This window comes from Peromyscus californicus, unplaced genomic scaffold (genome assembly GCF_007827085.1).
Source record: "Peromyscus californicus insignis strain IS unplaced genomic scaffold, ASM782708v3 Scaffold_13__1_contigs__length_99412109, whole genome shotgun sequence".
Taxonomy (NCBI): Eukaryota; Metazoa; Chordata; class Mammalia; order Rodentia; family Cricetidae; genus Peromyscus; species Peromyscus californicus.
The window spans coordinates 28,895,415-28,967,503 of record NW_026294424.1 but is presented as its reverse complement, the minus strand read 5'-3'; the positions used below and the strand labels follow the sequence as shown (position 1 = coordinate 28,967,503).

At 39.0% G+C, this 72,089-nt stretch overlaps 2 protein-coding genes across 5 annotated transcripts; one reads left to right on the top strand and one right to left on the bottom strand.

Annotated features, from left to right (window-relative positions):
- Positions 1-13,593: 13,593 nt before the first annotated feature.
- Etaa1 (ETAA1 activator of ATR kinase) lies at positions 13,594-32,732 on the bottom strand. Of its 4 annotated transcripts, none has more exons than XM_052734767.1 (6): positions 32,391-32,732; positions 31,226-31,354; positions 30,497-30,573; positions 27,273-27,385; positions 25,091-27,045; positions 13,594-17,240 (listed from the first exon to the last, which is right to left on the bottom strand). In XM_052734767.1, the coding sequence occupies exons 1-6, from the start codon at positions 32,620-32,622 to the stop codon at positions 17,110-17,112; spliced, it is 2,637 nt and encodes an 878-aa protein (XP_052590727.1). In that variant the 5' UTR covers positions 32,623-32,732; the 3' UTR covers positions 13,594-17,109. The 4 variants fall into 4 exon arrangements, with proteins under 4 accessions (XP_052590727.1, XP_052590730.1, XP_052590729.1 ...); XM_052734770.1 differs by lacking the exon at positions 32,391-32,732 and adding an exon at positions 30,131-30,166 and having other exon boundaries at positions 31,231-31,338; XM_052734769.1 differs by lacking the exon at positions 32,391-32,732 and adding an exon at positions 30,131-30,166 and having other exon boundaries at positions 31,226-31,262.
- An 87-nt stretch (positions 32,733-32,819) lies between these two features.
- On the top strand, positions 32,820-45,650 carry LOC128108337 (uncharacterized). The gene is made up of 2 exons (XM_052734766.1): positions 32,820-34,988; positions 40,024-45,650. The coding sequence occupies exon 2, from the start codon at positions 40,500-40,502 to the stop codon at positions 44,430-44,432; it is 3,933 nt and encodes a 1,310-aa protein (XP_052590726.1). The 5' UTR covers positions 32,820-34,988; positions 40,024-40,499; the 3' UTR covers positions 44,433-45,650.
- The last annotated feature ends 26,439 nt before the right edge of the window (positions 45,651-72,089 follow it).

The window sequence follows — 72,089 nt, the reverse complement described above, 5'->3', positions numbered from 1 at the left end:
CAGTTCTTTGCCCAGTAGGCCATTTTGTGCCAAGAAGACAAACTTCCAAATGGAAATGTCTTAGAAGCCCAACATTCTCTCGGGATCAAATTGGTGCAGCCAGGAGCAATTATGTCTCACATCAACAGAATTCTAAGTTATTTAAATGCCATATTCTCTAGGTCTATGAAGTGTTTGAAGATTACCTGTCCATCTGACCTATGTATCTGTAAATCTGGATAACCTAACTAACGTAACTATAGAGATGACAAGCATAGGTGACTATAAATCTATAAGTCTTATCTACCGAAATAACCTAAGGACTAAGGCTTCACGTAAATAAGGTAAACAGTCTATAAGCAAGTGTATGGTAAAGAACGATGACTTCAAAATTGTGACAATACACAAGATGTTATAACAGAGGTAGGAGTATATAGTGCAATATGCAATATGACAATAATCTTAAATATATATCGATATTTATAACAGAGGTAGGAGTATGTAGTGTGATATGCAATATGACAATAATCTTAAATACATATCAATATACCGAATATCCTAAACAGAAGTAGAACCTACATAAAGTATGACAGATATAAATTTACATTTGTATCAATATACAAGTATTTCAAATAAGAGTAGAAATATATGTACATTATAACAAATATAGTTCTGTATTTGTATCAATATACAAATTATCTTAGACAGGAATATAAAAATAGTTTACATTTGTATCAACATATAAGAATCCATAACAGTGCAAATTACAGTGCAAATTATTTAAGGCTGCTATTTTACTAAATTTGTTTACTAGTATACATAATAATCTACCATAATACCTTATACCTATCCATTCCATTTCTTCTTTTCATTTTTTTTTTTTTTTTTTTTTTAGAATACTGAGTTTAATATTTCCTTCCACCCCCAACCCTATAACCATCATCCATAACCCTGAGAATTATGAAACCTAAGGGAGAAGGGGCGTCGTTTTCTTAGAATTAGTTCCTGCTGTTTAGGGGGTGATGTTATCTCTGTTGGGTACTGTGAGAAAGCTCAGATAGTTAAATCTCAGTTAGACTAACTGTAGGTTCTGCAGCAAGTCTTAGAGTAATGGGTAAGATTGTCTGAAATTCTGGTAAGAAGTGTCGTATGATGATGATTACCATGGCATCATTCTGGATTGGGTAGAGTTGTTGTTGGGGCCCCGTCTTCCTTCTGGAGACTTCTGAGATTGCTATTAGAAAAACTTATTTGTTATCAAAATGGAAGGTTTGGATTTAAAGAGGACATAGCATGTAAGAAAGGATTCTGAGAAATCAAGAGTAAGCATGGAGAGAGTTAGACTCTAGAAGACAATGGTCCTTTTTTATTGGTTTCCTTCTGTCCCACACCAGAGGGCTCTTCAGATATGGGACTGAAGAATCTCTCAAACTTCCTTTTAGCAATATGCTTGGGTTTAGAGAAGGAGTGAGCCAATTCCATCTCCAAAGTCAGCTTGGCTTATAATTGAATTGGAACCACAGCTTTTCTAGATTGATAGAGAGATAGATATTAGACAGTGAGATTTTACCGTGTGTAGATTGGTACCAATAGATTCTTTCTTTCTGCTGTAAACATCCGGATATCCAAGGCCTTATGACTTCTGTAAGATGGGTATTTCCATCATCCTGGAAAGACAAAAACAGAACCCTACCCCAACCTTTGATTGTTAAATTTTTCTTACAACTTGTAGAGATGTCACATTGGTGGATGATCTTTTACTTCTCCTCATCAAGGGGTTTTTCCTGTTCGAATCGAATTTTTATTAATTTTGTTGGTATCCATAGCTTTTCTTCTCCTGCAGAAACAAAGGCAAAACCCCTTCCCCAACGTAGAACATATCCAGGTTTCCATTCTGAGGTCAGCACATCCTTGAAATAAACTGGTTGGTTTAGCTCAGGAGTTTTGTCTGTCGTCCAATGTCTCTCTGCAGCTGTTGTTCCTTTCTCATCAGCATTGAGAAAATTCAAGGTTAATAAAGCACTATGCAATCTATTTCTAGGAGTCATTGTTACCCGTTGCTGTTTATTTAGCATATCTTTTAAAGTTCGATTGGATCTTTCTATGACTGCTTGGCCTGTGGGATTGTGTGGTATACCTGTAACATGCTTTATATTGTAATAGGCAAAGAATTGTCTCATTTTATTGGAGACATATGCTGGGGCATTGTCTGTCTTAATTTGTACAGGTATTCCCATGATGGCCATAACTTCTAATAGGTGTGTAATCACAGAATCAGCCTTTTCAGAACTCATAGGAGTTGCCCACTGAAATCCTGAATAGGTGTCAATGGTATGATGTACATACTTTAATCTTCCAAATTCTGCAAAATGAAACACATCCATCTGCCAAATTTCATTTCTTTGTATACCTTTTGGATTGCTCCCTGCAGGTAATGGAAGTTGGTTATAGATGGAACAAGTAGGACATTTTTTCACAATATCCTTAGCCTGTTGCCAAGTGATGGAGAAATCCTTCTTCAAACCTTTGCTATTTACATGGCATTTCTTATGAAATTCTGAAGCTTCTAGCACATTACCTATTAGTAACTGATCAATCTCATCATTACCTTGTGCTAGAGGTCCTGGCAGACCTGTATGGGATCTGATATGTGTTATATATATAGGATGTTCCCTTTTTCTGATGATTTCCTGCAATTGTATGAATAATGAAGTTAATTCTGTATTATCAGGAATAAATTCAGCAGTTTCAATATGTAAAACAACTCTCTCTGCATATTGAGAGTCAGTGACTATATTGAGGGGTTCTGTGAAGTCCATCAGTACCATAAGAATGGCATACAGTTCTGCCTTTTGTACAGAGCTGTATGGACTTTGTTCCACTTTACTTAAGTCTCCTGATTTATATCCTGCTTTCCCTGATTTATTTGCATCAGTATAGAATGTGAGGACTCCAGAAATTGGCTTTTGTCGTACAATGTGAGGAAGGACCCATTCAGTCTTCTTTATGAATTCTATTCTCTTGCTTTTGGGATAGTGGTTGTTAATCTCTCCCAAAAAGTTACTGCAGGCTCTCTGCCAGTATTCATTATCTTTCCATAGTGATGAAATTTCTTCATTAGTTAAAGGTACTACAATTTCTGCTGGGTCCATTCCTGTCAACTGGCGAAGTCTTAGTTTACCTTTTTGAATCAAATCAGAGATCTTTTCTATATAAGTCTTTAATTTCTTATTTGGTTTACGTGGTAGGAATATCCATTCCAATATAATATCTTCCCTCTGCATCAAAATACCTGTTGGGGAATGTCTGGAGGGGAATATGACAAGAATGCATTTAAGTTCTGGATCCACACGATCCACATGTGCTTCTCGAATTGTCTTTTCTACTAGAGCCAATTCCTTCTCAGCTTCGGCTGATAATTCTCTTGGACTATTTAATTCTTTGTCCCCTTCTAGGGTATTAGCCAAATTTTGTAGTCCATCTTTGGGTAATCCCATGATGCCCAGTAAGTTGGAAATGCTTCCTAATAACTTTTGAAAATCATTAAGAGTCTTCAACCGATCTCTCCTTAGCTGTACCTTTTGGGGTCTAATTTTTTGTAGCTCTATCTTATATCCTAAGTAGTTAATAGAATCTCCTCTTTGTATTTTTTCAGGAGCAATTTGCAGTCCCCAGCGAGGCAAAACTTTTTTTACTTCTTCAAACATGCTTTCTAATGTATCTAACTTTGGATCAGCTAATAGGATATCATCCATATAGTGATAAATTATGGATTGTGGAAACTTTACACGAATTATCTCCAATGGTTTCTGCACAAAGTATTGGCACAAGGTAGGGCTGTTTAACATTCCCTGTGGGAGGACCTTCCATTGATATCTCTTGACTGGCTGAGAATTGTTATAATTAGGTACTGTGAAGGCAAATTTTTCTCTATCATTTTCTTGTAAGGGTATGGTAAAGAAACAGTCTTTTAAGTCAATGACTATTATAGGCCATTCTTTAGGTAGCAGAGAGGGCAAGGGCATCCCAGTCTGTAGGGAGCCCATTGGCTGAATTACTTTATTAATAGCTCTCAGATCTGTCAGCATTCTCCAATTACCAGACTTTTTTTTAATAACAAATACAGGAGAATTCCAAGGGCTGGTAGATTCTTCAATGTGTTGAGCATTTAACTGCTCTTGAACCAGCTGTTCTAAAGCTTGTAGCTTGTCTTTTGTCAAAGGCCATTGTCCAACCCAGACAGGTTTATTAGTTAGCCATTTTAAAGGTAAGGCAGTTGGTACTTCTGAGGGTTCAATAGCAGTTGTGCTCTGTTTGTGAACAGCCTGAATGGTTGGTGCCTGATTTTTATAGCATGTGATGATATTATTCCTAGAAACATGCATTTGTCTGTATTCTTTTTCTGAAAGTGTAGGAATTTTAATCTGGGTATTCCACTGTTGTAACAGATCTCGGCCCCAAAGATTTACTGCTACATTTGCTACATATGGCTTCAGCCTTCCTCTCTGTCCTTCTGGCCCTATGCATTCAACCCATCTCGAACTCTGTTTTATCTGAGATAGGGTGCCAATCCCTAAAAGTTGGACATCTACCTCTTGAAGAGGCCAATTTGGATGCCATGATTTTGGTGTAATTATAGTCACATCTGCACCTGTGTCTACCAGTCCCTCCATAACCAGGCCATTAATTCGAATTCTAAGCTTTGGTCTTTGATCATTTATGGAAGTCTGCCAAAATATTTGTTTTATAGTGTTCTTTGTAAACTGTGATCCATCCATCAGAGCTGTTTTATCATCCATTGCAGTATCGGTTTTTACATTAAGCATTGGTTTATTCAGTTGTCTTGGAGAGGAATTTCTTCCACAGTGGCTGGGAATGTTCGTACTACATTGGATTTGGGGGCCTGCAAGAGGCCCCCTGAGGCGTTTCCCGCCAGTAAAGGGTTACCTCGTATATCTATTTTTGATCTGCACTCACTGGTCCAATGTCGGCCTTTGCCACACCTTCTACATAATCCGGGAGGTGGTTGGGGTCTCCTGTTTAGGCTATTCCTAAAAGGAATATTACTCCTAGGAGTACCCCACGTACAGTTTTTACTTATATGACCTGGTGTACCACATGTAAAACATTTGGTAACACGGGGCCTTCTTTCACCTCTGGGATTTGTCTCTCCTATCCAAGCCTCATTACTGTAGTTACGAGACTCAACACCATTAGTATACTGAATCCATTCTTCCAAAGGAGCTGATCTGATCTTTAATGGTGTAAGTATTCTTCTGCATTCTGCATTAGCATTGTCGAATGCCAAGGACTCAGTTAATACTTTTCTTAATTCTTTATCTGATACAGCTCTTGTTATAGCTGTGTTCAGTCTTTGTAAAAAATCAGTGAAGGGTTCGTGTGGTCCCTGAAATATCTTTGTGTATACCTCAGTTGGTTTTCCAGGTTCTGGAATTTTTTCCCAAGCATTTAGAGCTGCTGTACGGCATAGGGATATTGTATGCTCATCATAAATGGCTTGTACATTCCTGTCAGCAAAACATCCCTCACCAAGTATTTGATCTTGGGAGATCACGAAACCTCTGAGTTTACCTTGTTGTTCTAAAATTTTTGCCTCTTCTCTCAACCAGCTTTTCCACTGTAGCTGCTGGCTATATTCTAGAACAGCTGAAATTAACTGATGCCAGTCATCTGGGATGATTCTATGTGAGGTAGACCACGAATTTAACATCTGTTTTACGTACGTGGAGTGTATCCCATATGTAACTACTGCTTCCTTTATATTTTTAAAGTCCCTTGTGGAAATTGGTTGTAATGTATATGTAGTATATGGCTCGGGGTGTGTGTCATCCGCTGGCTTCTCATGGATGATAACAGGATAAGCCATTGTGTGAGAGCCATTTGGAGATGTTACAACCTCTATGGTCTTGCCCTTCTGCTTATTAGGTCCCTTGTCATGTTTACTGAGAGTTTCTTCTAAGGCCTGCAAACGAGCACCTAGGGTCTGTTCTATGGAGTGAGCCTCCTCTCTGGCAAGGGACTCCAGATTCCTCATGGAATCATAGAAGTTTTTATGTTCCTCAGAAACACATGATTCCATGGACCTTATCTTATCAATTAATGATAATCTTTCTTCCTTATATAGTGTCTGGAGAGTTAGTGTTCTGTCCATTAAATATTCACATTTATTATCAATAAGATCAATTTTTGGTACAAGCCTGTTTTGTAAATCCTGATCAGCAGATTCCAGAGAAAGAATCTTTCTCTCTAAGGTCTCATTGCTATCCCTTAAAGCAGATTCCAGAAATAGAATCTTTTTCTGTAAGCCTTCATTGCTCTCGCTTAAAGCCTGTATCAGTCCCAATAATGACTCATCTTTGTTCTTGTTATTAAACCAGTGTTTGAACACTGTGTGGATTATTACAATGAATGCCAAAATGGTACAGGCCAGATATGCCTTAGGAAGGTCGTATATTTCCAGTAAGATGTCATTCATCATACAAGCAAAAAGGTTTTCGAATTCTTGTGAGGTAATGTTGTCAGCCATATTACAAGAATTACTCAAAATTTGTTAGTCAATTTTAAGGTGTAAAATTATCAGGTGCCTTTGCTTACCTTTCGTGGTTTTTGGGGGGTGTAGTAGCACTTTTCAGCCAGCAGGTGGCGTTGGTACAGCTCCAAAGCAGGGCCTGCTGGTGATCGTGGCTGACTGCAGCTCGCTGGAGTCAAGATGGCGGGAGCCGGAGCCGGCGCCGGCACTCGGGAAGCCGGGGAGTGCCTCTTTCGCTGGTCTCGGGGCTAAGCTAGGGAACTGAGACCGGACTAGCTGCTCCCTCTTTAGGGAATGGAACCGTGTAGGCGTTCTCTGGTTATATGGAACTTTGCAGGCGGGTTTAGGTACCCGCTAGCCGGGGAAGAGGCTGAGGGTGGGAGCCACCCAGGCCTTTGGAATTTGCCCCACGTGAGCGCCAGATATTGGTGAAATTATTAAGGCCACTCCACGTAGATAAAAGGAGATTTATTTAATGGCGTAACTTACAAATTAAGGGATAGGTAGGTCGCGGAGTCTGGGGAAGGTGTATCGCAGTCCAGCGGTGTTCTCTGGAGCTCTGCTTGGTACACCTCTCTAGTCCAGGGTCCCGCAACAGAGCGAGCGCCAGCCGATCCAGATCTCGGGTCCCCAGGCGCCTCCTTTCGCCCCGCCTTGTAGGCGTGACAGTTGCCGAAGTCTCAATGGGGGTTGGAACTTACAGATCAAAGCTGGAATGGCTACCCACTACAGTTTTTTTTCAAATTCCCTTGGTGCTACCAGATCCAGACTGCTTTGCCTTTATAGTATGGGAAACTAATATGCATAAGCCAGCCAAGAGATATCAATAGACTGTTTTACCCCAAGAAATGAAGAATAGCTCCACACTCAGCTGGTTATATGTTTCTCAGGCCTTGGTAAATATTCCCAAGGACGTCTTCTTAATCCATTACATGAATGATCTTTTTCTGGTACATCCAGATGTAGTCTGTCTGCAGAGGTCTGCTGAAAGAGTGTTAAAAGACTTCTCATCATTACATCTGATGGCAGCATCAGATAAGATTCAAATGGTACACCCCTTTGCCTTTTTAGGCTTTTCCATTGCTAAGCAGGTCTGCCCCCTTTCCTTTAAATTGGAAATGAAGGAAATGTACTCACTCTCAGAATTAAAACAATTATGTGGCACAGTTAAATGGCTTAAACTCTTTCTGCTCATCACTGACCAAGAGATGAGACACTTCTTATCATTGTTGGAGGGCCCCACCTATCCTTTCATTAAGGTTAGTCTTACCCAAGAAGCTAAAGATTTGCTACAAAAGATTTGGACATTCTAGCTACCTCCAGTCTGCAATGCCATGATCCACAAAGGCCCTTATTGACAATGGTCCTCTGGACACCCAGGGGATTTGGGGGAGTATTATGGCAATCTGGGCACCTTCTATGGATACACCAAGTACATTCTGACCTGCACAAGGTCACCTCTAAGTTTGACCAGTCCTTCCAACTTGTCCTTAAGGCATGACGGCTGGCACAGAGAACATATGGATGAGAGCCAGATAAGCTTGTCTTCTCCTTTTCTCTAAAGAATACCCAGTCTTTCTGAGTGGATTCCATATTGTTCCAGGAATGGTTTCAGGATTCACGGGAACTATTGACAATCATTTGCCAAAAAACAAGATCTTAGCAGAGCTCCCCACACTTCCAGTTCAGATACAGCCCCATGCAGTTCCCTCCTCCACTCCCATCCCTCATGCCACTTTGGCCTTTTTGTATTTCAATAAAAAACATATGGTGTTCTTATGCAGTGTCCTTGTTCCAAAGATGCTATATGTTATCCCTAACCCTGGTTTCATTCAACTGGGTGAGCTATTGGCCCTCCTCAAGGTTCTAGTGGAGTGCCATACTGAGCCTGTTAATATTTTTCCAGACAGCAAGTACACTGTACAGGCAGTTCATGTGCTGGCCTTTTCTTGAGTCAAAGACTCACTGACCCCATGCCAGCACTATGCTGTTCATACAGCATGTCTTAAATCAGATGACTGAGCCTCAGTACCTATCACATATTAGATCCCACTCCAAATTTCCAGGCCCAAGGTTACAGATACCATCATATTAACAGCTAGTATAGATCTCCTAGAACAAGTCAGAGCTCTTCACCAGCAATTTCATCTGTCTCCACAGAACCTGAATAAGCTTCTCCCCAAGCTGCCAATTTTCCAGTGCAAGCATTTGTCTCAGTCATATGCCACCTGTGCCCCTCTTGCCTCTTTGAGGCCACTTCAACATGTAGGGTCAACCCCCATGGCTTATTGCCCAATACCATTTGAAAAATGGACATTACACATTATGCTCCTTTTGGCAATCTTAGATATGTTCATGTGATAGTGGATACATGTTCCTCCTTTGTGTATGCTCTTGCCCTTGATGGGGAAAAGATTGTTAATGCTATTAAGGCCCTTAAATCAGCCATGTTGTTCATGGGGGTGCCTTGAGCTATAAAAACTGACAATGGCCTTGCCTACACCTCTCAACAGTTTAATGACTTCCTGGGATCCTGGAAGATCTTGCATACCACTGGTATGCCCTATAATCCTCAGGGACAAGCCATTGTAGAAAGAGCCAATAGAACTCTTAAAGAACTGTTGGCTAAGACCATCTCACCTGAGGCTAAAAGGAACCCCCATTTGACCCTAGCTGAAGTCCTTTTCCATACAAATTTTCTCAGCTCTGATGAGGTGGGACTCAGTGTAGCATATAAACATTGGGCTTCCTGCCCCAGACCACACCTCTACCCCTAGTAAGATGGAAAGACCCTATCTCTCTCCAATGGCAGCCACTAGTCCCCCTGCTGATCCATGGGAGAGGGTATGCTTGTGTTTTTCCTCAAAGTGAAACTATGCCAATATGGGTCCTAACAAGAGATGTGTGTCCCACCACAGACCAGCTGGCCTCCACCAAAGAATCGGTCATGGATGAGTAATGTACATACCACCATTGCCTTTTTTATTCCCTTAAAAGCAGAGGATCTATGGGCTCTGGTTCCCGTGCCTCCCATTCTGTTGCTGGTGGCAATTAACTCCTCTGCTTTCCCTGTGATATTTACCACCAACTGTTGCCTTAGCCTGCCCTTTATGGATCTGGGACTGACCACAAAAAAAAAAAAATGGAGGACACCTGGTCTGTGGAGGAAGCCCTTTGCTTTACCCCACCTTTTTTTCTTTCTCTTGTCCAATGCCTAAGAAATAGAATTAGTAAGAGACATCTCCCTACTGGCCCTCCAATCCATGCTTCCAGGCAATTTGTCTCACCCCCTTAATTACTCCATTCTACTATGGGAACAAATATCTTTTCTCAATATGACCAGGGTCTGGTGATATCATTGGAGATAGATTTATTTTTTTAACTAAAGTCTGGGACAACTTTAAAAGGTGATTTGATCCTTCCTGGATGCTCACATATGCTTGGATTGATGGGGTGATAGTGTTAATCCTTATTTTCTTTATATGTAACCTGCAGCAGTGTGCAGCAACTAAGGCGACTCTTCATGTTTTAATGGCTCTTAGATATCCTGCTCATAGCCCTCCACAGGTTATGCATGCCTGATTCTCTGAAATTCAAAAGGCTACTGACTAATCATCCCCACCTGGGTGGCTCTCCAGGAATGGCTGTTCTTCGAGGGCTGGTAGTCAATGACAGGTAAGAGTTTGTTAGGCAAGCCCACCTAAGACAGGCACAATCCAATTGCTGAGCCCTCCTGGGGTAAACAAGGCCTGAACAAATAACTGGCTCCCGCTGAGCACCCAAGTAATAAAGTAAAAAAGATATGTTGGAAGGCCTAGGAGTCTGCCTGAGGGTCTAGTAACAGGCACTATCAGAGGTCCTGATCTTGCCTAGCCAATGAGGGGCAACCACACAATGTCCCAGATCAGGATGCAGCCTAGGTGCTGGGAGGAGGGTATATAAGACTCTTTTCATTGCTGAATAAATGAGTCTGCTGTTTGCCTTTTATCTGACTCCTGGTGTCTGTTCCATTGATGTGGCACCTTCTCACCCCCTCCTCTGAGCAGGACGCTGAGTTTGCAAGTAGCTGACAGGAAATGGTAAGGAGGAACCATGTGTAGCAAGGGTTTTTTTGGAAGATGCCAGCAAAGTAAAGTTACTTTCTATTCAGCCTTTCTGAGGGAGAATTCCACCTTAACCACTAAATTGTGAGTTCTTTAGATTTAGATAGTTTCCCTTAGTAGCTTTGAAAGAGCTGCAATCTGACTAGGATAGCCATTGCTTAAGGGGCAGCCACTGTACATAATAAAAAAATAGACAACAACAACCTACTTCTTTGAACTCCATGAGGATGTGGCCATTTTGCTGTTGGTATTGTCCATACACACATGTATTCATGTTTTCTAGAGAAACAGAACTGATAGAACATATTAAAAGTGGATTACATTGGTTTACATGATAAGGTCCAGGTAAATCTAACAATGGTTGTCTCACACCAGTGAAGCCAAGAATCTAATTGTTTAGGACATGGGGCTGAAGATCTCAACAGTACCAATCTGACACTGGAGGTAGGTCTTCCCACATAAGTATCTGATTAATAAAGTCTATGGTGATATTCTATTTGTGCTCTAATAAATAAAGCTTGCATGGAGAGGAAAAAGTCAGCCACTATATTAAACACAGAAGTCAGGCAGTGGTAGCATACGCCTTTAATCCTAGCATTTGGGAAGATGGAGATTCATCCAGATCTCTGTGATTTCAAGGTCACAACAGAGTCAGGCGTGGTGGCACATGCCTTAAATCCCAGTACTAGTTAACCATAGATGTCTGGAGCTCTGTACAGACAGACAAGAAGTGGTAAGAGCTGGGCAGAGAGGAAGTGAGATGGCAGGGACAGAAAGGATATAGGCATGAGTATACAAGAAGTAGCCCTCTCTTGGGCTAAGGATTTCCCAGGGTAAGAACTTGTGGCTGTGGCTTGTTCTGTTCCTCTGATCTCTTGGCTTTCACCCCAATATCTGGCTCTGGGTCTTTTATTACTAAGACCATTTAGCAATTTGCTTTACAAAAGTCCTCCACAGGAATACCCAGTAGCTTATGGTTTAGTTGATTTCATTTCCAGCTGAGATGTCAACCAAGATTAGCCATCAAAACATCAGTCTTCAGTCTTTCCTCAATCTTTGAATTTGGTTTCACACTAGCAACTCTCTAGGAGCTCCTAAGCCTTTAACCTCAGGGTTATATCATTGGTTTCTCTAAGGCATCAGATCCTGTGGCAGAGGAACTACTGGTTTCCCATTAGATTGCTATTATGAAACTGTCTAGCCTCTGATCATAAAACCAAATCCTTTTTGTAACTATATATATTGTATTGTTTTCTACAGAATTTGAACACTGTAAACAGGAATTTGAAATGCTGTTTGGTGATTGGTGACGCATATACACCAGGAATAAAACGTGGATACCCAGCCATCCTAGTTCTTGTGTCATCATCAAGTATTTAAATTTTACAATATATTTTCTTTTAAATGTACTAACAAAGATATTAGTTCAACATGGCAAACATGGATAGAAACCTCACAAAGCAGAAGAGACTTCCTTTTCAAGGTATAAAAAGGTCCCAGTTTTAAATATGTGTGACCTTAATTTTTACTACCTATATAGGGCTTTTTAAAGACTTTCAGTTAAGCTGCTGTAGTTTAAACGCAAACTGTTCCCTTAGGCTTATAAGTTTCAACACCCATTCTCTTAACTGATGGCACTGCTAGGGAAAGTAGATTTTTGCAGGAGAAAGTGGGTCACTGGAGCTGGTCCTTGACATTTTACAGGCTGGTCCCATTTCCTATTCAGACTTCATCTTGACTGTGGATACTGTGTGCTAGCTGCCCACCTCTCCTGTTGAGTGAATTTTCCCTGTTATGACAGAGTGTATCTCCTAGTAATGTAGGCCAAAACAAACCCTAAGTTGCTGGTCAGCTGTTGATAATGAGAAAAATAACTGAGAATATTGACATCAATAGTAGAGACACTACTGTGATAAAGTGACCACAAACCGAATATTTAATGTTTGGAACTCTGGACTAGAAATGTCCTAACATACTGTAAAGAGAACTGAATAGCCCGCTCTGATGAGAGTTTAGAAGACCAAAATGCTAACTAACAGAAATGCAGAAAGTAGAGACCCAGCTCATCAAGGTTCAGAGATCAAGGACTCACTCCATCTTAAATTGGGCTAAAGGCCATTTGTGTATTTGTGTGCTATCTTGACCAAAAAAATAAGCTGCATTCTGCCAAGGTCCCAAGAACTTGAACAAAGATAAATACAGGAATACATCAGTAATGAGCTAGTTATTTTGGTGGAAGTAATTTCCAGGATAGTGTTCAAATTGTGATGTGGCTACTGCTTATTGTTCTGATTTAGGTCCACAAACAGCAAGAAGTGTTCAGTTTGGTGAAGGAAAGAGTGTAAATTTAAATTTATAGGCCAGGCAATGTTAAAAAGCAGCTAATTATTGTGTCATTAAAGACACACTTGACACTCTATGGTACAACAGGAAAACTGTGCAACTGATCCACAGGGGTTAGGCCCCATGCTGAGCTAGCAGCACAAACTGACTACAGCATCCACATTGTGCCAGTTTTACAAGCATAGAAGATGAAGGGTTGAGGATTCATGGTCTTACATCATGGGTCCACAGAGCTGCTGAGGCTAGCCTATGTGGCAGGGTTGAGGTCCTTACAATAGGGCCCTCCAAAGGCAAGGTGTTAGGATATGAAATGGAGATCCTAGAATACTGGAGACGCCAGAACTATGGGGTGTGCACTGAAGAAAGCAGCTATCCTGGAGTGGAACCATCCCAAGGGCATTCTGTGCTGCAGGTGTGGGCTCCCACCTTTGGAGTCCACATAATAAATTCTATTGCAAACTCCACTCACTCAACAGTTTTAGTTGGAGTTCACTACAACATGGCTGCTACACCTGGAACTCTTATAAATGGGTCTGTTAGCCCCCGTTCTACAGCAATCCAGGTTTCAAGGAAAGTTTTTTTTCCAAAGGCCCATGAGAAATAAATGGTAGCAAGAGCTTGGAGGTTGCCATTACTGATACCATTTTATTACCAGTCAGACACTAGAAACACTCATGGATCACAAAGTACAATGGCCATCGCCCAGGGGTGTGGCATCACAATCACCTGGCTGGTCAAGCTGAATTCACTGTGAAGTATTCACCAAAAGAAACAGGGAAGGTTTTGAAAGGAGAGATTAACCCCAACCCCTTGCAGGAACTCTTCCCTCAGTTCCTTTATGTAATAGGCTCCTGTGCTACTAAGGGAAGAAGTGATTGGGCTCAGAACAGACATTTTTTCCAAAATGTGAAATTCAACTATTTACATGATTTTATTTTTCATTGGTGCTCTACCTTCTTAATAAATTTTACTACAAACCAAACAATAAAGCCCTCATATGAGCTGGCCTTCCCTTTGGCTAATTTTACTACATCTGTTCTTAAGAAGAAAGAAAAAAATAAAGAGAAAATGGCTAGCTCAAAGTCTGAATTTGTATTTTATGGATATAAAATTGCCATGCTGCTAAAGGTGACTATAGTTTTTACTTATGTTCTGTGTAGGTTGTTCAACAGTGTGGCATCACCTGAGAAGAGGAAAAGTGGTTCACGTAAAGTCAAACCAGTGACTAATGACTCCTTACTGCACTTGTGTTCTGTCACAAAGGCCTTACTTGTAAGTTCAGACATTCTCCCAACACAAGGCCTTCTTGTTTGCTCTTGTAGGATATACAACAGTGACTTCCTATTTTGGCATCAGGTTTCCAAGTTTTGATTATGGAATTTTTAAATCATAACATTTGGTATTAGACTATTAACTTTATGGGTTTAAGAATGTCATTTAATCTACTTACTAAATTTCCGTATCATATAAAACAGGAACAGAAGTGTTCCATTATATGGTTGTATTGAGAAGTTAAATAGCTTAAAGCTATTCTGTAAGTAAAACATTTAGCAAAGTTAAATGAAACTCACCAATTATGATTTATTAGACAAACAGACTTTGAAAAGACAAAACTCTAAAATCAACACCTACATGTGTCCACTTAGGACACCTAAGAGAAGGCACATTTGCTGCTTTGTGAATCCACAAGTGCTTATGATCACATTGCCAAAAGCTGAAAACCAGTCAAATGTGAACAATTTAAATTCAGTTTAGCACTTCAATCAAATAAGTGTTAAATAAAATTTAAACTGTTCCAAGAAACGTTTTCCAACTTGAATACTCAATGAATCAGTTACAATGATTTAAGTGAAACAAGAAATCCACAAGCAGAATCTGACTTCAAATCATTCAAAATATAATTAGTAGCCATCACATATAGTAGTAAGCAGACAAAGGCAGAGGAAGGTACTCGTTCTTTGTAACTTAAAAGGTGCTAGTGTGTTACTAAAAAAAAAAAAAATGTGGTTCATAACTACATAAAACTATTTCTGCAATAACTAACCTAAGTGTTCTTGCAGTCAGTTGTCTAAATGCTGCAACAGGCTCTTCTCTTTAATAATGGTCTTGCTGAACTAATTTTCAGTGAAGCAAAATCGGCAAAAGAGCTTGCAACAGAATACTGCTTCCAGTCCTACCAGCTGCCCCTCTGACTTCTGCGGACAATGTCCCTGGAGACCGGAAATGTGCCAACCGATGCAAACTAGGCAGCTCTTCGCAAGCTAGTGCTTCCAGCGACATTTAGGGAATGAAGATAGTAGAGTGGTATGAAAGCAGGGGTAGTCTGATGGACTAGCACATGCCCACCATCCAGAGGTGCTTTCATAAAGTTTCCATGGAAGATAAAGAGATCACTTAGAAGAAATCAATTCTAGCGAAGATGGTCAGCTATGAGTTCCAAAGAAACAGACACACAAGGCCAGTGTAAAAGGATGGGCAGAATGACTTCAACGCATTCCATAGAAAACAAGTGCCAAGAGAGCTGGAGCAGACAGAGAGACTTGGAACAGACTGAAGGCTCGCTAGAAAAGCAGGCCATTCACTTTCTGACATAAAAACTTGCAGTATTTATTTAGGTCTTAATAATATACTCTTTGGTAACTAATACAGAACAACTAAAATCTACCTTACTGTGTATGTATGTATATATAAATGTATATTTGTATGTATAAAACATCTGAAAAATGATACGAACTTAATAATAACTATCAGATTGTCACAGCTCAAAGATACCTGAACAATAGTGAACACCTCATCAAGACGGGTGTTTCATAGCTGAACTTTTCTTCATGTCTCCTAAAAGTCATTTAGAATACAAGCATCCTTACTGCCATATGCCCTCCCCTCTAGTTAAGGCTTGTATTACTGGCTCATTTTTTAAAAGACAAAAAGGGGGCAGGGATGACAGAGAGAAAAAACAATGATGCTAAATAATTAATTAGAAGGGAAATTACAATAATAAGAAAACTGAGAATAGAAAGTCTAATTTTGAATCCTGGAAAAGATTAGTTAATTCTTTAAAATAAAGAATGTATATGAGCACTGTTAATAAGCAGTCCTTAATGTACTTTAGATTGTATTTCAGTGTTAATGCTCCTCCAAATTATTTTAAGTACTAATAGATTGAAGCACATTATGCAACTGTTTAGATGTTCAGAAAAATAAATTCTAACATACATGCAGGTTTAATTTGTCTGTGACGTTGAAAGCAACACCATGAATGGGCATAGTGGTAGATTATCTGTACTCACAGCACCCAGAGACTGAGGCAGGAGAATCACTGTTAGTTTGTGGCCATCTGGGTGACAGAGTTCAAGGCCAGCCTGGGCCATATGGCAAGACCCTGACTGAAACACACATGCACATAAAGAAAAAGAACAGCTTGACCTGTTCTATCTAACCTATATGATAAAGAAGCTGGATCAGATGACACGTGTTTCTGCCAATTCTAAATGTTCTATCTAACTCTAAAAGCTGCTATCATAAGTCATAAAGACAAGTGATGCTTTGTTACTTAGCTTAATCTATTTTTTTTTTTGCGCTAAACTAGACATAATGCCAATCTGTGTTTTTTCTAATAGCAAAATGTTTTCAAATTGAATCACACTTAGAAACAATTAAAATTTAAACCTACTTCTGGTTAATAACTGAAAACAATAATTTTTTAAAAAATAAATAGAAGTTCTCTACATTTCAGCAAGGCCACTAAGAATATGGGAATATTAATTAAAAATTGTCAGTGTATAAAAAACCTTAAGTAACTGAAAATGACACTACAAAACTAAGTTACTGCTTAGTTATTTTAATCTTTTAGAAGCTTTACAGCTGTCTTATTTCTGATGCTCAGCTGCTATTGTAAGTAATAAAGACAAGTACTTCCCTCTGTATGTGTGTGTGTACATAAAAAAACTGGTAACTTTTCAAAAACTTATACATAATTCACATACATCTCTAAGAAAGTTTCATTTACCATTGTAAACACTGATTTATTAAATAATAAAGTAGAAGCATTAAATTTCTCACAGAGAAATCATGATCAGAAGTCCTATCATAGATAGTTATTAACAACTGTGAAACCGTCTGACTCAGATTCCATCAAAGCAGTGCAATGGGAGCCGAACACACAGCAGGGTTCGCCTGTGCTTTGGCTTTTCTTCGAACCAGTGCTTCCTGCCTTTTCCGTTGAATTTCTTCAGGGGAGTACTTCCTGTTCCTCTCTTCTTCACCTAAAAATTAAACAAAGCATAGGGATTAATCTTATAACCTATAGGTCATCCTGAATATGATGGAACTTTTGCTTTTTCATCGCACTGGTTTGATTATTAAATAGCACAGAACCATTACATATATAATCGCATGTACACACATAAGATAGAATGTTCCAGGTCAAGAGGATGCCAAGCCCCTACCCAATACCCACAATTCAAGTACAATAAAACTTTAAGGTAATTAAAAACTGATTTTTGAAGACTCAGTAAATAATTCGTGTGAACAATGACATCTAACCTATGACTATATAAATTTCTTTAAATACCAGATTTTAAATGGTACAAAAATATTGTAGATATAGTAAAAACATTATGGATTAAACTGTCTATCAATCCTTCAAATATAGCTGAGTGGTGGGTCATGTTTGCAATGTCAACACTGGAGATGGAGGAAGATCCAGTGAGCACTGTCTGCAGCTATGTACTGAATTCAAGGCCATTTTGTGCTACACAAGATGGTCTTGAAAAAAAAAAAAAAAGAAGAAAGTGAAGGGAAGACAAAGAAAAGGAAGGAGACTCCAAATAGCTATGAGGGAAAGCTGAATACCAACAGGTACTTTTTTCATTAAAATAGTCACAAGGTTTACATTTCAGTTATCAGAAAAAGATTTGAGTGACAGAATGAAATCTCTCACGTCAAATTGTGTGGGAGACATGGAGGTCCATGTGCTCACAGATAAGCACTGAGGGAACCAAACATGTTAAACACACAGAGCTATTTCTTCAAAGGAAGGGATGCATAACTTGCTATCCACCCAGAAGAGCGGGAGCTGACATAGTAACAGTCTGGAGACTTGTGCGTTATGACAAATCCTCCCCCAGACCCTAAGCATGAGCTTGTCAATCTATAGAACTTATTTTTATGCAAAGTGTCACATGTAGTCTATCTATAGAACCCATCTTTATGGAAGATGTCATACGCACTTTACAAAGAGTTTCCATGAAGTCACATCTTAACCATTATTGTGCACATGGGATTGAGTTAATTATTGCAGAGATGCCTGCAACACTGGCCATTTATAACTGTTCAAAATTTTATTTTTATTAAAGAATGTATCAGAAAATTTAAAACAGTAATCTACATGTGTATGTATATTTGTGTATTGCTTTAGATTAGAAACTATTCTCATTTAAATGCCATGTACTATCTAAGAGCACAACCCTAATATACATTTATGAAAACTTACTGATTAAACCTTAACTTTTTAAAGAATCTGTATTATCATTAGAAAAGAAATATTTAGATAGTGAAATCACAAACTTTTTACACAAATTTATCTGGTTGATGAAAGGAGACTGAAAATATATCATGTACCTACTTTCCATCCCAGAGAAATACCAAAATACATTTTATAAAAAAACAAGTTACTAATCCATAATGGTATAAAAGAATACAGCCTCATTAAAAAGGCTTCAAATTGGTTTGATAATATGGGAAGTAATTTCAAACATATGAAACCACACTATAAACTTCTGATTTAAGGAGAGCCAAATGCTTCCCCATCAGCTCTTTCTCAAACTCACTCACTCTCTCATATTTTATACATATATCAACCACTTACAAAGTCAAATTGCTGCACAGTACCAAGCAACTTTCTTAAATTTTTATTTTATTTTATGGCATAAGGGTCAGCAGTTATTACTCTCTGTAGGACCAAAAAAAAAAAAAAAGTTAACTTTTGATACCAAAATGCTTATTCTAACTGTTCAACCTTATTCATTTTACATAAAAAGTCATGCATAATATGTAAACAAATCAGAGCTTTATGAATTCATATGAGTCACACTTTCAAATCTGGTATTGTTCTCATGAATTTTTTAAAAACCATTTAAATTTTTAAAAATGATTTTTAATGCACCAGTTGTATAAAAAGAGGCTGCAAATTTCCTAATAACTCTGGCCTAAAGCCACAAACAGGTTGATGGGTTTTGTTTCAAGGATATTCCTTGGAGACCAGTTTGTGACATATCAAAGGGAAGGAGAATAAAAACAATACAGAACACTGGCGAGGGCAATATTAGGCAAGAAGATTAAACAGTATTAATAAATCTAAAAGAAAAACTGCTAGGATGAAAGGCAAGTAGTACATTTACAAAACAATGCAGACAGGAATAAGTCTTTACTGGAGCTAAAAGTATATGTAATAAATTCATTTTAAAAACTTTGACCAATCAGTTATAATATATTTACTTGAAAATAAACTTAGCATATTTACAACTATTTATAATAGATTGACAACAATTTTCAACATTTCAAAACACACTGGGCTGTCACATGAAAAAATACTCATTGTATCAAAATTTGTCTAGCTTTTTATAAGGAAATCTGGTGATATCTGTCAAATTTCACAACATTCTCTTACATCATATTTTTAGGAATTAAAAGATACAAGTACACAAGGCTCAGAAATTTGTACAGAAGAATTCCTACTGTACTGTTTATAACTGCAAAAAACTAACGCAAGCTTCCATCAATATAAAAACAATTCTTACCCAACCTGAACAACCATATAATTTAATATACAATACACAGACACTAAAAGGACATAAGGAAACCAACAGGTATTAAAAAGAAATGACAGTTATAATTTATTAAGGAAAAACAAAAATCAAGCATGTATCATCCAATTCCATCTATTTACATAAATCAATGGATATAGAAACACACCTTTTTTATATGCATAAAAAATCCTAAGACAAAAAGCACAAAGACTTAAAGTTGAGGAATAATAACTTCTCAGAAAGTGTATTTCAACAGCAATTTAAAAATATGATTGCAACATATAATATCTCAGAGAAATAGACCAAACCAAAGCATTTGTAGTCTAAGAGAGGGAACAGACTAAAGGCATTGAAAGCACATTCCATAAAAGTCAGGCATTAAATATCCCAAATATAGGCAACGAAATACTGCAAGTTTTACTTATAGAAGTAGCAAGTTACATGCAAGATAAACCTACCAGAACAACAAACTTCTCAGAAAAAAAAATTATGAGATAGCATGTCTGATGTATTTCAACATTAAAACAAATTACCTATCAATCAATATTATTATACATACATACACACATAGCAAAGTTATCCTTTGAAGTTGAAGGGCAAACAAAAATTTTCAATGATTAAAATCAAGTAGAACAATTGATGACCACTAAGCCATCGCTGCAAATGATAGTAAAGCAATAATTCTCAACCTTCCTAATGCTGCGACTCTTTAATACAGTTCCTCATGTTGTGGTGACCCCAACCATAAGATCATTTTCATTGCTACTTCGTAACTGTAGTTTTGCTACTGTTATGAATTTGATGTAAATATATTTTCCAATGTTCTTAGGCGGCCCCTGTGAAACGGTCTTTCGACCCCCAAAGGGGCTGCGACCTACATGTTCAGAACCACTGTACTAAAGGAATACTATGCACAGATGAAAAAGATTAACAAGTACAAGAGCTCCAGAAATAACAAATTTTAGAAATAATGAATTTTTTTTTTTTTTTTTTTTGGTTTTTCGAGACAGGGTTTCTCTGTGTAGCTTTGCGCCTTTCCTGGAACTCACTTGGTAGCCCAGGTTGGCCTCGAACTCACAGAGATCCGCCTGGCTCTGCCTCCCGAGTGCTGGGATTAAAGGCGTGCGCCACCACCGCCCGGCTAGAAATAATGAATTTTTAATATAAGCTAATAAAGAAATGAGTTTAGAAAGGAATCAAGCAGTTGTAAATGGGTAAACCAGAATCTTTAAGATGAAGAAAGAAATTCCCTACTGTGGAACAAGCACACTAAATGTAAACAGTTGTGACTCTCCAATTAGAAGACACAAACTTCAGAAAGGATTATATAGAACAGGATCTAAGTATTTGCTGGGTCTGACACACAAAGAATGAAATTACAAAGTCAAAATGAATCTGAAAGCCCAGACAACAATGCCAGACTTCAAGCCAAACTGAGAGGTTATAAAGCAGCAAACTGTTTTAATAAAGGGGACAATCCATCAGAAGATATGATGAAGGCTGACTGTGACAATAATCCCAACACTCAAGGAGAATAAAATCAAAGGACTGAAAATTTTCAGGTCTGCCTGAGGCTGCACGAGTTCCCGGACAGCCTAAACCACAGAGAATTCTATCTCAAAATCTGAAGTAAAACAAAACAAACAAAATTTGGCAGCCACATGATGGCTCAATGGGTAAAAAGGCTACATCTCATGATCTGAGTTCAAAAACTGGACCAATATGGCAAATAGAGAACTGAGAAGGTTCTTGCCACAAGACTGATGGCATGAGTTTGATCACTAAACATGGCAGAAGAGAGAACTGACTCCCTGAAGTTGTCCTCTGATCTCTACACTTGTGCTGTGGCATCCTATCCATCTTTGTTAACAAGTCATCTTAAGAAATAATAGGACAGAGAGATCCAGTCACAAAGGATTTTAGTACCATAATATTTCATTTTTGTCAACAGACCATTCAAGCAGAAAAACAAATAACAAAAACAACTCTGTGTTAACTATTCCACAAATCGAAATGGATTCAAAGGACAAATACAGAATATTTAACTCAACCACTGTAGAACTTTTCTAGCAACCCATTATACTTTCTCTGAAACAGATGTTATATCATAAGTCTTAATAAATACACACACACAAGGAGGAAGAGGGGGAGGGAATAATTTCTTCTCTTATCAGATCCATGGAAGGGTTATATCAGATCCATATGGGAAAGGTGGGTTACTCAAGAAATGAGGAACTTAGAAAATTTCTAGAATCAAGTAAAAATGAAAACACAACTTACTAGAACATTTAGAATAGCTAAGTTACTATTAAGAAAGAAGTTTATAGCTATGAGTTGCCTACAACTGAAAACATCAGAGATCTTAAGTAATTCATGTTCATTCTACAAAGTCAGTATTAACCTTGATATCAAAACTAGATAAGGATGTAACAATACATTTTCTGGAAGAACATAGCAAAATTCACTTAAAATAATTGGCAAATCAAATTCAATAACATATTAACAAGATCATAATCAAGCTGACTTCATTCCAGGGACACATACATGACTCAGCCTACACAAACCAACAAACAACATAGCACATAAAAACAACAACAACAACAACAACAAAAACCAAGGATAAGAATCGCATGATCATCAACAGATATAGGAAGAGTTTTAGATAAAACTCAACACTCCTTCACGATGACAACCCTAATGAATCTAGGAATAGAAGTATCATATCTCAACGAACTAAAGAACATATGAGACTAACCTACAGTCAACATTACAGTGCTTTAAAATTGAAAGCATTTCCTTTAAAATTAGATATGAAATAAACTTGTCTTCTCTCTCTGCTCTTATGCAATAAAAGTGCTGGGTCTCTCAGCCACAGCAAAGAGGGAATAGGAACGACAGAAGTCACCAGATTATTTTCATTTGTTAACCATACGATCACATACAAAAAGGGCTCCAAAGACATCTCTAGAAAACTCTTAGATCAGATAAACATTTTCAGTAACATAGAATAAAAAAAACTAATACATAAAAACTAGTAGATTTTCTATGTCTCAAACTAAGAAATCAGCAACAAAACCAAACAATAAAACTCCAGAAGTAAAACTACCAACATAGTGAAAGATCTACACAATGACAACCACAGAACAATGAAGGAGAAATTTAAAACACTAGAAGATGGACAGATTTCCTTTGTTCATGCACTAGAATTAACGCTATGAAAAACGACCCTATTACCAAAATAGGTCTACAGATTCAATGCAATCCCATCCAAACTCCAATGACATACTTCACATGACTAGAGAATTTATATAGATATTCATGTGCAGGCACAGACACACAAAGACAAACAGGCACACACAGACTCTCTTTCTTTCTTCCTCCCTCCCTCCCTCCCTCCCTCTCTCTCTCTCTCTCCCTAACAGCTAAAGCAAGCCTAAGCAAAATGAGTAATGTCAGAGGCACGATAACAACCTGATTTCAAATTCTGTTAGAGTCACAGTAACTAAGTCAGCATGGTACTGTCACAAAAGCAGACATGCAGATCAATAAAATAGAGGACTCGGACCCAAGCAGCTTATTCTCTACTAAGGATCTAAAAACTTACATTAAAGACAGTTTTGCTTTTTTTTTTTTTTAACAAAGGGTGCTGGAAAATTTAGGATATCCACATGTAGTGTCTCTCATCCTTTATAAAAACCAATTCAATATGGATCAAAGACATTAATGTAAGTTCTAAACTTTTGAACTACTGGAAATCAGTTAAAAACACTTCAAAATCCAGGGATGGTCAGGAGTTTCTGGAAAGAACCTCAATAGCTCAGGGAAAAAATAGCCAGAACTGGCAAGCAGGACTGCATCAAATTATAAAGTGTCTGCATAACAGAGTAAATAGTAACCACAGTGAAGACACAACTTAGATAATGCCAGACACTTACAACAGGGCCTAATATTCAGAAAATATAATGGATTCAACAAATAAACACCAAGAAAAACCCAGATAACCCACAGAACAAATGGCAAATTAAGTAAAAATCCCAAACAAGTACAAGTAAGCCAACAAATTTATACATAAAAAAAAAAAAACTTCAACTTCTTTAACCATGAAGGACATGCAAATCAAAACTACTCTTCATTTGAGCTCACCTCACTTAGAATGGTTATCAAGGTGGGGGAAAGACAACACATATTGGCAAATGTGGGGAGACAGGAGGAACCTTTATACTCTGTTAGTGGGGAAAAAAACCACACACCTATCTATACATATTAGTGAGATCACTAGGGCAATCAATATAGAGGGTACTCTAAAAGCTAAGGCTAGTTACACTATTATTGGTATATTAATGAAGGGAGCAAAATGAATATGCAATACCAATGTTTAATACAAAAATATCCATTCAAAATAGCCAAGTTGTATGACAAACCTTATTGTCCATCAATGAATTACTACAGGATATAATGAATAACAAAAAAATGTCATTTAGGGTGATGACTATTTGGGAAGAGGAGGAAGCCAGTAGGAAAAGGAGTAACTGGAGGCAGTAACTATGATAAAGTTACATTATATACAGGTATGAAAATGTCATAATCAGCTGGGTGGTGGTGGCGCAAGCCTTTAATCTCAGCACTCGGGAGGCAGAGCCAGGCGGATCTCTGTGAGTTTGAGGCCACCCTGGTCTATAGAGCGAGATCCAGGACAGGCATCAAAACTACACAGAGAAATCCTGTCTTGAAAAACCAAAAAAAGAAAATGTCATAATCAAACATCACTTTGTATAAGCTGATTAAAAAAGCTTCATGACGTATACCAAACTCATAACAGTGGTTTTCTCAGATAAAATTACTCTAAATTATAATATACTATTTTCTTACTTTATAGTATGTGGGACAGGTTAAGGAAAGACAATTCAGAGTTTTTCAGATTATAGTTTAAGCTTTAGATTTTATTTGAAATGAGTCATTCATTGAAGGTTTACACATATAAATGTTTCCTTATGTGAGTTAAAAAGTCTATTTTGCTTTTTTGAGAATTAGAATCTAAAGGGGACATAGAAAATTTAGGGTGGAAAGAATATTGTTAAGGTGTACAGTTTCAAAATACAATTTTTGAGGTGTGATTAATGAAATTTATTGAAGGAATAAAAAACATTCACAAAAAAGATGAATTGAAAAAATTTAAAAAAGGTTATATCAAATAATGTATTTTGTCACAAGTGGCATTGAATTTTATATCAGATACTAGTTATACCAGTTAATCAAAACAAGTAACTAGCATTAATGCTTTTCAAAGAAAATTATTTCATACATACCTTTAGAAGATGGTTTCAAAGACTCAGAATATTTTATTGAAGATTGCTGTTGATTAGCCTCAAACAATGAATTGACAGTTTCCTTTTTTCCAAAATCCTGCAAGATTTTGCTAACAGGCATACTTCCTGCTATACGATGTAACTGAGAAAGAAACTGTGGATTTTTTGTCTTAAATGTAAATTTTGAAAACTTCTGTATTTTGCTGTCATTCTGAGCTTTATCTGCTAAGGTGCCGTGGGATAGTTGATGAGTACTCAACTTCATATTAGTAGCAATTTCTGTGCTCCTAGGACCCAAACTAACATTCAAACTTGAACTTCCTGCAAGAATAAATTTTGAGCTATTCATCTGTACTGGTACATGTTGTTGATCATTTGAATTCTTAGGGCACACAGACAAATTTGTTGTAGTATCCAAAATATTGAGATAATCTCCACAGGTGTCTCTTTTTTCCAAAACCTTTACTGATTGATGTATCAGTGAGTTCTTTGGTAAGGATGAAGGCACTGAGGAACTGACAGGATTCCAATGTGTAGAAGGCACTGCCTGGCTTCCTCGTTTAGATGCAGTCCAAGTATTTCTGGATCTGTGTTTGGGAGTGTTATTTATACTTTCTGCTTCCTTGCTGCCCTTGTTTTCTTGCTGAGTTAGTCTTTCAATGTCATCACATGCCTGACATAGCAAATCATCATCCACATCATCTGCTTCCCACGTAGTCTCTAACTCATGGCATGCTTTAATCATTTCACTGGCCACCAAAGGATCATTCCAGTCATCAAGGGAAGAACTGAACTTTGATCCATTAGTCTGATTTGCATTACAAACACTGTTTTCTTTACCCAAGGATACAGAACCAAGGGGGGCAGTATCAATAATAGGTGCTTTCAAAGGCAGGTTAACATTTTTTTCATTAGGGTATCTTGAGTAGGAACCAGAACTGTCAGAAGCACACACATTCAATGTACACTTGTGACTATCTTCTTTTACTCTTGTAAGATTAGAGACATCAACACAACCTTCATTTTTAATGTTATTGAAAGATTTCTCAAACCTCATTTTACTTACAGTTAATGGTAACTTGCTAGATTCATCACCTGGATGTGATAAAAACCTATATCCTTCAGAATTTCTTAGTTCTCTGTTACATGTCTTTGATGGAAGATCCAGAGTTACTTTTGAATCTCTTAACTTTCCACCTAGATTCATATTTGTTGTTGACGTGATTGTATCATTTTGAGCAATAACAGTACAAACTGCCTTCTGACCAGTAACTTGGGCAGCTGTAGAAGGAAAGAGTTCAAGCATTTCAGCATTTTCCATAAGGAAAGGTTCATTGCCTAGTAAGCTTTCCCAATCGTCCTCAAAATCACTAGTAGTCAACCCATCAAGATGTTTATTCGAAGCTTCTGGCTTCTTTGCACAGGGAGTCACACATGATTTCTGCAGTAAGGCAGTATCTACCTGAGGGGAAGGTGATTTCAGAGTTTTATTTGGCAAGTTTTCAGTGAGCAGAGTTTCATTAGTAATTTCCTCTTCTATTAAGCTTCTTTGCTTTACAAAGGTAGTTTTACTATTGTTCACAAAAGCATCCGGCAGATCTTGGCTTAGCTGTCCACTACACATCTGAGTGGAACCATCAAAAATAGCATTAAGGGCTGCTTCAACATTTTGGTCAAAGGTTTTCTGAATTCTGTCTTGCTCCTTTGCCAAAGATATCCTGCTGTTTCCTTCCATTTGCTTCTTTATTAGAGCACAACTGATTTCAGGAACTGTATCATCTGTCTCTGTCTGTGCAGAATCTTGAAGATTGTGCAAATGTCCCACTTCTGAAGTTGTCTGGATAAAATCATGATTCTTCACATCTTGCTCTTGAATCACATCAAGTTCTTCCATATTTTTATCAAACTGTTTAGCCAATTTCATAAGTTCTTTTTCTCGATTTTGTGTTTTTAACCTATTAAAACATTGAAATATTTTAATTAAAAAACTGTGTAATAATTATCATTTGGTGTATTTGGTGTGACAAAACACCAAAATTTTACCTCTCAGAATATGTTTTTAATTCCAGAATTTTCTATATCAAAACAAAGAAGTTTACTATTTTGGTTTATTCCAAAAACTACAATATTAGTAAGCATATCTGCCTCACTGGAAGTACAAGAAGGTAAAGTCTTAACTCACTTTGTGCAGCTGATTTTCACTCTTGACTTTTCTTTGGCTACACTAGGAGTACAAGGAATAGCAGTGTCGCCAATCCACACACCCAGCATGGAATTTGTCACTGGTTTCTCATCCTTTGAAAGAGGGAAGAAAAAAGAACATAAAAGCACCATAAAAGCAACCCCCACCCCACCCCCAAGAAAAAGGAAGGAGAGGTGAGACTAGAGAAGAAGTAGAATTCTGGTGACAGTCACTCAACAAACTCAAACAATGGAAACTGGAGAAAGGCTGTAAACTGTGATCCATTTATGCTCCCAAGTAAAAAAGAAATATTCAAACCATATTTATAAAAACCAAGGTTTGATGTATATTACCTATCAAGTGCATTTTGGGGTTATATACATATAAAAGAATGTTTTATAAAAAGGAAACGATATTTCAGTTGTAAGATACTCAAAAAATCTGAACAAACTATATAAAAACATCAGAACTGAAAATAAGAATATATTCAGAGGCCAGGTGGTGGTGGCACACGCCTTTAATCCCAGCACTTGAGAGGCAGAGGCAGGCAGATCTCTGTGAGTTCAAGGCCAGCCTGGGCTACAGAATTAGTTCCAGGAAAGGCACAAAGCTACACAGAGAAACCCTGTCTCAAAAAACTGAAGAAAAAAAAAAAGCGCGCCATTTTATATTTATTTATTTGAAGGTTTTAGTGAAGGATTTCTATAATTTGGTAGTGAAACAACAAGCAGTTTTCTTAATGCACACTTGAATCTACTTTAGTTTTACAAAATAATAGTATCAGTTCATTTCACTGGTAGGCTAGATATCTTCTGATTTGTTTGATCAATACTTAAATAACATTCTTCATGATTTAATTATGGAATCTGTCCACATACTAGTAAATGAAATTCATACAAAGTCTGAAAAAGTCATGACAAAGTTATGTACCCACTCGTCTCTGTATTATGTACCCACTCACCATGTATATAACAGTAATCCTCTGTATGTTTATGTACTCCTTATAAGAGCTTATTTTAAATTTATAATTGTTTCACTATTAGGATAAGAATTTATACTGTATCAAGCTGATAATAGAAAAATAAATAATAAATAAATAATTAAAAAAATTGTAATCATTATATAACTTTTAGGTGCCATACAAGTTCTCTAAACCTTCAATTGATCTTAATGAGCACGCTGTATAGTTACATAAATGATGAAAATAAACGTATCACCTTAAATACCACGTAAATTATCACTACAGAAAAATGGAATGACTAATACGCAAACGCATATCTTAAAAATGAAATGTGAAACCATTATGAGGAAATTGAATGATTTGAGGGTAACTAAGAAAACCTCAAATATCTGCCATTATGAGAGTATGACACTTTTCAAAAGATCTTAATGCTGCCAACAATGAACCTGCTTTTGGTTTTGGTTTTTGTTTTTTGGACACAGGGTTTCTCTGTGTAGTTTTGGTGCGTCCTGGATCTCGCTCTGTATACCAGGTTCCTCAAACTCATGGAGATCTGCCTGGCTCTGCCTCCTGAGTGCTGGAATTAAAGGCGTGCGCAACTGCTGCCTGGCTTGAACCTGCTTTAAGAATGCTCGTTAGTAGACAAAATAAACTAATTAGGAGACTCCTAACTAGTTAGGAGACTGAATAAACTAATCCCGATATAGTTTTCTGGGACTCAAGCTACCACTATGCACTGTTGCCATTTCTTCACCAGTTGCTATTTCCAGCTCATTTAATAAAGGAGCCAACAGGACACTCAACTGGCCAGCCCGAACATATCTTATTCTGTTATTTGACTTAGTTAATGAAGATTTACTGTTAACACACAAAGTAATATTACGGCATAAATGTACTCAAGAAATCAAGTGTTGATACAAGGTAGTAGAAGGAGAGAACTGACTCCTTCAAGTTGTCCTCTGACCTCCACACATGCTGTGGGTATGCATGCACATGCATGTACATATGTATGAGAGCGCGTACACACACACTTACTTTTAAAAATGTAAAAAGAAAGTATTTAAGTAAGGAAAAGAAACTCAAAACAGTTGATGTTCTGGACCCATGCTTCTTACTAACAGCAAAAGGACTAATACAAGGAATGACAGTTACTGGACTCCTTGTGTTAAATGATTCCCTAAAACTTCTGTTTCACTGAAGCACCACAAAAATTAAAAGTGAAGAAAAGACATCTTTCAAGATGGGTCTATTACAATAAATAAACCATAATTAATTTATTTGTGGCACTCTATAGTTTATTGCAAATTTTATATAACAATCTGAAGAAGACAGCAAGGCACGTAATAATTCTACTTCATGGTTAAGTAAACTGAGGTTATGAGCATTTAACTGACTCATGGGGGTGTCACACAGGAGAAGAGGCTGCATGAGGCCTCTATCTAAACCCAGCAATCTCTCCAGTTTTAAGTGTTTCGTGGTGATAAAATAAGCCAGTGGATCTTAGTAAGAGCGACTGCAATAGGGAGACTCTGTACCATAGACAGCGAACAAGCCCTAACAACAAAGACTGAAATTTACACTGCTTGTTCTATTACACAACTTACTCAAAATATAATGTGGAAAACCCAGCATGGTGTTAAAGACAACAAAAGCAAAACTCTAGTCAATAGTTACTACTCCAAGAGAATTAAAACAAAATGTCTACTTGTATCTGCAGGTTCCACATCTATCTAACCAACAACAGACTAAAAATACGGGACATATATAGACACTTTGTTATTATTCCCTCCACAGTACAGCCTTACAATTAACTGTATTATTTAAGGAATAAGTAACCTAGAGATGACTTAAAGTACATGGGGCGGGCTGGAGGCACAGCTCATGGAAGAGCACTTGCCTAGCAGAAGTGAGTCCCTGGGTTTGAGCTCCAGCACTGCAAAAAAAATAAACAAAGTAAATAAATACAGTATACGGCAGGATATGCACAGGTTACCATGCAAAACCACACCATTTTATGTAAGGGACTTCAGAATCTGCAGATCTGGGTATTCAAAGGCGTCATGAAGCCAAGCCCCAAGGAGAATAAGGGATGACATTACCCATTCTATAATTTGCTCCTTCTGTCAAGACATGCACTCAAAAATAGAAAAGCTAAGTGTAACCTTTGTTGCTCTAAATACATTATTTTGAATACGAAAGAGGATACGAGCATACAATAAACAATGTTTGCTGTTTTAAAAATCAGGAAACTTGCTGTATTTACCTGAGGTGCAATACGGTTGACAATATGTGAAATCTCATCAGTGTATGTACTGGAAATCTGCTTTCTTCTTCCTTTACCTAAAGAAACAGACATTTCTATAAATCTTAGACCAAGATTCTAAAATCAGCTGTTACTTTTTAGAAAATGATCGTCATCAGTGCAACTTAAATGACTCCGCACAAACATCACATACTGTGGGATGTTCTGTATGGCAAATGTGTTGCTAATTAGTCAATAAATAAAACACTGATTGGCCATTGGCTAGGCAGGAAGTGTAGGCGGGGCAAGGAGGAGAATAAAGCTGGGAAGTGGAAGGCTGAGTCAGAGAGACACTGCCAGCTGCCATGATGAGAAACAGCATGTGAAGATGCTGGTAAGCCACGAGCCATGTGGCAAGGTATAGATTAATGGAAATGGATTAATTTAAGCTGTAAGAACAGTTAGCAAGAAGCCTGCCACGGCCATACAATTTGTAACCAATATAAGTCTCTGTGTTTACTTGGTCGGGTCTGAGCGGCTGTGGGACTGGCAGGTGAGAGAGATTTATCCTGACTGTGGGCCAGGCAGGAAAACTCTAGCTACAATCATGAGCATATTAGAGAGAAAATTACATGAGATTCAACAACAAAAAATCCACTGTGTTGAAGTTTCTCATGTTACCCGACCAAAATTTTACAAACACTAATCCTTCAACAAGCACTTAATGACATAAAAATCTTAACAGATTACCTAACTGTTTGGTCAGTGGAGAATTTTGATCCCAGAAGATATCAGTCTGTCCATCTGGATCGTTAGGAGAGCTGAAGGCACAGGATAATAAATCCGTTTTCACAACTCTTGTTGGTGTCTTATACTTTTCTGTATAAAATGACAGTTGTCACATTTTAAACATTACCTCACAAGAGCTGAAGTCAAACAGCAGTTAGACAAATTAATTTTTATCTCCAATACAAAACTTGTCTCTTAAAGACAATTACTTTAATCACAATAGAAATAAAAATGCCTTAATACTTTATAAATGCCTTAATACTTCATAGTGTTTTTTGAAAAAATTTCATAGGCCCAGGAATGATACCACCTGGTCACTGAGTTACTATTGCACGGCTCCCATACTTACTTACTAAGTTCCTTGCTGCTAGCAGTTTCATCGAAAACCTCAAAACGGATCCAAACAGAAACCCCAGTGAAACTCTTTTAAGCCCATCCTATCAACTCTACCCAAATTTTATATTCCAATTAACCACTCCAAATAACATTAATGATTTGTTTCTACAGAAACTAGAGGTTTGGGCATTTAGCTCAGTGGTAGAGTGCTTGCCTAGTAAGCGCAAGGCCCTGGGTTCGGTCCTCAGCTCCGGAAAAAAAAAAAAAAGAGAAACTTGAAGCACTTAAAAATTTTTACAATTTTATTACTCTTTCTCGGGTTTGTTCTGTCATAGCAGAGGCAGGCTAGGTAACAGAAGCTGTATTTTAAGAACACACCTTAGGAAAGGTTATGAGTCTGGCCCTTATTTGCTTAGGACCAAATCTTTAAAATCTAACTCCAAAAGTTAGCAGAAAGGAACGAGTCATTGATTTGCTATTCTAACCGGATGTTACTCCTAGCAAGTTCCGGGAGCAAACCACAGCTTTGAGGTGACCCTTTTGTTTTGTTAAGCAAAATAATGCAAAAAAAAAAAAAAAACCAGCTTAGGTGCCCAGTCCCCCGGGGGTAGCTCAAGGCACAGGCTCCGCCCAGAACCAGGGTCAGCCCGAAAGCAGCCGCCGCCCAGTTCCGGGGACTCGGCTCTGCGGCCGAAGCCTCCCGCCCCCTCCGAACCCCGGGGCTCGGCTCCCCGCCCACTCCTCCCCGCCCCCCACCCCGGGGTCAGTTCCCCGCCCGCCTTCTCCTCACCCCCGGGGCTCCGGCCACCGTCAGCCGCTGCCCGGCGCTGCTCCCGCCGCAAAGGCCGCGCTCCCGCCCGGCAGAGCCGGGAGTCGCGGGCCGCCCGGGACCACCGGGACCCCGGCTCCACCGCCGGGCAGCATTCCTCGGCTGCCGCCCTGCGCGGCGTGCTCCTCCGGGCAGGACTGTCCGCATGCTTCCTTCGCCGACTCATTCCGCTGGCACCCTCCTCCTGCCGCATTCACATTTTGCTACCCAGGAACTGTGCAACGGCTCTGCAAACATCCTGCGCGCCAACAGCCATCGCCATCTTTGCAAGTAGGGCGCGCAAAAGACGCTGCCGCTGATTGGCTGCGTCCGACTACCTGACGCTGATTGGCTGTGTCAGGTCGAGGGGCGGAGTTACGGAGGCTGCCGCAGTGCTTAGCGGCCAAGACAGTTCCAGCTTGGAAGGTTTCTTTGGAGATGTATCTTCAGCTTATCCAGCATAGGAGGAACTGCAGAACTCTCCTCTGGACAAGTGCTTGGGGGCTAGGTAGTATGTGAGGCAGTAATGCAATGGCCGATTCTTACTGAATTTACAACTTGTACTGGCTGGTTTTGTGTGTCAGCTTGAAACAAGCTAGAGTCATCAGAGGAAGGAGCCTCAGTTGAGATAAGATCCAGCTGCAAGGCATTTTCTTATTTAGTGATCAGTTGAGGAATGCTCGGGCCATGGTGGGTGGTTTCATCTCTGGGCTGGTGGTCCTGGGTTCTATAAGAAAGCAGGCTGAACAAGCTAGGGCAGCTCCTCTCCATGGCTTCTGCATCAGCTCCTGCCTCCGGAATCCTGCGGTTTGAGTTCCTGTCCTGACTTCCCTCAGTAATGAACAGCAATGCTGAAGTGTAAGCCAAATGAAACCTTTCCTCCCCAGCTTGCTTTTGGGTCATGGTGTTTCATTGCAGCAATAGAAACCCTAACTAAGACATAACATAAATTGCATATTTCCAAGATTCTAATGATGGTGTGTTACTTGATAATTTGAGAAAATAAAGGATATGGTTTAGGAGGGAATAAAATGACAGTTCATAGATGTATTATGTGCATAGAAAAGTCCTAAGTGTAGGAAAACTTACTAATTTAATAAACTAACAATTGCTGAAAACTGTACATACAAAACAAAAGCTGTCATTTCAGTGGGAATAAGACACCGTTTATTTTGAACCAAATAATTATCGTGGCCAGGGAGCTTTGATTCAGGTTGACCTGAAAAACGTGTTTCAACATAAAAGCATTTAAACAAACTTTTAGGGCAGCCTGGTCTACAGAGCGAGATCCAGGAAAGGTGCAAAGCTACACAGAGAAACCCTGTCTCAAAAAACCAAAAAAAAAAAAACAGTCACAGCACAAAACACAAAGGAAGCGTTTCTCAGGCACTTTGTTGGGGACAACAGGAGATAGATGGGTTAGAGCAAAGCAGGGGACAATTCTTCCATGGACCTTAGGTGAGGATAGTTCATGATATCCTTCCTCTTTAGTTGATAGAAGTTAGTGGTCTGCTAATAATGCATTCCAAAGGTTTTACCTGGTAGTCAACAGGATGTTAAGCCTGACAGAGAACTGGACAATTAGTGGCTAGTTAGGACACTAATGATAGGCATAAAGATTATTTGGTTTTATATGTGCAACATTCCAGTTTCCTTTTTTGCTTTTTCTTTTTGGTTTTTCGAGACAGGGTTTCTCTATGTAGCTTTGCGCCTTTCCTGGAACTGACTTGGTAGCCCAGGCTGGCCTCGAACTCACAGAAATTCACCTGGCTCTGCCTCCCAAGTGCTGGGATTAAAGGCGTGCGCCACCACCGCCCGGCCCAGTTTTCTTTATCACGAAGTGTGCCTGTGTCTTTTTTCTTTTTTTAAAGACTGTGTCTTATGTAGCCCAGTGTGCGCACCCCCTTTGTAATGCAGTCTGGCCTTGAACTCCTAGTCTACCTGCCTCATCCTCACCAATGCTAGGATCGCAGGTATAGGCCCCTAATCAGTCAGTCAGACTTGTAGAATCATCAGTATGGCCTTTTTCTTCCATTCCCAATACAAAGTGAAATTCAAACGTCAGTTGTGTTCTAATAGATTAGTAATAAACAAAATTCTAAGTTTTAAGAAAATATGATTCGCAATAGTGAAATTAAAGAGTGCCAGCTCTCTAGACAGAGCTATAAAACACCTTTGAAATAAATGGAAGACCAAAATAAAGAAAGGTTATGCTGTATTTGTGGGCTGCTAATACAGGGTCAGTTCTTCTGTAAGGAACACATGTAAGGCCTAGGGTGAACAACCCTGGTCAGGAATGATAAGCAATAGAATGATGTAAGTAAACCACAAATGGAGTAGTGATAAGCTATAAGCTATGTGTGGAAGTAGGGATAAGACTAGAAACCTAGCCAGGAAAGAATATAAAAGATGAAGCCTCAGACCCGACCAACAGAGCTCGTCAGGCCCTCGCGCGAGACGACTCTCCTCTGCCAGAGACGTGAGATCCTGTCCCCAGTGCAGACGTGGCTGACCTGAGGAAGGCTGACCCAAGATCCAGAGGAACAGACGTGGCGAGTCCGGACCTGTATACCCGGAGAGGTACTCCTGCTTCCATTTGGAAGACAGGATGAATATTGCTTGTAATCTTACTGTGTGAATAAATGAGTGTTATACCAAGTCTGAATCAAGAGTGATTATTCCTCCCCCGTAACTGGGGTATGTGCTCGCTACACTCCCCCGTAACTGGGGTATGTGCTCGCTACAGTTGGCGTAGTCGGCAGGATTTTGGGCTTAAAGCCTCCTTGACCACTGAGCACTGAGGAATGTAAAATAAGTAATACAAAAGAATTGGCTATTACTCTGGTGGAGTAACAAATTACAGGAAACCAAATAAACTAGCAAGTGACCTCAAAGCCGCTCTGAGAAATCAACTCCTCGAAGTCAACTCTGAGGACCTAAAGAAAATCTGAAGGTCCAAGGAGGAAGAACTGGTAGGAGAGAGAGTATCAGAAGCAGACGGGAAACACCACCCTCCCTAAGGGTGCGGAGTACCGAAAGAATACCGGACACCTTGATGCCAACCCAGACCCCTGGGGAAGAGCGGAAGGTGCTGGGAAAGAGCTAAATGAGGCGCTGGCTGGCCAAAAGGATAGAAAGGATCGCGGATTTGAAATTTGAAAAATTGATAACTGATTCTTTGAATCAGTCTAAACGAATTAGTGACTGGGAGTGGTACCGTAGGAAAAAATTAATTAAATTTTTGTACGGCTTGGTATACCACTTACAATGAATAGATTAATTAAGAAATTTAAGAAGACTAACATCTCCCCAGTGACAGGTAGAGAATACCAAGATGAGGTTGAAGAACAGTGGGGAAAAGTAGCCTCCAAGGTTAAAAATAAGGCCGGCATGAAATCAGTAAATGTAACTAACACATTAACAAATCCGGATGTGGTAGAACAAGAATTAGAGGGATGTAGCAAGGCACAAACTACCGCACTGCTTATGAAAACGGTGCAGGATATTGATAAGGACAGATTAATGGGCAAAAGGCTAGCCTTAAACATAGTGAGGAAGGAACAGGAGCGTAGCGCTACTCCTGGATGGAATGGATGTAACACCGTACCATCATTTCCTGTCTCTACCCAAAGTAAGAGAACTCCTATTAGAAGTACTATATCAGCTCTGAACCCCTTCAGCACTGGAGGAGGTAGTAATCGTCCCAAATTTGAAATGGGAACGAAGTTTGAGGAAATCAGGCCATATACTCCTCAGGAGATCTCAGAATTACGGAAAGATTATGCCCAAAATGGACAGAAAGACGCAGAATATATGTGCCGACTGTGGGAAAAGGGAGCTGACACAGTCATGTTAACTGATCTAGAAATGAGAAAGATCAGAAACATAGTAGAGAACCCCTCAGTATCAGAAGCTCTAGAGCATGTAATTGAGACATCAAAAGGCGATACACATCCACTATTAGATTGGATTACTGCAGCTTGGAGATTTGCATTTCCAACATTAGACCTCACTCAATTTGAATCAGCAGCACAGTGGACAACATATGCACAAGCCATAAAACAATGTAGAAAATTAGGCATATTGTATTTCATATACAACCAGGTACCCACACCTCAAGCCGCACCTTTTACACCACAATTTAAAAAGATCATTATTAAAGGAGCTCCAGCACACCTTAAAATGAGCCTAGCTGGACCCCTGCAGGCATGTCAAACCATCTCAGATGCCATGGAATTCTTTAAATCTTACAGGGAAATGGACATAGACAAGGTAGTATCATTCAATGTTAATAAGAAACAGGACAAGAAGAAATTTACACCGCGGTTTTCGAACATAAGACCATTTGGGAAAGCTAATCAAATGCCCATAAGACAGAATGCAAATAAACCATGGAACCCAATTAGAAGGTTGACAGGAAGGAAAAATATCCCATGGAGAGAGACACAGAGCAACCCATGGAGACAGACATGCCAACCAAAACCTTTTTTAGGCAATCGAAATTTCAAACCAAATTTCAGACCAAAATTTTTCAATCAGAACAATCACAGGCCCCCAAGAGCAGGACCCCCCAGACGCTACATACCAAGATGGACTTGATCAACCCGGCTGGTAGACCATTCGTAGCTATACCTATAATAACTAACAAAGGGCCGAGAATAGTAAAATGGCTAATAGATACAGGTTCTGAAATTAGTATAATAACGGAATTTACAGAACATTTTAAAACTGATAAAAGGATTATAATACAGGGAGTAGCAGCAGAAACAGAAGTACCAGTAATAAAATTAAGACTCAAATTATATAATAAGGAATATGAGATTGAAGCAGCTAGCTTCAATGCACCCTGTAATATCCTAGGCATTAAAGAAATAAGAAAATTATTCCCAGACTTTCTAAATAATAAGAGAATAGCTAAGGTCAGATGTAATCTAGCAGAAGTAAAAATACAACCTATTAAATTACCACACACACCCCCGACCTTCACGGCACAATACCCTATCAAAGGAGGTATTAAGGAAATAACAGAGACTATACAAACTTTGCTAAAAGAAGGCATTATAGAGAAATCTCAATCATTCAATTATAACAGCCCAGTATGGCCGGTGCTGAAACCTAATGGCAAATGGAGATTTACAGTTGACTTCAGGAGAATAAATGAAAAAACACCTAAACTTCCAGGACAACTTCCTGATGTGGAAGACATCTTTCTTAGAATTAAAAATTCAGCTCCAAAGGCAATGGCAACTATAGACTTAAGTGATATGTTCTTTGGAATCCCATTACACCCAACATCTAGGGAACTTACTACATTTACATGGCAAGGACAGCAATATCAATTCTTGAGACTCCCTCAAGGGTATTTGAACAGTCCTATTATTGCACACAACACCTTAACAACTACATTAAAGAGCTTTGAGCCAGAATCAGACTGTAACATATACACCTATGTAGATGATATAATGATAGTAGGACAAGCCATTGACAAAGTACAAAGTACATTAGAGAAACTAATTCAACATTTAAGAAATGAAGGGTGGACTATAAACCTAGAAAAAGTAAATAAAGCAGGAACAGAAGTAAAATTCTTAGGGGTACATTGGACTACAGAAGGACCAACAATACCCGAAACAATAATAGATAAATTAAAACAAATTAAGCGACCCCAGAATAAAACTGAGGTACAACATCTAATTGGCCTATTTGCATATTGGAGGCAACATATTCCATACTTACAGATCATATTACAGCCTTTATATAAAATAACAAAGAAAGCACAGGATTTTGAATGGGACCAAAACTGCGAAAATGCCGTTAAATTGGTACTGGAATATATAAACCAGTATAGCCACCTATATTATATACAGCCCGGTGACCACGTATTTGTGGACATCTTGTATATGCAGGGTTATGGTAATTGGAATATATTTTCAAAAAATAAAGACAGGGAAACGCCAATAGGCTTCTACTGCAAGAAATTCCCATGGTCAGAGAACAAATATTCGCTGTTCGAAAGAACCATATGGACAGCCTACGAGGCATTCAGGACAATCCACTCACTGCTCAAAGAGAACCATGTGACTCTCCGATCACATATACCCATTTTGGACTGGGTAAAGGCACCAGGAGAGGCATGGGCTGGACTACCCATGGAAGGAAAGGTACTTCAATGGAAATGGTACCTTCAGGAGTTCCTTCGATCAACACCTCTGTCAGCAAAGGGGTCGGTACCAGCGGTATCGGAGTCGATACTTCAGTCCGACAGGCCCATGACTCCAGAGGGATACATTTTCCCAACCTCAACCCCTCCCCAGAAACAGGTACCAATGGGCCATTGGGGGACTAGAGAGTACGATCCCTCTCTGGTTAATGCCTGGTTCACCGATGGATCAGCAACCACGGTGAACAACAAAGTGAGATGGAGAGCAGCCGCTTATAGACCTGGGGATGGAATGGTCATTACAGACCAGGGCACTGATAAATCAGCCCAACATGCAGAAGTTATAGCCGCACTATTGGCGATAAGACAAACTATAAAGGACAATTATAAACAAATTTATTTATACACCGATTCATGGTGTGTGGCAAATGGCATAGCAGTATGGTCAGGTAAATGGAGAAATAATGGATGGAAAATTAATGGTAAAGACATATGGTCAAAGGCAGCATGGCAGGAATTGGATGCAGCAAGCAGACTAATCAAAATCATAGTATACCATGTAGATGCACATACCAAGAAACAGGATGAGACAAGTAAAAACAATGAAGTAGTAGACAAACTAGCTTCAGCGTTAAGTATAAAGTTAAAAGGTACATGGAAGGCAAACATTAATCCAGAAACAGGAAAAGGTAAAATACAGAGAGAATGGATACAGGTAAGACCATCAACTAAGGACATACCTATAAGTACAGAAGAGATACTGAAAATCCATGAGCAGTTAGGACATATAGGTACACATGCACTAAAAAGTTGGTTCGATAAAAGAAATCTTAAGATGACATGGCAGACAATAAGGAAAGCAATCAATAGTTGCAACAATTGCCCAAAGGCTATTACAAGATTAACACACAATTACCAAGGGATAATAGGACACCGAATGGATTTTAATAGAATCCTACAAATAGACTTCATAGGACCGTTAAACAGCTTCAAGGGAAAATATTGCTGCACCCTAGTAGACATAACAACAGGTCTCGGGATGGCCCGAGAAAGCACACACCCAGACCAAAACACAACAATACTTACAGTCTGGGGATGGTGTGCAGCATATGGAATACCTGATATAATACAATCAGACCAAGGAACTCATTTCACAGGAGCCAAAACACAAAGAATGGCTAGAAACTTAAACATTCAATGGGACTTCCATAGAGCCTATACACCGACAGCAGCTGGAGCAATAGAAAGATGGAACGGAATGATTAAAAAACAGCTAGAGATGCATAAGGGAATACCACTGTCATTAGCAATAAAAATAGCAACTTATGAATTGAATACCAGACCCAGAATAAATAGGAAGTCACCAATAGAAGAAGCTATACAAAAACAACACACAATAGATTATCCTACAGTTATAGATAGAGAAGTAATAAGGAATCCTAATTGCCTTTACAGGAACCGGAAGAATAACAAATTATCCCCAGCAGAAATAATAGCACCAGGAACAGGAAACAACGTGTGGATAACTCAAGGTAAAAAGGACTTGAAATTAGTCAGGCTGGAGGATATAGCATAAATGTGTGTCAGGGAGGTGATATTCATAAGGGCAACCCTCCTGACGATTTGGCTAATAGCTATTGCAGTATACATAGTACTGCCAATCTTAGAATTTGTTTTTCCCTTCTGTAACATCATTTACCAAAGAAGCTACTCATACAACATAGTCAACAATACCAATCCTGGATACGCTTCTGCAGCATCCAGAACAGCCAACTTCACGGTATGCTGGATACACTATCTGCACAGGAGGCAATAAGAATAGCAAAGGTGATGTGCACATTGAAGGCAAGCAAGCTATATGCTATTGGAGCCTTTGTGTGCTCATTTTTCTGTCTCAGGTTAGCAGATGTGATGGCAATAACAGCATACCAATGCCAGCCCTATTGGACAGTACACCCACAACAAACAGACCCACCACCACACCACATGTTATACAAGTGGGCACTAGGAAACAGAATACCGTTGCTACACCAACAATTTATGATCTAGAAGGCAAATTACCGCTATATTGGTCAGCAGAGAGAAGATTTACACATTACATAGGAAAAACACACAGTTTTTGGCAAAAATATGCAGCATGTTTAACATATGCCTGGTATAAGGGTTGCGATCAATATAGAATGGCACTTAGCATATACCATCCAAACAAAGAATATATGTTAGAATCAGGGGATGATGTTAACACCAACATACATGAGCAGAACCCGTTAAAATGCCATTACAATGAATTATGGACCAACATTACCAATCACGCAGCCATATACAACATGTATTGGACAAAGAATTCACATATCAGAACAAACACATTAAGGGTAAACTCACACTATAGGACCAATACAATGGGAATAGAGACAGAACCAGAATTTGACTGCGAACTAGGCATGAATAGCTCCTTTGTGAGACAATATTTCGCACCAGTAATAGCACAACAAATGGAGGAGATAGGTATGCTGTATAATAAGACATCAGAAAGGTGGGAAGAACAAGTGTATAATTACAATGATGACTATTATGATGGTGATTACCCTGCTAGTACAACACCTAAAGTAATTACAACACCTATAAACCCATGCAACCCTATGAATTGGACAGTATGCAATGATGGTGAAATGGTAAAACCATGGCCAGTAGTATCTGGAATAATACCATTACCCAAACCCTGGGGAAATAGATGTCCCAATAACTTATGGAGATACATTCAAAAACATAAGCTAGATGTACCAGGACAAAATAATACTAACTGGTTATGCGTAGCAGACTATCCCAATTTACCATTCTATGGTAACTTCTCTGTATTATATAGCACAGATAACCCATCAGTAAAAGGAAAGGAATGGAAATGGGATGACTGGACAAAAATATTGCAATTAGGAGTAGAACATTGGAGATTCCCAATCATACTTACAGATATTATACAACAACCTTGGGCTTCAATGAGACACACAATGAAACCTAAATATGATTGCAACACAGACACCATAACACACATTTGCATACTTACAGTAAATTCCACATTACACAGGGAAAAACACTCTTTTGCATATGCATGTATAAATATGTCCGAAGCAAATACAAACATTAGACAAAACAACAATACAAAGACTATAGTGGACCTACATGTAGGACCTTTATTTACTGGAAGAACATCAAGGTCAGTACAAGATTTAATAGCAATCACAGATATAATAGGCCAGAAAATACCATGGCTAGGAATTTTTGTGGACAGTACTGCAAATATAACAGCTACTAAACAGGTCCAGGCAATAATGAGATTTAATGACGACCAACAGTCATATCCAACATATTTTACGCAAGCAAGTAATTTGGGATTTTTTAACCTAACCTTAGCAAAATCACTAACACAAGGTACCACAAGCTTGAGAAACAAATTATCATGCTTTACCGAAACAAATAATACAGCGGTACGGACTAACTGTACCACAAATAAAGCAACCACAATAATAAATTTGAATATATATGGTAAAATTACCATAATAAACAAACATATGTCACTAGTAAAATTTGACAGCACACCAATATTAACCATAGGCATGATACATGAACCAAAACATAAAATACATAACATGCTAGGTGGCAGTAAGATATCAATTTGCTGGTTTCACGAATCTAAAGACTTACTGGACATGCCCATACCCTGGGAAGTCAGTGCCAATGTTACTACAGATGAAGTAGCAGCAAAAAATATTTTCATATTTAATAGGGCAATTGAACAAAAGGCATACAATTTCACAGGTATAAGGGAGGTAGAATATATCCCACCATATGTACAAATGACAAAGGCTATGAGAATCAATAAGGTTATGGATCCAGATGACCTAATGGTACATTATAAAAATGGGATAACTAGATCAGGGAGTTTTTGGCAAACTTTGGATTATGAAATGGATAGAGTAATTGAATTACAGCACCATAATCTCCCATATTATTTCTACATGTTAATGCCAAATCCACAATATAAAGAATGGAATAAGGCTGAATGGGTAGCACACAAACCTAGAGGATCAATGAAATCACATACACAATATTGGGATAAAATATATTATCTCCCGATATCAAGAAATAAGGATTTTCTCAGCGAACATTCCAACACACCATTAATTATATTTAGAGGAAATATGACCAGACCAAATAAAGAAAATATTGGATTATATACAGCTCATTTTCCAAAAGGATACCTAATACCACCAGAAGGAACCCCAACAGTAGTCAAGGCACCAGCTATTATACCAGACCTAAAAAGTCCAGCTAAATTAGTTTTATACCCTAGGATTAGAAAAATTGAAATTACAATAGATTTGACAGCACTGAAACCACCTATAGAATATTGTAGTGATGTGAATTTTAGATTTGATTTAGACTACTCATCACCAACAAGAGTAGGAAGAAAACCACTACAAGCAATGGCAGTAGCAGCCTTTATGGCAGGAGCAATTTTAGGTGGAATAATGGGTGGAGGAGTATCAGCAGCAATGATAGAACCAATAAAGGCAGAAATATACCACATACAAGAAGTAAATAAGAAAACAGCAGAAGCTTTAGCAGCTATATCAAATTCTATAGATGGCATGCATACACTAATACAAACTATGCAAGGCGAGATAAAAATGTCACAAGACCTTTATAAGGAACAATTCTCCTATCAAGCAAAACTTATTAATACTAACCATAACATGATGATGTGTCAAATGTATCGAACTCAAGTCAGTAATATGAATAATGAATTAAATAGTTTATTTAGCACAGGGTTAGGGAGAAGAACAAGAGAATATCAAAGTATACTAAACCCTGAATATGAAAGCTCATGCACAGATGGATTATGCAATATACATTTAGTACAGATCTTCTTACAAAATTCATTTTCAGCATATCATTCCAAGGCGATACCACAGCTATATACTGAAAGAACAGGAGTATCAGAATGGAACCACCAATACTTAGTACCCATAGACCATTACTTATGGACCAATATGAATGACACACCAGTGTACATACCATTAGAAGACTCCATATCATTAGGAGCAAATACATACGTTTATCCACATTTACCAGAAAGCACACTTGAAACTAGTCAATTGGCAGTAACTACTATCACACAGTCACTAGAAGATACGGGAGATTACACTTTCTTGATATGTGCTAAATATTTACCTACTTTAGTTAGCTGCATAAATCTTAATGAAACCACAATGAATGATGATATCACAACATTCAATATTACAGAATCAGGATGCTATATGGTACACAACTGTAGCATCCTACAAATGAATTTCACTAATTATGATGGTAAAAACATAACCAAACAAAGAGTGACCACATTAACACTAGAAGAAAAACATTATTTTGATGGCTCACACTTATTTAATGACCCAACAGAATTAGAACATCACCAAACATTTGTAAAACAAGCAATGGAGTTACAGCACATTGCAGATTTCAATCAGAAACAACTGGAATCCATACATAACAAAATTAAAGAACAAGATGCAGCCATACATACATCACAAGCACAAACGCACAATCTAGTGAATCTGTTAAGAACAAATACATACATACATAAAGACTGGGCAAAACAGATGCAGAAATGCAGCTTTTGGGATTATTTAGGCAGACTAGTCAGATTAGATCTAATATGTACACCAATTTACACATGGTGGCACTGGATAAAGTTAGCAACCTTTTGGTTTTTAGTAATTTTAGGGATAAGTATTGCTTTATGTTTGTCTAAAAAAATCAAATGCTTGATAATAACTCCATGCTTAAGATGTCTTACAGGAATCAAGTAACAGGAAACCCACTTTGGAATCCGTCAGGCAGACGCTTCGATTTACTTAGTAAAAATGGAATGAGTAATTTACTATATACCACATACCAAAAATATATGGAACCATTGTCTGATATTTTCTATAGAATAGGTATATTATCTATGGCAGGAACGATACAGGGATGCAAATACTGCACCCATAAATATGCAATGTTCTACCTATCAGAACCAGGTGAGGTAGACAACCTCCCAATGCTCTTGATGCACTTAACGTTCCACTTGACAATAGAAGGAGGTATACATGATATGAGATTAATTGGAGATGGATACATGAGATATTATGGAACCATACAATCTAGTGTATATAAAGTGAATGGAATGTACAAAATACACAGAAATAACATGGATGCAGCCCTACATATAAGCGCAGCTTTAGCTGCAGCATATGTGGGCCGCGGTAATCACAGAATATATGAAACATATAGAACATGGCTAAAACATAATCCTGATGAAGCAATAATAAGCATTGATAAAGATTTCCTGAATGACCCACAGTGGGAAACAGGAGAACCAATGTATTTACAAAGCATATGTACTAGAATATTGTGTGGAGATTTTGTTATAGATGTGTTAAAAGAATTTGCAGCTTATAGCACTTGGTTGAAGTTATATAATGCATATATAGAGAAAAAACATAAAAATAAACCACCCAGAATGAGAAGGATAAGAATGCTAGGATTAACAAATTAGGATAACATATTGTAAATCTCCAGGCTGCGACCTCATGTGATGCCTTTTATGTTGAAGACATTTCAGGCATCAGGGGATGGAATGTAAGGAACACATGTAAGGCCTAGGGTGAACAACCCTGGTCAGGAATGATAAGCAATAGAATGATGTAAGTAAACCACAAATGGAGTAGTGATAAGCTATAAGCTATGTGTGGAAGTAGGGATAAGACTAGAAACCTAGCCAGGAAAGAATATAAAAGATGAAGCCTCAGACCCGACCAACAGAGCTCGTCAGGCCCTCGCGCGAGACGACTCTCCTCTGCCAGAGACGTGAGATCCTGTCCCCAGTGCAGACGTGGCTGACCTGAGGAAGGCTGACCCAAGATCCAGAGGAACAGACGTGGCGAGTCCGGACCTGTATACCCGGAGAGGTACTCCTGCTTCCATTTGGAAGACAGGATGAATATTGCTTGTAATCTTACTGTGTGAATAAATGAGTGTTATACCAAGTCTGAATCAAGAGTGATTATTCCTCCCCCGTAACTGGGGTATGTGCTCGCTACATCTTCCCAAATGTGTCGATAGTCAGTGCTGACACACTTAGACTCTCAGAACAGGGTCCATGCATGTCTAAAGGGGGGGGGGGGGATAGCGTTACTCTAAGACATGTATGGAAATGAAAAAGGAAGAAAATAACCAAGAAACTCTTGGTCTCCTGTCATGACTTAGAGCAGATAAGAGTTAGCATGGTGTTCTAGTGGTGAAGGGATGGACAAATAAATGAACAGAACAGAAGAAATAGCCCTCCACAGATTTCTACAGAAACACAGGCTTGTTTAATCCCAATCTGAAGCATCTGAACCATGACAAAAGGACTTTGGGAAATAGCTAGTACAGCCAGATGGAATGGATAATAATACATGTAATTCTCCCAGCACTCAGGAGGCTGAGGCAAGAGGACTGAGAATTTGAGGCCATCTGGGTTATATTGAGTGATTTTATCTCAAAAAATGAAAAATAATAAGTAAAAAAGTATACATATATATGTATTATATGTATACACCCATATATATAGTTTGCATCAATATAATTCACACATTTAACAGTCAAGCAATGACAGGGTTCAGAGGTAGGGCTCTGGGGACATGTTTGGATCATGAGGCCTCTGACTCAGTGAGTAGATTAATTTACCAACACGTGGAAAATTTGAAGACATTGTTGGGAGATGATTGAGCTAGGCGTTGGAGCCTGTTTGGAGGAAGTAGATCAACAGGGGCATGTCTCTGAATGATGTATCTATTGTGCCCCTCTCCCTCTCATCCACATGAAACAAACTATTCTGCTCCACCACGTGTTGCTGTCATAGTGTTCAGACTTCCTTCCCACAACAATGGAGCCTGCTGACTATGATTTGAAACTATGAGTCAAAAATAAAATCTTCCCCTCTTAAATTGTTTCTCTGGTGTTTTATCAGAGTGACAAAAAGTCTAATTTAGGCCCATACATAAAATGTGTAAAGATTGGCTTGGTAAGAAAACAGAAGAGGCAGTGATTAGAACAGGCTTTTCGAAACAGAAATATATAAACAAACGAAGGTGCTCAACTCAGTCAGAAGATAAAGATCACATGAGAACAGCTAAAATTTAAAAGGCTGACCATACAGGCATCAGGAAAATAAACTAATGGAAGCTATCATATACCACAGGGAATATAAGCAATTTTTGGTCAAGCAGTCCCACTGAGAGGAAATGCACGGGCTTGTGTATCAGAATATATCTACTCAAAATACTATATAATAACGGAATTGAGAAGCTCCAGCTCCAGATTATCTTGTGGGCAAATTGCCCAAAGTGAATTGAGCAAAAATAGGAAGGACTCACCCTGTTTCACCTCCATTCAATAGAAGAGTCATAAATCCCAGCAAACCAAATTCATTTGTAGAGTATAGAGAGTTTGATTGTCAGCTTTGACTTCATGGGACTTAGAATCACTATGCAAGCAAACCTCTGGGTTTCTGCTAAGGCTTTTCTAGATTGGGCTAATGGAGACGGGAAGACTCACTATAAAGGTGGCACCGTTCCTTGGTGTCCTGGACATACACAAAGGAGAGAGCAAGCTGAGCACCTGCATTCATTGCTCTGCTCTGTGGCTGCAGATGCAATGTGCTCCCGCTGACATGCCATCCCAGCCCCACTATGGTGAACCCATGCACCAAAATAAACCTTTTAGTTCCTTAAGTTGCAATATGTCAAGAATTCTGTCACAGCAAACAGAACCGTGGCTGATACAATGAATGTAAACCTCAATGTTGAAATTTTAAAGAAAGATCTAAGAAGTGATTGTCATAACAGCCAGAACAATGGCCACTGTTCAGGTGTGAATGGAGTACGGCACCCACAGGCTCATGGGTTTGAACAGGTGGTAGTCCACTGGTGCCGTTGGGAGGTTGTGGAGCCTTTAGGAGGTGGTGCCTAGCTGGAGGAAGCTGGCTGCAGGAGGATGGGCTTTGAAGCTTATAGCTCTGCCCCTTCTCCTGCCAGTCCCTCTGCTGCCTTTGCCCTGTGTGATACACCCCAAGCCACATGTCACCCTTGCCAGAGACAGGGGTCACATCTGCCAGGCTTTCCCTGTCAGGTACTCTCCAACTGTGAGCCCAAATCAATCCTTCCTCCCTCGTTTCTCTTCAAATATTGTTAAAAAAGCCGAGAAAAGTCATTAACACAGTATCTTTTGAAAGAGAGAAAGGGAAAGTGATTGAAAGAGGAAGACAAGTCTCGTGTATTTGTTACCTTCATTTTACTGTCATGAAAGTGATCATCTTGTGGTAACTCATTAACTTCTGCATCTTATATCTGTCCATGAATGCAGTATATTTATTAATAAACACATGTTAATCCCAACAGTGAGAATAAGACCACTACCACAATTTGAGCCAAATTTGAAACAAGCCTGATTTTTTATTTGGGGTGCACCTAAGAGCTGACCAGCAACTGACTCCGAACTCGGTTAAAGAGAGCAGCCCCGAATCCATCTCTTGGGCCCCTTTTAAGGAGTAAAATCACAAGTAGGTTTATAGAAGGGAGCCGATGGGGCAATAAGGAAATACAAAAAGCCTTAAGAAAACACCATGTGGTCACCCACCATGCAATTAGGGAGGGGTCCAGGGAGGGTCAGGACATTCTCAAAAACAAATCAAGGTTGTGGGTTGGGAAAGGTCAGGTTTCAGAAAACAGAGAGCAACTCAACTCTCACAGTAAATAGAAACTTATTTCTAAAAATACAGCATAATGGCTCCTGCCTTCAAAATGGAGTCACACAGGCTCCTCACACATTGTAACTTTTTTTTTTTTTTTTTTGATTTTTTGAGACAGGGTTTCTCTGTGTAGTTTCGGTGCCTGTCCTGGATCTCACTCTGTAGACCAGGCTGGCCTTAAACTCACAGAGATCCGCCTGCCTCTGTCTCCAGTGCTGGGATTAAAGGCGTGTACCACCACCACCCGGCATGCATTGTAACTTTTAATCTAAAAATCTTAGTTCTACAGAGGAACTCATCCATTTTTTCTCTCTTTGTAACTGTTTCCCTGGCAGTTTGGCTGAAGGTAGTTCGAGAAGTAGGTTTGAGCCTCAGTCCTCATCCTTAGGTAAGATGTTTGAGCCCAGAAGAACTGCATTCTTTCTCCCTAGGTCTTTGGCCTCCTCCTAATATTTTCCCTTACTGTGATAATATGTGTAAATCACATATTTGAATTTGACGTCATTACTTGAGAATCCACATGTCTAAATTAGCAGGATCAATGTTTCTTTCTCTTAGGGATCTCTCCTGCCTCCCATTTGATCAAGGATTCTAGAAGCACACATTCACAATGGCTTAATTTATACCCCTCTGACCCAAAAACCCAACTCACATTTAGAAAGCAGTTAAAAAGTTATGTGGCAGTTTGAATGAGAACGGCCCCCATAAACTTATCGGTAGACCTATATGAGAAGAATTAGAAAGTGTGGCCTTCTTGGAGGAGGTATGTCATTGGGGTTGTTGGGCTTTGAGTTTTCAAAAGCCCAGACATCCTGAGTTAGGTCGCTGTCTGTGCCTATGGATCAGACGCAAGCTCTCAGCTGCTGCTCTGGCACCATGCTGCCTGCCTGCCTGCTGCCATACTCCCTGTCTGGATGGTCATGCACTCACTCACCCACCTCTGGAATTGTAAGCCCCAACAAACTCTTTTATAAGTTGCCTTGGTCATAGTATCTCTTCAAAATAATAGAAAAATAGGTAAGACAAATTCCAGATAATTTTTTTTTAAATTTTCCAGAGCTGAGGACTGAACCCAGGGCCTTGTGCTTGCTAGGCAAGCGCTCTACCACTGAGCTAAATCCCCAACCCCCAAATTCCAGATAATTTAATGACACCTAGAGGAGTAAGAAAAATATGCCAGTCTTTTAAAGCTTAATAACTTCTCACAACTGTCCAAATTTTATACTATTCTTGTAATTCAAAAAGAAATAACACACCTAAGATTGCCACACTCTGTGATCCCTGTGTAGCAGGAAATTGTCCTATCATCAACAGTCTCTTAGAGTTGTAAATGGTTTTTCAAATTCAATACACTTCTTGAATTTAATTCCTAAAATAAATATAATACAATTACTATATAAATGAAGTGTCTTCTACATTTTGTATTATTATTAATGTGTCCGTTTGTATGGTATGTGTGTTTGTGTAAGTGTCACTGTGCACATGTGGGGTCAGAGGACAGCATTGGCTTCCCCCCTTTACCTGGGTCCTGAGGTTGAACTCAGGTTATCCACTTCCCACAGCAAGCGCCTTTGCCTGCTGAGCCACCTTACTTGCGCAATACAAGGGTTTCATATGAAATATAAGCTAAGTTTAGGAGATACTTTAGCACATTATTTTTGTAAAACCGCGGAGAGAGGCCTTAGCGGGTGGAGCCAAGGTGCCCTGCAGCAGGTGAGGGAGACACTCTGCAGACACGGCACCCATGTGGAAAGTTCTATTAATGGAAGAAAGGAAGGAGGAAGAAAAAGAAATTGGGCAGAGTCTGAGGAGAGGAGGAGAAAGAAAAGGAAAGAAAAGAAAAGGAAGGGAGGAGGTGCACAGTACCTCATGGTGAGAGAGGAAGGAAAGGGGGAGAGGGGTTTTCTCTTAAAGAGAACTTTACATAGATTCATTAAGGGAGCTGGGCGGGCCAGGTCTGAATGCTAACAACTATGATTCAAAACAGCAAAACATAACATTTCTCTACATTTGAATAATTTATACATGTAAGTAATATCTAATTTGGGAAACTTTTTAATAACAAACTAAAATTTTTGTTCCTATAGAGAAATGGTTCATAAGCATGATGGTAATTATTAATCTGTGTTCCTAGGGAATCTTTACTGTCAGAGATTCCCACCATTTTCACATTACAATCTTATTATCTCATGCTACTGTGAGCATTTGTTTCAAGAAAAAAACAGCAAGATTGATAATTCAATCATAATTATATACAAGAAATTCTTTTTTTCTTTCATCTTTGTTAGAATGTTCCTACTCAAATTCTACCTGTGTCCTGACATACCTCTGCTTAGTGGTCCCCTCAATTGTATCAGTGATTATCAGGATTCACTGGGCATCTTCAAAGGAATTTCTGGTTCTTGTGCCCCAGAACAAAAAATTGGATGGAGGCATTTGGAAAATAGCAAAGCAAAGCATGAGAATTTACTAGGAATGGATACATTTCCAAGTGTGGAATTGAGGCACAAGAGGTGGGGGAAGTTTAGGAGCTCAAACATCAGTGTTGTACAGAGTTAACTTTTCATGCACACTCCACAGTTGACATTGGCTCGGGGGTTTCCAGTTTTCCTGTTTGCTGACAGGTTTTTCTCATATACCAATGTTATAGTCTTTGTGTAAGGCCTCTGGACCCCATTCTCTACCCTGTTCTCCTGTCTCAGCTGACTCTGAGTGCTGTGGAACAATCCTTCCGTACACTATGAAAATGTGTTCTCATTGTTAATAAAAAGCTGGTTGGCCGAGAGGTAGGCAGGATTTTGGGGGCAGAGCGAATGCTGGAAAGAAGAAGGGCAGTGTCTGGGGAGTTGAGAGCCAGACACAGAGGAAGCAGGACGTGTACAAAATGATGTAACAAGCTATGAACAATGTGGCAGCAAGTAAAGAAAAGAAAATGGATTAATTTAAAATCTAAGAGTTAACTAGTAACAAACCTGAGCTATTGGCTAAATTTAAAATTAATTTATAATTAATATTAAACCATTGTGCAGTTATTTGGGAGCTGCTACTGGGACACAGAGAAACACCCCCTGACATTTTGTGGAGGAGCAGAAGGATAATGATTTGTCTTCTTGTAACTACTTCCTGTTGCTGAGGAGCATGATCCTTGCTTATGAAGATCTACAAAACTCTCTCCCTAGACATCTATCAGTTGGGAAGGATGAGCTGGATTTCCTGTGGTAGGAATTGTCAGGAATTCTTGCTATAAAAGGAGTTTATGTATCCTAGAAGATACAAATTTTATATGAAAGTTAAAAGTATAGGGTCCAGTTGGGTAGTGGTAGTCTACATCTTAAATCCCAGCACTTGGGAGGCAGAGGCAGGTGGATCTCAGTGAGTTTGAGGCCAGCATGGTCTACAAAGTGAGTTCTAGGGCAGCCAGGGCTGTTACACAGAGAAACCCTGTCTCAAAAAAAAAAGGGTCCAAATAAGAGTAACATGATTACAACAACCCATGGTTTCAAACAGTGCAAGACACAGGAAAGCCATGACCATGATTGCCCCAAGAAAGCATGGTAGCATGGTGTACCTTGTTCCCAGGCATCATCCTTTGATTTGAAAACACACACACACACACACACACACACAGACACAGACACACACACATGTGTGTGTGTGTCTGTGTCTGTGTACTTATACATTAAGAAGATACCAAAACAGTTCCAAGAAGGAATCTGATGCTTTGAAAGGAAAATAGTATGAGGTTGTAAAAGATGAATAAATATTATAGCAACAGTGTCTGAAGAAAACCAAAAATACAAACTAAGCTTTCAACAAATTACAGATTTGAAGTAGGCCTTATCATTGTCTAAGAAGGTAAGGCATCTACTTTGTTTCTGTGTTTGAAGAGAACATAAGTCTTTGACAGTTCACAAGCCCAAGCAGCTCTGTCTTTAAGATAACTTTGAGGCAGTGGAGACTCAGATGGAAGAAATTTTAGTCTAGAGAATAATCTCTTGAGTTTGTCAGGTGGAGCCAGGTGAATATCTATGAGTTCGAGGCCAGCCTGGTCTACAGAGTGAGATGCAGGACAGGCACCAAAACTACACAGAGAAACACTGTCTCAAAAACAAAAAAAAAGAGAATAAATTTCTGTGTGTGATTTATATGGGGGCTGGGTGGCAGGCCCCCCAAAGAGAAAAGACCAAAAGTATCAACTGGTTTTAATAAAAATGGCCCCACAGTCCCATAGAGAGTGGCACTATGAGGAGTTGTGGCCCTGTTAGAGTAGGTGTGGTTTTGTTGGAGGAAGTGTGTCACTGGGGGTGGGCTGTAAGGTTTCAGAAGCTCAAGCCAGTCCCAATGGCTCACCCGCTCTTCTCCCTGCTGCCTGACGAACCAGATGTAGAACTCACGGCTCCTTCTCCAGCACCATGTCTGCCTGCATGCTGCTTTACTTCTCGCCATGATGATAATGGACTACATTTGTGAACCTGTAAGCCAGCCCCAACTAAATACTTTTCTTACCTTTCTAACAATTTAAGGAGTCTATGTGATGAAGTCCTAGCCTTAAATCAAAGTAGCAATCCATAGGTACAGCTTAGGGAGCAAACCTTTAGAAGGTAACCAGTTGCTCATTGTGCTTCTTCCTGAAGAACAGATGAAGGCACAGACCCCATCACAGAATTCTTTTTTAGACTTTGTGCCTTTCCTGGAACTCACTCTGTAGACCAGGCTGGCCTCAAACTCACAGAGATCCACCTGCCTCTGCCTCCCGAGTGCTGGGATTAAAGGCGTGCGCCACCACCACCCGGCTCCCATCACAGAATTCTAAAGCCAGTTTCTGAGACAGTAAACAGGAAAATTCAAGGAGCCTAGATTCCAAAAATGCCAAATAGTGTGGGACCCAACCTGGGCAGCCTGCCTCAGGGCTATCCATCTACTGTTCTTTGATCAGTAATATTTCTGAGTGTAGTTCCCAAGACTAGCAGCATCAGTATCAATAATAACTGATAGGAAATCCTCATTATGATACCATTCTATAGTCATTGGGGAGAGACTCAGTATAGAGCTAGATATCTGTGCTTTCATAAGCCTGCAGCTAATTTTTATGATTCTGTAATATCTAAAACATGATCTTCCCAGGTTTCCTAAAAGCCATGTGCAAATTTTTCAAATGTGTTTTTATGCAGATGTCTTGCTGAGACACTGGGTTAACCTTTAAGACGTATGACATTCATTTTTGTTTCCTTTTTTCTTTCTTTCTTTTTCTTTTTTTTTTTTTTCCCGAGACAGGGTTTCTCTGTGTTGTTTTCATGCCTGTCTTGGATCTCACGCTGTAGACCAGGCTGGCCTCAAACTCACAGCGATCTGCCTGCCTCTGCTTCCTGAGTGGCTGGGATTAAAGGCATTCACCACCACTGCCCATATTGGTGCACGCCTTTAATTCCAGCATTGGGAGGAAGATGCAAGATTGGGAGGAAGATGCAAGATTGGGAGGCTAGCCTGGTTTACACAGCTAGTTTCAGGCCAACCAACCAGGGCTACATAGAGTGACCTTGTCTAAAAGAAAACAAACAACTACAATCCTCTTGGGCTAGGGATGGACCTCAGTCAGAGTACTTTGTAGCACATTTGAGGTCCCAGCACCACAAACAAAAGAACATTTAGAGATGGTTAGAAAGATGGCTCAGTGGGTAGAGCACTTGCTAAGCAGTTCAGATCTCCAGAACCCAGGCGAGAAAACAAAACATAGCAGTAATGTAAGAATCTGTAATTCCAGGGTGCCCTACTGAAGCAGATTGCAACAAGAGACCCCGTCTGGAAACACATGGTGGAAAAGCAAAGACTAACTTCCAAGGTTGTCCTCTGAACCTCCACAAGTCAGGGTACAGGCATATCCATCACAATAGCCACATCATGCACACACAGACATACATACATATACAGCAAAACTAACCAACTGAAAAAAAAGAATGAACAAAATTCTAACAAGACTTACAAATTAACAAGAAAGAGACCAGGTCAATGGTAAACATGTGCAAAACAGGTTCTTCTGGAAAGAAGAAACTTAAGACTCTATAATTTAAGAAGAAATGTTTATCTGCACTGATAATCTGGGAAATGCTAATTGGAAAGTGAGATGCAAAATGCAAAAGTGAGATTGCAAAATGAGATGCATGTATTAATTATATTTAAGATTCATTTATTATATATTACTTCATATATATCATTATTATCCATTTACATTCATACAAAAACATTGCATAAATGCTTGTAGTGATTGATTATTTTCTTTTTTTGGTAATGTCACTTATTATAATAGCCAAAAACTGGAAAAAAAAAACCCAACCAACCAAACAAACAAAAACATATGACATTCTTATTCTTACTATGTGAACAGCTAGAATGTAAAATATTTCTGTGTAACAAAGTGAGCTGTTAAAAACATATCCTGGTAGAGGAGAAAAGCAAGTTAGCAGTTATATACTTTGCATATGCTTTATTCGTACACATTTTAAAGTAAATATTCCAAAATTAGCTGTATTTTTTCTTTGAGTCATGAAAAGTGTGCTAATGCTTATTTTTTAAACGTTGCTAATAATTTATCTACAATGAAGATGCATTTCTCTTAATACTAGAAAGAATACACTCTAAGTATTATGTAGTACATCTGCAAATTATCAGTATAATAAGACTCCAGTGTGAGAAATAAAGAATTCTAATACTAAGATGGATGTATAAGAAGTCTTGCATGAAATTTCGTATATGAATGAAAAAGACTTGTGGTGTGTTAGCAATCAGTCTACTATAACGAAGACTTGTGGTGTGTTAGCAATCAGTCTACTATAACGACTGTTTTCTCTGAAGGTTTCTCTCATCCACCCTCACCTTCAAATTTTCTCATGCTCCGGTATTAGTTTTGTTTGCAATATGGACGTTCATAAAACCGACTTCTTATTAATGGCCATGTTTAGCAGCAGCTCTCAAACTGCAGTGGTTATCTCTCAGGAGCCAGCAGTGAGTGGACACTCAGGGAGCCGCTGTCTGTTAGTGCTCATTCTCCTCTCTCCAGTTTAAGTAACTTTGGTTTCTAGGACATTTCCGCCTCTTAGCTGATTTTCAAGCCTTCTGTTTGTTCTAAGCCTCTCAATTCTGCAGATGAACTTATATCTGAACTGAGAGAATCCTATGCTGTGGATTAACTGTACAAGTGAAGCCGAGCACTGGGGTTGAAGGAAAAGAAAGCCTGGGGGCAGTAGGCAAGAGCTGAGACACCAGTGGTGAGGGGCTTTCCTGTTCTGTCACCCTTTGCAGTTCAGGTTGTGACTGTCAGGAGGAGGACAGAGGGAGAACAGGTTACTCAGTTCTAAAGTGGGAAGGAGTACTCTGAAGATGGTACTTTCTGCAGATATTACTCAATAGTAGCATTAATTGCCTTTAAACTCACTGGCCATTTCTGATACCAAAATACCTGGCCTATACACACCTATGAGTAGTAGCTGGGGTGCTGTGGAAGCAACTGGGAAAGACATTTTCCTTTGCTGCTTTAAGTGAAAATTGTAAGGAAAAAGTGTTAAAATTTACCAGCCCCAAATACCTTACTGTCGGTAAATAAACAATAAAATTTAGTTATCATTTGAGAGTTTTTTGTCCTTATGGATACCAGAAATATGGCCTGATTTTGAAGCTTGTCCCTGATACTTCAAACAGCAGAATTAGATCATTCATTTGGTCATCATAACTTTAACTTAAAACAGTCCTAAACTATCCCTAAGACTATCACAAATTTCTTTATTTCTTAATAAAAGACAAAATTTAAATTTCTTTCAACTCTTTAGCAGTATTTTTGTTAGCCAATGGAAAGGCACACAGAGAACAATTGAAATGTTCTACATGTGAACAGATCTTTTGGTGAGCGGTTATTTCCACTGAATGTCTGGCAAGTGTTGAAAATGGATTTTGATTGTTTAGAAATAAAATCACAGCATTAAAATGCATTAAAGATTTAAATAACACCTTAGAGTGATTTGAGTGTAAAATACTGCATAGAAAAGATGTCAGTTAAATTGCAAAGCATATATTTATATGAAAACTGACCCTACTTATTTCAATTCCCTTCCAGGCTTAATAAAAGGTTCCTTTTATCAGTGTTTTTCCTATCTTTTAAACTGCTGGGGAAAATGAGTGCTTCATTTCACACAAACTGTGAAGGCTTCTTTTGGCTTTATTCTAGTATAAATTATCTAGAATACAAGGGCTGGAGATGTGGCTCAGCAGTTAAGAACCCTTCTGCTTTTCCAGAGGACCATGGTTCAGTTCTCAGCACCCATGTCACAACTGCCTGTAACTTTAGCTCCAGGAGATCCAACACCAACACTCTCTTCTGGCCTCTTCAGGTACATACACACGTGACACATCTAAACACCTAAATACAAAGGAGTCTTTATTTATTTAAAAATTGTTTTTGATTAGTGTATTTGTCTGTATGGGGATGTATGCACATGAGTGTCCATGGAAGCCAGAGCCATCAGATACCCCTGGAGCTGGAGTTAAAGGCCGTTATGAGCTGCCTGATATGGGTACTGGGAATCAAATTTGGGTCCTCTGCAAGAGGACTCAATCACTAAGCCATCTTTCCATGTTCTCAAAATAATCTTTAAAATAAATCAAAATGGTAGCATTGTGGAAATTGTAGGCCTGTAGTTATCTCATTGATGAAAACCAAAACCACACATGGAAAATAGAGGTTTATTTATTCTACTGTTGGACAGTTTTTCTAAGACGTGATTTCTAAGGGTCTCACCAGGCAGACTACTCTACCTGTTGTTGCTCTTCACCATCCCCTCCCCTTCCTGTCCTCTAGAATCTCAAATATTCAGTGCAGTATACAGAGAAGCAACATGAACACCACCTGAGAGCTTGTCAGAAATGCAGAACCTTGGGTTGGGGGTGTAGTTCAGTTAGTATAGTGCTTGCCTAGCATGCACAAGGCGCTGGGTATAATCAGCAGTACTGCCTAAAATCAGGCATGGCTCCTGTAATCACAGAACTCAGGAGGATCAGCAATTCAAGGTCATTCTCATTCAAGGCCATACTGGACTACAAAAGAACCCATGGGGGTGGTGGTTAAATTATACAAACAAAGGAAGGAAGATAAACAAATCCACAAAACATTGGCTTAAACAGAAAGCTCATTTTTATTGCTAAGGTCACTGGGGCAATAAGACGGGTAAAAACATGCATGTGTATGTGTTTCTGAAGAGGTTTTTTTTTGTCATATTGTTCTTTTTTTAATTAGAATTTTCATTCCTCTTTTGCTAATATGTTTTAATGCTTTAAGTATTAATGCAACCTAAGAACAAATTCTGGTCCATTGATGTTATAAACAAAAGGGCTATCTCATGATGATATTAGACTGTGATGCTACCAGAATTTAGAGATTAAAGATTAATACAATAGCCAGACAGTGGTGGTACAGGCCTTTAACCTCAGCACTTGAGGGGCAGAGGCAAGCTGATTGGTCTCTGTGAGTTGGAGACCAGCTTGCTCTACAGAGTGAGTTCCAAGACAGCCAAGGCTACACCAAAAAACCCTGTCTCAAAAACAAAAACAACAAAACAATAACACCAAAACTATAGTTGAATTACAAAACGTCAAATGTTTTAAACTACTATTGTACAATAAACTACTATTGGAAAATATTACTTTTGATCACTTTGCTATGTAGTACTCAAATTGGGCTTTTGTCAGTGTCAGCATTTCTTTACAATATGATCTTGATGAAAAAATAAGGATTATGACTATGCTCTTAATGTTTATCCTGTCTTTTTTAAGTAGAGCAGCAACAAACATGGATGATCCAGTATCTCTAGAATAGGTTGTAGAATCATTCGGTGTATGCCCAAGCTGGATCATGTGGTTGCTGGAGGATGTCCCTCTGAATGCTGTGAATATATGCTGTTCCCATTGGTTAATAAATAAGCTGCTTTGGCCTATGGCAAGGCAGCTTACAGGCAGGTGGGAAATCCAAGGAGAGAGACAGGAAAGAGAAAGGCAGAGTCTGGGGAGACGCAAGCTGGCCTCCAAAGGAGCAACATGTAATGGGACACAGGTAAAGCTACAGAACACTTGGTGATACACAGATTAATAGTCATGGGTTGAGTTAAGTTATAAGAGCTAGCTAGCAAGAAGCCTGCCATAGGCCATACAGTTTGTAAACAATATTAAGCCTCTGAATGATTATTTTATAAGTGGCTGAGGGACTTCGAGGCTGGGTGGGACCAGAGAAATTTTCGGCTACATTTGGCTGCCCAACATGTTGGCTCAAGTTTCCACCTGAAACCTGACAGAACTTAATAAGAGATTCTAAAAGGGAGCCAAACACAGGTTCTTAACTCATGTCTCATGCAGGCCACAAGATGCTGCAGCATTTGGGCTTGAGCTCAACCTGGTGGATCCCTGCCTCTGTACACAGAGGTGTCTCCAAGCTGCACAGCATGCTGCATGGTGGACTTAGCTTTAACTCTTAAAAAAAAGGTTTATGGGCCAGCTTCAAGCTACCTGGTGAGCATGGACCCCCAAGTTGTCGGTAGTGTGACTCTCCTGGGTACCTCCACCATGTTGGAAAGCTGAAGTAGGTGGAGTCAGCAGCCAAGGCTGCCACTTCAGTCTTAGCCACACTGCAGTTTGCAATGATCAGAAAAAGATTATAGATACACAAAGACAGATTCAGATGGAACAAACATCTAAATAGTTTACATTATGTGTAAAAATATACGTAGACTTGGAAAAGACAGGAAAGAAAAAGGAGGAGACACCAGCCTGCTGCCCAAGGAACAAGATGCCAGCAGATCGTGGCAAAAAACATAGATTAATAGAAATGGGTTGATTTAAGATATAAGAGCCAGCCAGCAAGAGGCCTGCCTTAGGCCATACAGTTTGTAAATAAGACTCTGAGTGGCATTCTCATCAGCTACAGAAATATGTTGGCCAATCTTTAGAGCTGAATTGCTAACCACTCATGTAATGTGTATTATGATCATCTGTCACAGTTCTTCATTGACCCTTAAAGCATTCAATAAAAGAAAGCCAGAAAACGTCTCAGATATATAATTTTGTAGTTGTTGTATTGAGATAGTCTCACATAACCCAGGCTGGCCAGGAACTGGATGAGGACAAGGATGACATTGAACTCTTGATTCTCCTTCCTCTGTCCTCAAGTATTAGACTCATAGAAGTGCCACGTGCCCTACTTCTAAGTTCTTACATCTTTAAGCTGAAGTTTTATTTTATATGTTCCTAAGCAGAGGGCTTTAATTTAAACAATAATGTTGCTAGAGTTTTCCTGCCTGGCCCACAGTCAGGACAAATCTCTCTCACCCGCCAGTCCTAAGCCGCTCAAACCCGATCAAGTAAACACAGAGACTTATATTGGTTACAAACTGTATGGCCGTGGCAGGCTTCTTGTTAACTGTTCTTACAGCTTAAATTAATCCATTTTTATTAATCTATACCTTGCCACGTGGCTTGTGGCTTACCGGTACTTTACATCTTCCTTGTCCTGATGGCGACTGGCCGTGTCTCTCTCACCCAGCCTCCTGTTCTCTCAATTCTCCTCTCTGTTAGTCCCGCCTATACGTCCTGCCTGGCCACTGCCAATCAGTGATTTATTCATTGACCAATCAGCAACACATTTGACATACAGACCATCCCACAGCACTTGATTGGCAGTCAGTGATTTATTCATTGACCAATCAGCAACACATTTGACATACAGACCATCCCACAGCACTTGATTGGCAGTGGCCAGGCAGGAAGTATAGGCGGGACTAACAGAGAGGAGAACTGAGAGAACAGGAGGCTGGGTGAGAGAGACACTACCAGCTGCCATCAGGATAAGGAAGATGTAAAGTACCGGTAAGCCACAAGCCACGTGGCAAGGTATAGATTAATAAAAATGGATTAATTTAAGCTGTAAGAACAGTTAACAAGAAGCCTGCCACGGCCATACAGTTTGTAACCAATATAAGTCTCTGTGTTTACTTGGTCGGGTCTGAATGGCTGTGGGACTGGCGGGTGTCAGAGATTTGTCCTGACTGTGGGCCAGGCAGGAAACCTCTAGCAACACAATAATTGTTAGTGGCTCATTTTTAAAAGACTTATGTTGTATCAGCTGCTTGGCAGTCCTAGACCTTCTGTGCACCAAACCCTGTTGAAATCCAGACCAAGAGTAGCAGGGCTGTCTGCTGAAACCTGACCAACAGAATACTGCAGAATGGAACGTTTACATCAAATCCTTGCAGCATTCAGCAAGCTAAAAGCCAAGACAAGAACCAAAGTCTACAGGAGAACTTTCATAAAGACTCCAAGTAGCATGCAGACATCGGGAAGAGCAGCATGGGGGTGGGGCCAATATCTGGAACTAGAAACCAGAAGATGCTACAGATGTATGACCACCACCTGCAATGTGAACATCTAAAGAAAGACTCAGAGCAAAGAATGGGACCTTCCATCACAGAGGGACTCCCAGGGGTAAAATAAGTGTCTAGAAACTGAGGAGAGAACTCTAAGATGCCTCAGATGGATCTAGAACTCCGTTTTTATATCCCTTCTGTATTTAGTCCTAGTTTATTTAATATGTAATGTCAATTTATTAGTACAACTCGGTCCTGCTCTGTTCTTGATCTATATCACTTTTTCCCTTCTCCTTGCCTAACATCCTAAATGCTCCACCCAAAAAGTCTTAAATGGATAAACACTTTTAGCAAAGTGTCAAGATACAAAATTAGCATATAAAATCAGTAGCTTTCTTATAAAACAGACACAATCATTCTGGGAAAGAAATCAGGTAAACTATTCCATTCATTGTAGCATTAAAATTTAAATACCTTGGAATAAACCTAACCAAGGATTAGAAAGACCTCTACACTAAATCTTTAAAATTCTGAAGAAAGATGAGTTTGGAGAGAGAGGCTCCTGTGAATGACATTGTTTTCCTGTTGTTTTTTCCTCAATGAATTTGTGGTTGATATATAGAAAAACAGATGATTTAGCATGCCATATTGAGTTTGTATCTTGTTACTTTGCTAAAAAGGTTAATGAGTAATAAGAGTTTTTGGTGGATTCTTCAGGATCTTTAGGATATAGGATCATATAATTTACCAATAGTTATAATTTGACTTCTTTATTATTTGTATGCCTTTTGTTGCTTTGTCTTGCTTTGTGGCTCTGGCTTATATTCCAAGTATTTTATTGACCTAACAATGGCAATAGTGAACACTCTGGTCTTATTCCTATTTTTTTTAAAGTTTTCTCTTTAACCTTCAGTATAATGTGGATTATGTTGCGCCATGTACATAGCTTCTATCCTGTTGAGGTAGGAACATTGTAGCTAATATGTTTGTCTTATTTTATTTTATGTGTTTGAGTGTTCTACCTGCATGTCTGTCTCTGTACTGCATGTGTATGTGGGGGTGCCTGTGGAGGTCAGAAGAAGGCATCAAATCCCCTGTCTGTCTTGAAATCTCCTCTATCAAAGAAGTTACTCTACAATTTTTAAATTTAGTGCCAGGAAAACAAAATCTTTAGGACCAGGGCAAAAAGCAGCCACATGTTTTGCCAAAATATCACAAGAATGGCCTCTAGCTCACTTGTTAGTGTTGTCCCCTCCAAAACCTCCGGAACTGGACTTCCATAGTCTACACTGCTCTTAGCACTGTTGTTGTCCAAGCTCCTACTAGAATGGTCCACTTACAGAATTCAACCACTTTTCTAGTCCAAACTCCCAAAGTCTTCCACATCCCTTTGAAAACTCACATGGTCTTGACTTAATTTGGGTATGTGATACTTATCCAGAAAATTGTCCATTTCTTTTAGATTCAATTTTGTGGAGTACAGGTTTTTGAAGTATGACCTGATGCTTCTCTGGATTTCCTCATTGTCATTATGTCTCCCTTTTCATTTCAGATTTTGTTAATTTGGATATTCTTTCTCTGCCTTTTGGTTAGTTTGGATAGGGGTTTGTCTATCTTGTTGATTTCCTCTAAGGACCAACTCTTTGTTTCATTGATTCTTTGTGTTGTTCTCTTTGTTTCTATTTTATTGATTTCAGCTCTCAATGTGATTATTTCCTGGTGTCTATTCTTCCTGGGTGAGTTTGCTTCTTTTTGTTCTAGAACTTTCAGTTGTGCTGTTAAGTCACTAGTGTGAGATTTCTCCAACTTCTTTATGTAGGCATTTAGTGCTATGAACTTTCCTCTTAGTACTGCTTTCATAGTATCCCATAAGTGGGGGCATGTTGTACATTCATTGAATCCTAGGAAGTCTTTAATTTCTTTATTTCTTCCTTAACCCAGTGGTGATTTAGTTGAGCATTATTCAGTTCCTATGAGTTTGTAAGATTTCTGTAATTTGTGTTGTTGTTGAATTCTAACTTTAAGCCATGATGGTCCGATAAAATACCGGAGGTTATTCTAATTTTTTGTGTCTGTTGAGATTTTCTTTGTGACTGAGTATGTGGCCAATTTTAGAGACAATTCCATAACGTGCTGAGAAAAAGGTATATTCTTGTGTATTTGGGTAGAATGTTCTGTAGATGTCCAGTAAGCCCATTTGAGTCATAACATCTGTTAGTTCCCTTATTACTCTGTTAAGTTTCTGTCTGACAGACCTGTCCATTGGTGTGAGTGGGTGTTGAAGTCTCCCACTATTAATGTGTAGGGTTTGGTGTATGATTCAAGCTTTAGTAAAGTTTCTTTTACATATGTGGGTACTCTTGTATTTGGGGCATAAATGTTCAGATGCTGAAAAAGCCTTCAACAAAATCTAACACCCTTTCATGATAAAGGTCTTGGAGAGATCAGGACTACAAGGAACATACTTAAACATAATAAAGGCAATTTACAGCAAGCCAACAGCCAACATCAAATTAAATGGAGAGAAACTCAAGGTGATTCCACTAAAAATAGGAACAAGTCAAGGCTGTCTACTCTACCCATATTTATTCATTATATTATTCAAAGTTCTAGCTAGAGCAATGACAACAAAAGGAGATCAAAGGGATACAAATTGGAAGGGAAAAAGTCAAACCCCACATTTGACAGAGGGCTGGTCTCCAAAATATATTAAAAACTCAAGAAACTAGACATCAAAATGCCAAACAATCCAATTAAAAAATGGGGTACGGATCTAAACAGAGAATTCTCAACAAAAGAATCTCAAATGGCTGAAAGACATTTAAGGAATTGCTCAACATCCTTAGTCATCAGGGAAATGCAAATCAAAACGACACTCTGAAATACCATCTTACATCTGTCAGAACAGCTAAGATAAAAAAAAAACACTGATGACAGCTGTGGTTGATATATTGTGCACCCCAATAAACTTATCTGGGGGTCAGAGAACAGAACAGCCACTACATTAATCATAGAGGTTAGGAAGTGGTAGCATATGCCCCTAATCCTCGCATTTGGGAGGCAGAGATCTGTCTGGATCTCTGTGAGTTCAAGGCCACACTGGGAACAGAGCCAGTCATGGTGGCAACACATCTTAATCCCAGCACTTGAGATCTCATATCTTTTCTTGGGAAGGATGCATGCCTTTAATTCCAGGAAGTAATATGGCAGGCAGGACACAGAAAGATGTATAGGGTGTGAGGACCAGGAACTAGAGGCTTTTAATCCAACTGAGACCCTCAGGGGTGAGGACTCAGAGGCTTTCAGTCTGAGGATTTGTGCAAACAGGATTGGCTGAGGAGTTGTCAAGGTGAGGTTGGCTGTGGCTTGTTCTGCTTCTCTGATCTTTCAGCTTTCACCCCAATATCTGGCTCCTGTTTTTTTGTTTTGTTTTTGTTTTTTCAAATAAGACCTTTTAAGATTTCTATTACAGACAGCTTATGTTGGAGAGGACATGGAGCAAGGGGAACACTCCTCCACTGTTGGTGGGAATGCAAACTTGTACAGCTACTTTGGAAATCAGTGTGGCGACTTCTCAGAAAATTGAAACTCAATCTACCTCAAGACCTAATGATACCAGGCATATACCCAAGGGACATACCACAAGGACACTTACTCAACTATGTTCATAGCAACATTATTTGTAATAACCAGAACCTAGAAACAACCTAGTTGTCCCTCAACCAAAGAATGGATAACAAAAATGTGGTACATATACACAATGGAGTATTACTCAGTTGTAAAAAAACAATGACATCATGAAATTTGAGGACAAATGGATGGAACTAGAAAATATTATCCTGAGTGAGGTAACCTAGACTCAGAAAGACAAACATTATATGTACTCACTCATAAGTGGATACTAGATATAAAGCAAAGGATAACCAGACTGCAAACCACAGCTCCAGAGAAGCTAGGAAACAAGGAGGACCCTAAGAGGGACACATCAATCATCTTGGGAAGGGGAAACAGATCAAATCTCCATGAGAAAACTGGGGATGGGGGTTGCAATAGAGGGGAGGGGATGGGGGAGGAGAACATGAGGTAATGGGATGCTCAAGCTGGGGAGGGATAGAGTGGGAGAGCAATGAAAGAGATATCTTGATAAAGGGAGACATTATGGGGTAAGGGAGAAACCTGGTGCTAGGGAAGTCTTCAGGAATCCACAAGGATGATCCCAGCTTAGACTACTAGCAATAGTGGAAAGTGTGCCTGAACTGGCCTACCCCGGTAAACAGATTGGTGAATACCCTAACTGTCATCATACAGCCTTCATTCAGTAACTGATGGAAGCAGATGCAGAGATCCATAGCCAAGCAGCAGGCCAAGCACCAGGCCAAGCTCTGGGATTCCAGTCGAAGAGAGGGAATAGGGATTATATGAGCAAAGGGAGTCAAGATCATGATGGGAAAATCTACAGAGACAACTGAACCAAGCTCATAGGAACTCATGAACTTTAGACTGACAGCTGTGAAGCCCTCATGGGACCAGACTAGGCACTCTGCACATGGTAGACAATTGTGTAGCTTCGTCTGTTTGATGGACCTCTGTCAGTAGGTTCAATATCTATTTCTGGTACATGAGCTGGCTTTCTGGAGCCCATTACCTGTGATGGGACACCTTTCTCAGCCTTGTTGAAGAGGGAGGGGCTTGGTCCTGCCTCAAATGAACGTACCAGGAAGCTTTGCTGACTACCCATGGTAGCTCATACACTTTTGGGGGAGAGGATGAGGGGGCAGGAGGAGGGATGAGAGAGGGATCTGTGGTTGGTATGTAAAATAAATAAATGAATAAATGAGTAAAACATTTGTTAAATAGAAAAAAGAAAAGAAAAACCCACATGGTTAAGCCTGTTACGACAATAACACACTCCGTGGTACCAACTTCTATCTTAGCTACTTTTCTGCTGCTGTGATAAAACATCATGATCAAGACCACTTGCAAAAGATATGTTTTAATATGGTGCTCATGGTTTTATAGGATTGGAGTCCTTGACTATTATGGTTGGGAGCATGGCAGCAGACAGGCAGATATAACATTGGAACAGTAGCTGAGAGCTCACATCTTGAGATACAACCATGAGGCACAGGGAGAGATGCTGTGAACAGCACAAGTTTTGCAAGTTTAAAGTCCACCCCAGTAACACACCTCCTCCAATAAAGCCACCTTTTAATTCTTCCCAAACAGTTCCACCAACTAGGAACCAAGTATTCAAACATATGAGCCTATGGGGACCTTTCTCATTTAAATCTGTCTAATAATTCTTCCTCTAAGTTCTTTCAGTAGTGGTGACTTGGAGAAAGAAATATTTTCCACAGGCTCAGGTGTTTGAATATTTGGTTCCTAGCTGGTGGCACTGTTTGGGGAGGTTGTGGAACATACAACCTTGCTGAAGGATGGGGGGCATTGGGGGCAAGTTTTGAGGCTCTGATTCTTTGAGATTTCATATTCTAGTCACAGATCTTGTATGCTTTCTGCTTCTTGTTGAGATGTAAGGTCTTTTGGTGAAGTGTTCCAATCACCATGATTTTCCCACCATGATGGGCATTTCCTGCCTAACCATGAGCCTAAATAAATATCTTTCCTTAAGTTGCCTCATGTCAGGTATTTAAAATGTTAAAGCAGTGAAAAAGTAATAAATATTGTGGTAAATATTATACATATATTTGAATGTCTTAGGCTAGTCTATAAAAATGAATTAGAAACTGTTGACATATCCTTAGAGGTGACCTCTGATGTAGTGTTTAAAATTATTTTTTGTTCCATTATTATTCATTGACAATTTCATACATGTAGATACTGAGTTTATAACCCCCATCCTCTTTCATTTCCTCTCTCTTTCGTCTGTCACTTTTCTCCTTTGTCCTCACAACAAGCCTCCTTGTCTGATGTCTTTTAAAACAGTTTTGGTGGATCCACTGACTTTAATTATGTCTGATTTCATGAGCATAAGCAATGAATTATTTACTGAAACGTGGGCAATTTATCAGTAGCTACTCAATGGGGAAAAAAATCACACCATATTCTGCACATATTCGTTGCCCATAGTCCCTCAGTGAAGGGCCTCACAAGCTCTTCATCCACACATGATGAAACGGATACAATAATGTACAGGTCCTGTATAGGTGGCCGTAGTGAAGTGGGTTCATGAGTACAATGGCCATGTCACATTCAGAAGACGCTGTTTTGTAGCACTCTTCCCAACCCATGGCTCTGAAATTTCTACTCACTCTTCTGGTAACTGAGCTTGGGAGAGGATATATAGATGTCCCATTAGGGATGAGCACTATTCTTTACACTGTGACTAGTCATGAGTGTCTGCACTGACCACTGCCTAGTGCAAAAAGAAGCTTCTCTAATGACTGCTGAAAGCACTGATCTTTGGGTATAAAAACAAACATTCAGAAGGCTGTTTTAAACGGTTTCCATTCAATAAGGCAACATTAGTGAGTTTTCCTCGGGAGTCTGTAGTTTCCGGGTTCATGAACATGGGTTCATGACCAAAATTACAATGCCAGTATTAATTCATTCCTATGAAATAGGTCTCAAATCCAATAAAAAATTTTGTTATTTCCATAATAGCCATGCAACTATTGCATGGGTGGACATATTTTGCCTTGCTGGTCATTATTGTAAACTGTGGGGCCTACAAATGGATAGGATCACTGATGGTTTTTCTCCCCCATCAGTTTGTATAGTACCTTCCAGAACTATCAAAGGTTGATAACAACATGGAGGAAACTGCCACTCAGATACAGCTTGATTTCTCAATGTCTTGCAATACAAGGGAGTTATCAATAGAGCTCATCAATATGGTCTTAGGATCTTATGTTTTTGGTCTTTTTAGGGGGGTCACCACCCAGCTCCCAAATAAATCACACATCGAGGCTTATTCTTAATGATAAATGCCTGGCCATAGCTTGGCTTGTTTCTTGCCATCTTTTCTTAATTTTAAATTATCCCATCTACCTTTTGCCTCTGGGTTTTTCTTATTCTCTTACTTCTGTAAATCTTACTTTTACGTGGCTTGCTGTGTAGCTGGGTGGTTGCCCCCTGGAGTCCTCTTCCTTCTCTGGCTACTTTCTTTTCCTTCCAGATTTCTGCCTCTATATATTCTCTCTGCCTGCCAGCCTCACCTATTCTTTCTCTTGCCTTGTTATTGGCCAATTCTTTATTAGACCATTAGGTGTTTTAGACAGGCAAACACAGCTTCACAGAGTTAAACAAATGCAACACAAACAAAAGTAACACACCTTAAAATAATATTCCCCAACACTATGGCTTCTCCCATGCATCCCTAGTTTGGTCATCCCTTTCTCTGAGTCTGTCTCTCTCCTTAATTCCCCCTTTTCCTATTATTAGTTCTGTAAGTAATACATACTTGTAATAAGAATTCCAGCCTTATTACAGTAGAAAAGTAGAAAGTGAAAGCACTTCTTAAATGGCAGGTTAAGAATATTCCTTGCTAAAATAATCATACTCTGATAACAAAGCAATGATTTTCCATTTCAGTAGACTATATAAAACGTCAAGTCCATCACTAATATAAGAGCATCATGGGATGCCCCCCAGGTGCCCTACACTTTCGATTACTGATACACTGCTGCTTCCTCATGTGAATAGATGAAGAATAACTTTGGAAGTAGGGGAGAAAGAGAAAGGGTTAATAGCTTAGAAGATAATCACTTTGGAAAACAGTAGGAGATTTTTGACAAATGTAACCAGATACCTTAGAGTTGACGGGTGTCAAACCTTCTTCTTTTTGATACTTCTTTAAAAAACAAGGTACTTCCCCCCCACACACAATTTTTGTTAACGTACAATACAATGGGTTTCATTATGACATTTCTGTTCATGTATATCTTGTTCTTTGATCATGTTCGTCTTTGGTAGCCTCTTTCATCATCCCTTTGCAATGTCTGCTGCACCCCATCCTGCCCTCCAAACAGTCCTGAGTCAAACCCTGTGTAGCTGGAATTTTCTTTCCGGGTCCCGCCAAGCCCCGGCAGTCTGACAGCCCACTTATAAAATAAACACACAGACACTTATATTATTTACAAACTGTTTGGCCGTGGCAGGCTTTTTGTTATCTACTTTTTTATCTTAAATTAACCCATTTCCATAAATCTATACCTTGCCACGTGGCTCGTGGCTTACCGGCATCTTCACATGTTGCTTGTCATGGTGGTGACTGGCAGCATCTCCCCTCTCAGCCTTTCACTTCCCAGAATTCTCTTCTCTCCTTGTCCCGCCTATACTTCTTGTCTGGCCACTGGCCAATCAGTATTTTATTTATGTAGAATGATATCCACAGCAACTCTGTTCTGTCTTCTAGGTTCCTTTTCTTACAGTTTTGGTTCAAATGAGTGTTGGTGCAATTCAAGGATGTACTTCTTAATTCATTCCTGTTGCTTACAGAGATCATTATACTCACCCCCCAAGGCTAGGAAATATTGTTTTGTCTTTAGTTGGTGTATTTTTTAGTTTCAGTATTTCTATAGATTTAATAAACATTTTCATTAGAAGTTTGGCGAAAGAAAATTCAAACATTTGTAAATCCTTGCCAATGAAATTTAAGATCAGAATTTAAGTAGAAACTTGTAGTACATTTATTCAGACTCACTAAATGTGTTGTAGTTTTGCTTTCACTTATATTACTAGCTTTTGTAGAAAACATGATGCTGTGTCTTCCAAAGGGGCCCCTCATTGACTATGCTGCAATTCTACTAGGTTGAACAAGATGGTTTAAGGGAAGGAGATGTTGCCTTGAATATGAATGATAAGAATTTGAGTCTGTATCTTTTTGATTCTGCCGAACAAGAATAAATTATTTAATTTCTCTCAGCTTCAAAAATCTTCATGTATAAAATGAGATTAATAATATCTCAATGGGTTGTGAGACTCTAGGAGACACTATTTGGAAAATGCAACATGAAGTAAACAGTTGTTAACAAAAATAAGTGCGGTTCATGTTCTTATGGTGCTTGCTATCAAAGGGGACACTGAGTATCAGATTAATACCTCGACCAAGTAACTGTGACTCGTTTTACTAAGGAGAAATTGTTCCATTCTATTGTGATTTCAATACACTTGGGTTTCAGTTACTGTGATGTAATTAATTAAAATCAGTTCACCCCAACAATACTGCTCAAATTTTCAGCTACTGAAGTATATTAGCTGAGTAATTATATGGAGTACAAACTTCAGTTTTATCTCTTTCTCAACAAATATCTACATAATAATAGGTGCACATCATCGTTAATGACCAACCACCAGTTTTTTGAGTTTGACAATGATTGGCTCCTGCATATCTCTTATTCTATTCATCCATAAGCAGTAAAGGAAGGACTTGTGCTGTTCTTTGTCTCTTAGTGATAAATCCATGTGACATTTTACACAAGTGGATAATTAGAAAAGAGAATTCACACATGACGATGATGAAAGTCCCATAAAAAGAATGAAAAATGGCAACGTTGGAAGTGAAGTTCAAGTAGGAAATAAAGGATCTTCTCTCCACGAGAGTGCTGCCACCGTTGTCGCTTCAAGGGATTCCAGGTTTGGGGCCACAGGTTCAGTTCAGGTGGACTTAGTGACAAAAATGGAGACAGTGATTGTGGCCGAAAGGGTGGAGATGTCAAAAGGAAGTGATAGCAATGAAAACTTTCTATTTCCAAAACACTCAGAGGTATTTCACCATGTTCAAAGTGCAAAGGATAACATACTAGGTGCAGACTGAAAGTACTCACCAAGGGAGAAGAAAGGAGCTTGCTCATTGTTTTAAGTTATGATAAGAAAAAGAAAAAAACACTGTTAAATACATACGAAGGTATTTTTAATACAACATTATTTTATAATATTTTACATATTTTTCTCTTGAAAAACACGCAACGTAAAACGTTAGTGCTATTTTAAACTTCCAGGTGATGCATGTTCTTTTTCTTTGAGAATTTTATGCACATATACAATGAGACGCTATCTATAGCCCTATTTCCCCATCTAAATTCCCACAACTCCCTCCACTGCACCATTCCCCCACAACTTCATGTTAACTCACTAAGTCTAGTTAGTGCTGCCCATGCGTGCAAGGGTTTGAACCATCCACTGAAACATGGGCAACCTACCAGTTTCCATAGCCTCAATATTTCAACATGCATTTCTAAAAACAAAGCTGTATTCTTAAATAGCCTCAACATAGTAGTCAAAATCAGAAAATTATGCAATTACTTTTCAGCAATGTCTATAAGAGTATGTTTTGGTAACTGATACCATCACGATTTTTATTGTGCATATAATTTGATCTGACTTCAAAGGGATCACCATATTAGTCCTGCCTTTTGTTCTTGTTTTACAAATTTTGCTTCAAATGATGTCAAAATGAAGCTCATTGCTTCTTGACAGTGGTTATATCACACCATTTCTTCCTTGTGGGTATAAAGCAATACATCAAAAGTTATTCTGAGACCTCCCAGAAATAATACATCTGTCTCAGTTATTAATATTATTTTTTATGGTCATGTAAAAACAAAACAAAAAAAACCCTTTGAGTTGCAAAGATATTTGATGTGTGGTCTTGAATATTCACAGAGCCATTTCTTCCCACAAATTGTGCAGTATGTGTGGTGCTGTGATGGTACTGAATCACCCACACAACCACCATGGCCTATATCAGCTCTCGCAATGATTAAACACACAGTAGGTTCTTTTTCTATTTCATTGTTTCTTAGTTTCTTCTATCCCACTAGCTGATAAAAAGCTCTTCTCATATTCTTTATTTAGACATATGTTACTCATCAATTATCTATTTTATGTTTTAGTGCCCTTTCCTTCTTCTGTGAGGCAGTGGTACCAAAAGTATTGTCCCTTGTCCCCTTGTTCTTGTGGTTCCATCACCTGCCAGTCACACCTGTGCGATCAGTTTCATTATGTTTAAACTCATCGAGTTAAAATATTGTAATAAGTTACTAAGTGTTTTATTTGTTTTGTTATAGGATCTTGATTCCCCCAAAAAATGTCTTTACTGTTTAAAAATCAGTTTTAATTTCCTTCCAGCCAAAAGGATCTCAAGGGTTAGGTGTCTGTGTATCTCTGCATAGTTTTTAAGCTAGTCCCTTGCAAAATAAATAGTCTAGAAAACAACATTTTTAATTCATTATGGACTTAAAGACAGACAGAGAGAGAGAGAGAGAGAGAGAGAGAGAGAGAGAGAGAGAGAGAGAGAGAGAGAGAGGAGAGAGAGAGAGAGAGAGAGAGAGAAGTTCATA

What these genes read in the sequence shown, in the direction of transcription:
- Etaa1 (XM_052734767.1), bottom strand. Translation starts at nt 32,622, where the DNA reads ATGCGGCAGGAGGAGGGTGCCAGCGGAATGAGTCGGCGAAGGAAGCAT. An exon ending in GTGAAAATCAGCTGCACAAA is followed by an intron (nt 27,046 to 27,272) that starts GTGAGTTAAGAC and finishes ATGTTTTAATAG; the next exon opens with GTTAAAAACACAAAATCGAG. An exon ending in TTTGAAACCATCTTCTAAAG is followed by an intron (nt 17,241 to 25,090) that starts GTATGTATGAAA and finishes TTTAATTTTTAG; the next exon opens with GTGAAGAAGAGAGGAACAGG.
- LOC128108337 (XM_052734766.1), top strand. Translation starts at nt 40,500, where the DNA reads ATGCCAGCCCTATTGGACAGTACACCCACAACAAACAGACCCACCACC.